The 72,089-nt window shown below is 37.4% G+C and overlaps 1 long non-coding RNA gene and 2 other non-coding genes across 3 annotated transcripts; 1 reads left to right on the top strand and 2 right to left on the bottom strand.

Annotated features, from left to right (window-relative positions):
• Window positions 1–26,436: 26,436 nt before the first annotated feature.
• LOC128293717 (uncharacterized) lies at window positions 26,437–27,795 on the bottom strand. Its single transcript, XR_008283894.1, has 2 exons — window positions 27,451–27,795; window positions 26,437–26,726 (listed from the first exon to the last, which is right to left on the bottom strand). It is a non-coding gene; the product is annotated as an uncharacterized LOC128293717 (long non-coding RNA).
• Window positions 27,796–35,205: 7,410 nt separating this feature from the next.
• Window positions 35,206–35,312, bottom strand: LOC128294758 (small nucleolar RNA R71). The gene has a single exon (XR_008285065.1). It is a non-coding gene; the product is annotated as a small nucleolar RNA R71 (small nucleolar RNA).
• A 15,924-nt stretch (window positions 35,313–51,236) lies between these two features.
• On the top strand, window positions 51,237–51,343 carry LOC128294807 (small nucleolar RNA R71). The gene has a single exon (XR_008285114.1). It is a non-coding gene; the product is annotated as a small nucleolar RNA R71 (small nucleolar RNA).
• The last annotated feature ends 20,746 nt before the right edge of the window (window positions 51,344–72,089 follow it).

Below are 72,089 nucleotides of genomic sequence, written 5' to 3'. Positions count from 1 at the left end.
GTTTAGAGATGGCTTAGGCCGGTCTAGAGGCACTTCGGGCTTTTCTAAACGAGATCGCGATCGACCCCTTGTGAGCACACGAGTCACTTCGATCGCCAGTGTTGGAAATGATCGTTGAGACAGAACGGAGTGCCAGTATTGTGGCAAATGGCATTCTGGAAGTTGTAGATTCCATGACCGCTCCTGTTACAAGTGCGGGTCAGTTGACCACTTTATCAAAGATTGCCCGAGATTGTCTGAACAGAATGTAAATCAGAGTGGGAAACCGAGTGCTACCACTGCTCGAGGTAGACCATCTAGAAACACGAGAAATGCTAGTGGTGGTCAGAGAGGATCTAGAGATGCTACGACCAGATCGGAGGCTCGTGCTCCTGCTAGGGCTTATGCTATACGCGCACGCGAGGATGCTTCCTCGCCAGATGTTATTACCGGTACTTTTACTCTCTTTGATACTAATGTGATTACTTTGATTGACCCTGGTTCTACTCATTCTTATATATGCAAAACCTTAGCATCCAGTAAGACTTTACCTATTGAGTCTACTGAGTTCGTAATTCGGGTGTCAAATCCCTTGGGTCGTTACGTGCTTGTCGACAAAGTGTGTAAGAAATGCCCCCTAGTAATTCGAGGTTCCTGTTCTCCGGCGGACTTGATGCTTTTGCCGTTTGATGAATTTGATGTTATTCTTGTTTGGATTGGTTGACCGTGCATGATGCGGTTGTCAATTGCAAAAACAAGACTATTGATTTGAGGTGCGCAAATAACGAGATAATTCGAGTTGAGTCTACAGACTTAAAGGGTTGCCACCGTAATATCAGCAATGTTGGCCCGAAATATGTAAGAAAGGGTGCGAAGCATACCTTGCGTATGTACTTGATGACAAAGAGTTAGAAAAGAAACCGAATCTGTGCGGTGGTTTGTGAATACCGGATGTTTTCTGAAGAATTACCGGTTTACCACTGCTCGGGAGGTAGAGTTTGGTATTGAGCTTGTACCGGGCTACCCGATTTCGATAGCTCCGTGTCGTATGGCACCAACCGAGTTAAAAGAGTTGAAAGCTCAGTTGCAAGAATTGACGGATAGAGGTTTCGCTCGACCAAGTTTCTCACCTTGGGGTGCACTAGCATTGTTTGTGAAAAAGAAGGACGGAACCATGAGGTTGTGCATTGACTATCGTCAGCTGAATAAAGTGACGATAAAGAATAAATATCCGTTACCGCGTATTGATGATTTGTTTGATCAACTAAAGGAAGCCTCAGTGTTTTCAAAGATAGATTTGAGATCGGGTTATTACCAGTTGCGAATTCAAGATTCGGATATACCCAAAACTGCTTTCAGAATGAGATACGGTCACTACGAATTCTTAGTGATGCCCTTTGGGCTCACTAATGCCCCTGCGGTATTTATGGATTTGATGAATCGGATCTTTAGACCGTATTTGGATCGGTTTGTAGTTGTGTTTATCGATGATATTTTGGTCTATTCGAGAAATGAAACCGATCATCTTGAACACCAGGATTAGTGTTGCAAATTTTACTAATAAACAGTTATATGCTAAGTTCATGAAGTGTGAGTTCGGTTAAGAGAGGTTAGCTTCTTGGGTCATGTGGTATCTCGACGGGTATTCGAGTCGACCGAGCAAAATTTCAGCCATACTTAACTGGAAGCCTCCAAGAAATATTACTTGAGGTTCGAGCTTTTTGGGACTTGCTTTACTACCGACGGTTTGTAAAAGGTTTCTCGATGATAGCCACACCCATGACGGCTACTTCAAAAGATGTTAAGTTCGAATGGACGGAAAAATGTCGAAAAAGTTTTGATCAATGAAAACTTATTTGACCGAAGCTCCAATTTTAGTGCAGCCGAATCACCAAAGAGTTTGTCATCTATAGTGACGCCTCCCTACTTGGGTTAGGTTGCGTATTGATGCAAGAAGGTCGAGTTGTGGCCTATGCGTCGAGACAATTAAAGCCACATGAGAAAAATTATCCGACCCATGATCTCGAATTAGCTGCCATCGTTTTTGCCCAGAAAATATGGCGACATTACTTATTTGGTGAGAAGTGCCATATATTTTCGGATCACAAAATTCTCAAATATTTGATGACTCAAAGAGACTTGAATCTGTGACAGCCCAAAATAGACCCTAGCCGGAATGTGGTTTCGGGACCACTAAATCGAGTCATAAAAATAATTAATTGTTATATTCTATGCTTACTATGTGTGTGCATGCATATGTGGAAATTTCATTCTCTAATTTTACCCATTTGTATGAGAAAGTATTAAATAGGGATCAAAGTGAAACATGGTGAAATATGATAGGCTAATTTTAAATGGCTTGTTAGTACATGTTAACAAAAGGTGGAGTTGCATGTCAAATAATCCCTTCCTAAGGAGGAGTGGCCGGCCATGACAAGGTTATGGGCAAGGAACATGTTTCCAACATGTTTTGCTAGTGGTGTATGTAGGAAGTCATAAAATAAAGACTAGCATTAAAGAAAAAAAAATTGTTCATCCATTCTAAACACTTTGGCGAATGTCCTAAAGAAAGAAAAGAAAATTTGTTCATCCTTTCTCATCTTCTTGGCCGAAAATACTAAGGGAAAAGGGGAGGATATTTGCTTCATGCTTGGGTTGGAAGAGACCTAGAAGGAGATTTGGCTAAGTTTGCATCAAGATTAAGGTATGTATGAGGTTGTGTTGGGAGTTTCATGCATGGTTTGGTTGCTAATTTGATGTGCATGTTAGCCATGGCTCAAATCCTTGTTATGCCATGGAAATGGTATTTGGCCAAAGTTGTTATGGTGATAAAGCCATTGCATGCTAAGTGTGAAGCTTGATGATGATGCATGCAATGATGGATTGTCTACTCTTGAGTAAGATTTTGAGTTTTCTTTTGTGTTTAACCTTGATTGAAGTTGAATGGAGCATGATTGTCATATTCGCCATGATGCATTCATGAGCATGGTTCATGCTTCTTGCATGTTAGTTAAAATTTGTATTTTTGGATGGCTATGGACACCTTGAAATTCGCCATGCTCATATTGTATATATATGTTTGCACATGATGTTTTGGCTATGAAGTAAGTGATGAATATATTGGTTTAAAGAAGAAGATGTGGAAGAATGCTTGTGAAATTGCAAGCACAATTGACCTAGCACACATATAAGTGCTTGATGCTATATTATAAGTTTTGGGCCACAATGTGCAAAGCATTAACTAGTAAAATGCATGCTGTTTTTGTGAGGTATTAAGTGCAAAATTGACCTCAACATGTACATGAATATTCGGCCTTGGGTAGCCTATTGAAGGCCTTAGCTTTTCCTTGATGCTCAAATAAATTGTATTGAATTGCTTGATGTAGTATAAAATGTGCATGACCATTGTGTATTCAAGCTAAAGAGTGGCCATATGACCATTTAAACTCCTTGTCATATTCGCCATAAGCAAGCACAATGAGGTTTTAATAAATTGAATTTGTTTGAATTAGCTCAAGAGCTAAGAGGGCCACAATTGGACAAGGGAAGGAAAAGGTGATCGAATAGCCGAAAAAGCCGTTCGACAACATCCGAGGTAAGTCCTCAAGAAGTGACCTTACTTGAATTATGTGAGATGAAGTATGGATGTGTATGATTATTGATTTATGTGTGTATGAGAAATTGAATGATACCCAGGCTAAGTCCCAAGGCGAATATGCTTGTGAATATATGTGCGTTTGAGCTTTAGTAACGAAAATGAAATATGTATGTCCAATGATTATTGATGTATGTGTACATGAGAAATTGAATGATATCCGGCTAAGCCCGAAGACAATTATGCTGGAAATTATATCCGGTTAAGACCAAGGCAATTGTGCTAGTGGCTATATCCGGCTAAGACCAAGGCATTCGTGCGAGTTATTCTATCCGGCTAAGACCAAGGCATTGGTGCACGTGATTATATCCGGTTATATTCAAGAATCTTGGGCTGGAGGTGAGTGTTGGTTGCTGTAATGAATTCAATTAGTACACTCGAAAAGCCCAAAGGATAAGGTACGTTATATGTGCATTGAAAGTCGACATGTTTGAGCAACATTCGCTCAATCGACTAATGAATTTCAGTTATTGAATTGATTGATACTTTGTGAAAGTATATAATGATGAAGTGTGAAGTAAGAATGTGTATTAATGAAATGATGCATTTGGCTATGTGAATGTATTGCTGTAATTAGAGCTGATTATATTCCTTGAGACTTACTAAGCATAAAAAAATGCTTACCCCGTTACTTTGGCTCTCTGTTTTATAGATTTCGCTCGATAGCAATCGGATTCGGGATCAATAAAGTCGAAGTCATCCACACTATCCACGCCTCTATTTTGGTATAAATTTTGGTTGAACTTTGAAATGGCATGTATAGGACTACCCTTGTTGGTTGAATATGTTGTGATGTATATATGTACGGCCATGCGAAAATGGCTCGTAAAAGTGAAGTATCGACTTAGACTAATTGTGGTTTGTATGTATATATTTGGTGTCATGATGTGGCTATGGCTTGGAAATGGGAATGTTGGTCATATGATCAGCCATTGGCATGGTTAAAATGATCATATATGAACCTATGTATGGCAAGACTAGTTGGTTCATGGAGACTACCAAATAGGTAAGACCTACCTTAAAACAGATGCTGCCAGCTGCAGTGACATGAATGTGAAAAATCACCAAAATTCGTAGGAATGGAATTAAATAGTGAATAAGCTATGTAAATGAACCTTGATGAGTCTATTTTCATATGGAAGAAACGAAATGGTCATAGGAGTTACATGTTAAGAGATATTAAAGCTATTGTGAGACAGGGCAGAACGGTTTCTGGGTTCCCTGTCGCAACTTTAAAAATTTACTATAAATTATCCAAAAAGAATTAGGAGACATACCTTATATGTACAGATTTCATTTTGAGTCTAGTTTCATTAGAAACAAACGGCACCAGCATTAAAGCCCTGTACAGAGAGATATTCAAGTTATACCGCGCGAAGGTCAGAGCAGTCGATCCCTGTAATATGGGTGACTTTAACTAATAAACTGTACCAATTGGGCCGACCAAAAATTCTAGAAATAAATCCATGGATGGATATATGAGTCTAAATTCAGGGAAAATTTACGAAACCAGTTTCCGAGTTTTGAAACTCGAGATATGATTTTAAAGGCGACAGTGACGCAGTTTTCCAGCCTGACTGGAAATGTCAAATGGATGGGCAAAACAAGTGAACTTGGCTTGTTAACCCTCGTGTCCGACAAATCGGCGATGGTCTCGGGTTCGGGTGTTACAATTTTATTGGTATCGAGCCACGGTTTAGTCGATTCTAGGACTACCGTGATGTGTTTGGGGTCTAGCTATACATGCCATTAAATGATGAATCGATAGTGTGGTGATTTCGACAATTTGACTTTGTGTTTGTTTATAGCAATGGATCCCGATCCCAACCGAGCGAGAGCTGATGATGTGGAGAGTGTGGCGCTGCTCCCGCAAGGGGACAGCGCCGTGGACTCTCAACCTATGGCCAGCAATCCTAATGACGAGGCTAGGCAAGCCTTTTATAGTGTGATGAACGAATGGTTTAATCAATACATTCGAACCAACACGGTACATTCCACAACCTCCATTCCCGACAAATGCAACCCCGCACCTACAATACCTCCGGTGACGACCAAATAAGGTCAAGTAAGCCCCAATCGATAGGATTCAAAACATGGGGCCATTGAATTTAAGGCTACGGATGATGATGATGCCGAAGCGAGCTGAATTTTGGTTAGATAACACTATCCGGTGCTTGATGAGCTATCCTGTACACCGATGAGTGCTTAAAGTGTACCATCTCCTTGCTACGCGAGTCCGCCTACTATTGGTGGAGTACTCGACTTGTGGTGCCTAGAGAGCAAGTGACTTGGGAATTCTTTCAAACCGAGTTCAAAAAAGTATATCGATCGAGATTCATCGACCAAAAGCGGAGGGAATTCCTTGATCTTAAGCAAGGTTCGATGTCGATTCATCGACTACGAACGAAAATTTGTGAGGCTTAGCCGATGCGCGAGAATGCATTTCGTCCGAAGCTATTATGTAAACGCCGAGGATGGGCTGAATGATGATATAAGGATGTTTGTTGGCATCCTCGAGATACGAGAGTTCGTAGTACTTGTTGAGCGAGCTTGTAAAGCCAAGAGCTTAGAAAGGAGAAACAAAAAGTCGATGTGGGAACCGGAGAATTCGAAGAGGTCCTCGGAAAGTCTCTTCAACAAGCATCGAAGAGATTTCGAGATGATGTGAGCCGGTCTAGAGGCATTTCGGCTTTTCTAGACGAGGACGCGATCGACCCCTGTGACCACACGAGTCACCTCGATCACGGGTGGTGGAAATGATCGCCGAGAGAGGGCGGAGTGTCCACATTGTGGCAAATGGCATTCGGGAGCTGTTGGTTTCGTGATCGCTCTGCTATAAGTGTGGATCGGCCGACCACTTTATGAAGGATTGCCCGAGGATGCATGAGCAGAATGTAAGTCGAGTGCAAACCCGGGTGCTACCATTTGCCGAGGTAGGCCACCTAGAAATATGGGCAATGTCGATGGCGGTCGAGAGAGGATCTAGAGATGCTACCATCGGATCTAAGGCTCGTGCTCTGCTAGGACTTATGCCATATGAGCACGCGAGGATCTTGCCTCTCCGGATGTTATTACCGTACTTTCACTCTTTTCAATACAAATGTGATTGCTTTGATTGACCTGGTTCTACTCATTCATATATATGTGAAACCTTAGCATCCAAGAAGACTTTGCCCATTGAGTCTCTTGAGTTTGTAATTCGGTGTCAAACCCTTGGGTCATTACGTGCTTGTCAACAAAGTGTGCAAGAAATGTCCCCTAGTGTTCCGAGGTTCTTGTTTTCCGCGGACTTGATGCTTTTGCCGTTCGATGAGTTCGACGTTATTCTTGGTTTGGATTGGTTGACCATGCACGACGCGGTTGTAAATTGCAAGAGCAAGACTATCGATTTGAGGTGCGCGAATAATGAAATAATTCGGGTTGAGTCTACAGACTTAAAGGGTTGCCACCGTGTAATATCGCCGATGTTGGCCCGTAAATATGTAAGAAAAGGGTGCGAAGCGTACCTTGCGTCGTGCTCGATGACAAGGAATCGAAAAGAAACCCGAATCTGCGCCGTGGTTTGTGAATACCGGATGTTTTCCCAAGAATTGCCGGGTTTACCACTGTTCGGAAATAGAATTTGGCATCGAATTGGTACCGGTACCACTCAATTCGATAGCTCCGTATCGTATGGCACCAACGGAATTAAAGGAGTTGAAAGCTCGGTTGCAAGAATTGGTGGATAGAGGTTTTACTCACCCGAGTTTTTCGCCTTGGGTGCGCCAAGATTGTTCGTGAAGAAGAAGGATGGAACCATGCGGTACGTGCATCGACTATCGTCGACTTAATAAAGTGACGATAAAGAACAAATATCTGTTGCCACGTATTGATGACTTGTTCGATCAACTGAAGGAGCCTCGGTGTTCTCGAAAATAGATTTGAGATCGGGCTATTATCAATTGCGAATCCGAGATTGGACGTACCCAAGACGCCTTGAGCGAGATATGGTCACTATGAGTTCCTAGTGATGCCGTTTGGGCTCACTAATGCCCTACGGTATTTATGGATTTAATGAATGGGATCTTTAGACCATATTTGGATCGATTCGTAGTCGTGTTCATTGATGACATCTTGGTCTATTCAAGAAATGAGACCGAACATCTTTGAACACCGCGGTTAGTGCTTTGCAAATTTTACGGATAAGCAATTATATGCTAAGTTCAAGCAAGTGTGAGTTACGGTTAGGAGAGGTTAGCTTCTTGGGTCATGTGGTATCTGCATCGGTATTCGAGTCGACCGAATAAAATTTCAGCCATACTTAATTGGAAGCCTCAGAAATATTACCGAGGTTCTGAGTTTTTGGGGCTTGCTTAGTTATTACCGACGATTTGTAAAGGCTTCTCAACGATAGCCACGCCGATGACGGCTTACTCCAAAAGGATATTAAGTTGAATGGACGGAGAAATGCCAAAAAGTTTCGATCAATGAAAACTTATTTGATGAAGCCCCAATTCTAGTGCAACCCGAGTCCGCAAGGAGTTTGTCATCTATAGCGACGCCTCTCTACTTGGGTTAGGTTGCGTATTAATGCAAGAAGGTCGAGTTGTGGCCTATGCGTCGAGGCAATTAAAGCCACATGAGAAAAATTATCCGACTCATGATCTCGAATTGGCGCCATCGTATTCGCCTTAAAGATTTGGCGACATTACTTATTTGGTGAAAGGTGCCATGTATACTCGGATCACAAAAGTCTCAAATATTTGATGACCCAAAGAGACTTAAATCTGCGACAAAGACGTTGGCTCGAGTTGTTAAAGGATTATGAGTGATCATTGACTATCACCCGGAAAGGCGAATGTGGTTGCAGATGCCTTGAGTCGTAAATCGTTATTCACTTTACGACGATGAATGTGCACTTGTGCATCCGATCCGAAGCGGTGTGTTAGTGGCTGAATTGAAAGCCAAACCATTATTGACACACCAAATTCGAGAAGCTCGAAAAGTCGACGACGAGTTGGTTGCAAAGCGGGCTGCGTGTGTTCGAACAAGGACTCGGAGTTTCAAATCGGCGATGACGATTGTTTGAGGTTCAAAAGTCGTCTATGTGTCCCAAAGAATTGAACTCATTTCGATAATTCAATGAAGCCCATTGTAGCCGAATGGCAATCCACCCGGAGTACGAAGATGTACAATGAATTGAAACGTCGGTTTTGGTGGCATGGTATGAAGCGAGACATCTCCGACTTTGTTTGAGATGTTTAATATGTCAACAAGTGAAAGCGGAACATCGGTGCCTTGAGATTACTTGACCAATCACGATACCCGAGTGGAAATGGGATCGAGTCACAATGGACTTTGTATCCGGACCGCCATTGTCGCAAGTAAGAAGGATGCGGTTTGGGTCGTGGTAGATCGATTGACTAAGTCGGCCCACTTTGTCCCCGTCGCACGGATTTTTCAATGGGCAAATTAGCGGAATTGTACGTTTCTCGATTGTGAGATTACACGGGTGCCTATTTCCATCGTGTCGGATAGAGATCCGAGATTTACCTCGCGATTTTGGAAAAAGTTGCAAGAAGCTTTGGGTACCAAGTTGCATTTCAGACCGCCTTTCACCCCCAAACCGATGGTCAATCCGGTGATAATTCGGATACTTGAGGATATGTTAAGATGTTGCGTCCTCGAGTTTAGTGGTTCATGGGAACGGTATTTGCCGTTGATTGAATTCGCTTACAACAACGACTTTCAATCAAGTATTAAGATGGCACCCTACGAGGCCTTGTACGGTCGTAAATGCCGTACACCATTGTTTTGGACCGAGCTTGGTGAAAGCAAGATTTTCGGTGGATTTGATTAGGGATGCTGAATGAAAGTGAAAGTAATCCGTGAAAGTCTCAAGATAGCCTCCGATCGTCGAAAGTCGTCTGCGCGGATCTGAAGCGTAAGGATATCGAGTATCGTGGGTGATAAAGTGTTTCTCAAGGTATCGCCTTGGAAAAAGATACTCGTGTTCGGTAGTAAGGGCAAGTTGAGCCCGAGGTTCATTGGGCCATATGAGATATCGAGCGAGTCGGTCCAGTGGCATATCGCTTGATTTTGCCCCGAACTCAAAAGGTTCACGATGTCTTTCACGTTCGATGCTTCGACGCTATAGATCCGATCCATCGCACGTGATTAGTCCATCGAAATTGAAATTCAAGCTAATATGAGTTATGAGGAAGAACCGATTCGTATCCTATCACGAGAGGTGAAAGAGTTGTGAAACAAGCGGGTTCCGCTAGTGAAAGTGTTATGGCTCAAGCACGGGATAGAAGAAGCTACTTGGGAGACCGAGAATTCTATGAAAGAGCGATATCCAAACCTATTTACCGGCAAGATTTTCGGGGACGAAAATTTCTTAAGTGGGGGAGAGTTGTGACAGCCCAAAATAGACCCTAGCCGGAATGTGGTTTCGGGACCACTAAACCGAGTCATAAAAATAATTAATTGTTATATTCTATGCTTACTATGTGTGTGCATGCATATGTGGAAATTTCATTCTCTAATTTTACCCATTTGTATGAGAAAGCATTAAATAGGGATCAAAGTGAAACATGGTGAAATATGATAGGCTAATTTTAAATGGCTTGTTAGTACATGTTAACAAAAGGTGGAGTTGCATGTCAAATAATCCCTTCCTAAGGAGGAGTGGCGGCCATGACAAGGTTATGGGCAAGGAACATGTTTCCAACATGTTTTGCTAGTGGTGTATGTAGGAAGTCATAAAATAAAGACTAGCATTAAAGAAAAAAATTGTTCATCCATTCTAAACACTTTGGCGAATGTCCTAAAGAAAGAAAAGAAAATTTGTTCATCCTTTCTCATCTTCTTGGCGAAAATACTAAGGGAAAAGGGGAGGATTTTTGCTTCATGCTTGGGTTGGAAGAGACCTAGAAGGAGATTTGGCTAAGTTTGCATCAAGATTAAGGTATGTATGAGGTTGTGTTGGGAGTTTCATGCATGGTTTGGTTGCTAATTTGATGTGCATGTTAGCCATGGCTCAAATCCTTGTTATGCCATGGAAATGGTATTTGGCCAAAGTTGTTATGGTGATAAAGCCATTGCATGCTAAGTGTGAAGCTTGATGATGATGCATGCAATGATGGATTGTCTACTCTTGAGTAAGATTTTGAGTTTTCTTTTGTGTTTAACCATGATTGAAGTTGAATGGAGCATGATTGTCATATTCGGCCATGATGCATTCATGAGCATGGTTCATGCTTCTTGCATGTTAGTTAAAATTTGTATTTTGGATGGCTATGGACACCTTGAAATTCGCCATGCTCATATTGTATATATATGTTTGCACATGATGTTTTGGCTATGAAGTAAGTGATGAATATATTGGTTTAAAGAAGAAGATGTGGAAGAATGCTTGTGAAATTGCAAGCACAATTCGCCTAGCACACATATAAGTGCTTGATGCTATATTATAAGTTTTGGGCCACAATGTGCAAAGCATTAACTAGTAAAATGCATGCTGTTTTTGTGAGGTATTAAGTGCAAAATTGACCTCAACATGTACATGAATATTCGGCCTTGGGTAGCCTATTGAAGGCCTTAGCTTTTCCTTGATGCTCAAATAAATTGTATTGAATTGCTTGATGTAGTATAAAATGTGCATGACCATTGTGTATTCAAGCTAAAGAGTGGCCATATGACCATTTAAACTCCTTGTCATATTCGCCATAAGCAAGCACAATGAGGTTTTAATAAATTGAATTTGTTTGAATTAGCTCAAGAGCTAAGAGGGCCACAATTGGACAAGGGAAGGAAAAGGTAATCGAATAGCCGAAAAAGCCGTTCGACAACATCCGAGGTAAGTCCTCAAGAAGTGACCTTACTTGAATTATGTGAGATGAAGTATGGATGTGTATGATTATTGATTTATGTGTGTATGAGAAATTGAATGATACCCGGCTAAGTCCCAAGGCGAATATGCTTGTGAATATATGTGCGTTTGAGCTTTAGTAACGAAAATGAAATATGTATGTCCAATGATTATTGATGTATGTGTACATGAGAAATTGAATGATATCCGGCTAAGCCCCAAGACAATTATGTTGGAAATTATATCCGGTTAAGACCGAAGGCAATTGTGCTAGTGGCTATATCCGGCTAAGACCAAGGCATTCGTATGCGAGTTATTCTATCCGGGCTAAGACCAAGGCATTGGTGCACGTGATTATATCCGGTTATATTCAAGAATCTTGGGCTGGAGGTGAGTGTTGGTTGCTGTAATGAATTCAATTAGTACACTCGAAAAGCCCAAAGGATAAGGTACGTTATATGTGCATTGGAAAGTCGACATGTTTGAGCAACATTCGCTCAATCGACTAATGAATTTCAGTTATTGAATTGATTGATACTTTGTGAAAGTATATAATGATGAAGTGTGAAGTAAGAATGTGTACTAATGAAATGATGCATTTGGCTATGTGAATGTATTGCTGTAATTAGAGCTGATTATATTCCTTGAGACTTACTAAGCATAAAAAAATGCTTACCCCGTTACTTTGGCTCTCTGTTTTATAGATTTCGCTCGATAGCAATCGGATTCGGGATCAATAAAGTCGAAGTCATCCACACTATCCACGCCTCTATTTTGGTATAAATTTTGGTTGAACTTTGAAATGGCATGTATAGGACTACCCCTTGTTGGTTGAATATGTTGTGATGTATATATGTACGGCCATGCGAAAATGGCTCGTAAAAGTGAAGTATCGACTTACACTAATTGTGGTTTGTATGTATATATTTGGTGTCATGATGTGGCTATGGCTTGAAATGGGAATGTTGGTCATATGATCAGCCATTGGCATGGTTAAAATGATCATATATGAACCTATGTATGGCAAGACTAGTTGGTTCATGGAGACTACCAAATAGGTAAGACCTACCTTAAAAACAGATGCTGCCAGCTGCAGTGACATGAATGTGAAAAATCACCAAAATTCGTAGGAATGGAATTAAATAGTGAATAAGCTATGTAAATGAACCTTGATGAGTCTATTTTCATATGGAAGAAACGAAATGGTCATAGGAGTTACATGTTAAGAGATATTAAAGCTATTGTGAGACAGGGCAGAACGGTTTCTGGGTTCCCTGTCGCAACTTTAAAAATTTACTATAAATTATCCAAAAAGAATTAGGAGACATACCTTATATGTACAGATTTCATTTTGAGTCTAGTTTCATTAGAAACAAACGGCACCAGCATTAAAGCCCTGTACAGAGAGATATTCAAGTTATACCGCGCGAAGGTCAGAGCAGTCGATCCCTGTAATATGGGTGACTTTAACTAATAAACTGTACCAATTGGGCCGACCAAAAATTCTAGAAATAAATCCATGGATGGATATATGAGTCTAAATTCAGGGAAAATTTACGAAACCAGTTTCCGAGTTTTGAAACTCGAGATATGATTTTTAAGGCGACAGTGACGCAGTTTTCCAGCCTGACTGGAAATGTCAAATGGATGGGCAAAACAAGTGAACTTGGCTTGTTAACCCCTCGTGTCCGACACCGGCGATGGTCTCGGGTTCGGGGTGTTACAATTTTATTGGTATCAGAGCCACGGTTTAGTCGATTCTAGGACTACCGTGATGTGTTTGGGGTCTAGCTATACATGCCATTAAATGATGAATCGATAGTGTGGTGATTTCTGACAATTTGACTTTGTGTTCGGGGTGTTACAGAATCTGCGACAAAGGCGTTGGCTTGAGTTGTTGAAAGATTATGAGCTTGTCATTGATTATCACCCGGGAAAGGCTAATGTGGTTGTGGATGCCTTAAGCCGGAAATCACTGTTTGCTTTACGAGCAATGAATGTACACTTGTCTGTTTTACCCGACAATGTGTTAGTAGCTGAATTAAAGGCCAAGCCATTATTGATTCATCAAATTCGTGAAGCTCAGAAAGTTGACGATGAATTGGTTGCAAAACGGGCTGGATGTGTTTCGAACATGGAATCAGAGTTTCGAATTGATGACGACGATTGTTTGAGGTTTTGAAGTCGTTTGTGTGTTCCAAGGAATTCAGAACTTATTTCGATGATTCTGAACGAAGCTCATTGTAGCCGAATGTCAATTCACCCGGGGAGTACAAAAATGTACAACGACTTAAGACGTCAGTTTTGGTGGCATGGTATGAAACGAGACATTTCCGATTTTGTCTCGAAGTGCTTAGTATGTCAGCAAGTGAAGGCGGAACATCAAGTGCCTACTGGTTTGCTTTAGCCGATCATGATACCTGAATGGAAATGGGAACGAGTCACGATGGATTTTGTATCTGGGTTGCCAATGTCGGCAAGTAAGAAAGATACGATTTGGGTCGTTGTTGATAGACTGACTAAGTCGGCTCACTTTATCCCCGTACGTACGGATTTTTCATTGGATAAACTAGCTGAATTGTATGTTTCTCAGATTGTGAGATTACATGGGGTACCGATTTCTATTGTATCGGATAGAGATCCGAGATTCACCTCGCGATTTTGGAAGAAATTGCAAGAAGCTTTGGGTACCAAGCTGCATTTTAGCACCGCTTTTCATCCACGAACCGATGGTCAATCCGAGCGGATAATTCAGATACTTGAGGATATGTTGAGATGTTGCATCCTCGAGTTCAGTGGTTCGTGGGAGCGGTATTTACCTTTGATTGAATTCGCTTACAATAATAGTTTTCAATCAAGTATTAAGATGGCACCTTACGAGGCCTTGTACGGGCGTAAATGCCGTACACCATTGTTTTGGACCGAGCTTGGTGAAAGCAAAATTTTCGGAGTGGATTTGATTAAAAATGCTGAACAGAAAGTAAAAACAATTCGTGAAAGTCTGAAGGCAGCATCAGATCGTCAGAAGTCGTACGCGGATTTAAAACGAAGAGATATTGAGTATCAGGTGGGAGACAAAGTGTTTCTTAAGGTCTCACCTTGGAAAAAGATACTCAGATTTGGCCGTAAGGGAAAGTTGAGCCCGAGATTCATTGGGCCGTACGAAATCTCCGAACGAGTTGGTCGAGTTGCATATAGGTTGCTTTTACCCCCTGAACTCGAAAGGATCCACAACATTTTTCATGTTTCGATGCTTCGACGTTACAGATCCGATCCTTCGCACGTAATAAACCCCTCCGAGGTCGAAATTCAAGCCGATATGAGTTATGAAGAAGAATCGATTCATATCCTAGCTCGTGAAGTGAAAGAGTTGCGAAACAAAAGGGTTCCGTTAGTGAAAGCATTATGGCTCAAACACGGGATCGAAGAAGCTACTTGGGAAACCGAGAATGCCATGAAAGAACGATACCCAAACCTATTTACCGGTAAGATTTTCGGGGACGAAAATTTCTTAAGTGGGGGAGAGTTGTGACAGCCCTATAGTGACCCTAGTCGGAAAGCGGTTTCGGGACCGCTAAACCGAGTCACCAAATTATTTGAATGTGATATTTATGGACTAAAATATGTGAATATGAATGTGCGAAAATTTTAAGCTTAGATTTAGTTAATTGTATGTGAATGTAGTACATAGGACTTGTGTGACACTTTTGAAATGTGATAGGCTAATCTACAAGGATCTAATAGTGCATGTAATCAAAAGGGAGGACTTGCATGTCAATTTTCCCCCCCTAATTAGTAGTGGCTGGCCATGAGCATGGGTGGACAAAATGTTATGGCTAAAAACATGTCATAAACATGTTGGGTTAATGCATTATGTAAGGAATAGTAAAATAAAGAGCATGGGCAATAAAGTATTAGTGTTAGTAGGATGAAAAAAAAAAAGAAAGAAAGAATGTGTGTGATTGTTTCCCCCCCCCATTGCCGTGAGTTGAAGAAAAGAAAAAAAAAAGTGTTCATCCTTGGACATCTTTGGCCGAAAATTTTAAGGAGAAAGGAAGAAGAAAGGTTGAAGAGGTTCGGCCATGCATGTAACTAGGCTAAGCTCAAGAGCTTAGATGACCACAGTTGGATAAGGGAAAGGAAAAAGTTATCGAATAGCCGCCGAAATCGTTCGACCACATCCGAGGTAAGTTTTCGAGTAATGGAACTTAGATTATGATTTGATTAGATCATGTTTTAAGCAAATCAAAATCATGCTCTTTGTATGTGGCTATTGAGCCGAAATTGCAAGTGTGATAAGTGTCTTGTGTTTGAGCTTTGGTAATGAAAATGAAATACAGATGTGTCATGATTTATTGATAAATGTGCATGGTTATTGAATGATGTCCGGGCTAAGTCCCAAAGGCTTTGGGCTAAGTGACTATATCCGGACTAAGATCCGAAGGCATTTGTGTGAGTTACTAATTTCGGGCTAAGCCCAAGGCATTGGTGCGAGTTACTAAATCCGGGTTAAGTCTCAAGGCATTTGTGCGAGTTACTATAACCGGCTATGTCCCAAGGCATTTGAACGAGTAGCTATATCCGGTTAAATTCGAAGGTACGTGATTCGGGAATGAGCGATCTTGCTGTAAAATTTCAGTTAATACGCTTGTAAAATCCCAACAATGAGGTATGTTTCGTATGTGCATTGGAATAGTTGATTCCCTTCGAATAATATTCGCTCAGTCGAGTAATGAGCTTCCGGTATTTGGCTAAGATGATCCCTTATGTATGAATATAGGGGTTGGAATGTGAAGTAGGAATGATTTGAGAATATGTATATATGGAATTATCCGTTTAGTTATATGAATGCTATACTTCAGTTGTGCTTAAATTCTTTGCTCAAAACTTACTAAGCATTTAATGCTTACTCCGTTTAATTAATTCTCTGTTTTATAGATTTTGGTCCTTCAGCTATCGGATTCGGGATTTTTGAAGTCGAAGTCGCCCACACTATCAAAGCTCCTTTTGGTATATTTTTGGTTGAACTTTGAAATGGCATGTATAGGACTACCCTTTTGTTGTTGGTCATGTACCTTTCGGTTTTGTATAAATTTGGATAGCCATGCGAAAATGGCTTAAATATACTTTGATCATAGCATTATAATCGTTTTGTATGTTGTCCGTCGAGAGGTATGGAAATGTTGGTAACGGTTAGTCATGGGAATGGTTATTCATGATCACTTTTGGTATATGTATGACAAACTCTAGTTGATCCATGGAGGATCATGAAATAGGTAAAGTTTACCTTAAAAATAGATGCTGGCAGCAGCAGTGAAGTGGATGTGAAAAATCACTAAAAATAGTAGGAATGGAATTAAATAGTGAATAAATTATGTAATCGAACCTTAATGAATCTATTTTCATAGGAAAGTAACGAAACGTTCATATGAACAGTATATTATGAGATGTTAAAGTTTTCGTGAGACAGGGCCAGAACGGTTTCTGGATCCCCTGATCTGACTTTGGAAATTCATTATAAATTAACCAGAGACATTTAGAAGTCATGCCATATATTTATAGATTCCTTTTTGAGTCTAGTTTCTATAGAAACAAACGGTATCAGTATTGAAGCCCTGTACAGGGAGATATCCAAGTCGTAATGCATGAAGGTCAGTGTAGTCGCACCCTGTAACAGGGGAGACTTTAACTAATAAACTGTACTAATTGGCCCGACCAAAAATTCTAGAAAAAAATCTATAGATGGACATATGAGTCTTGTTTCAGGGAAAAATTACAAAACCTGATTTTCGAGTTTTGGAACTCAAGATATGATTTTTAAGGTGACAGTGACGCAGTTAGCCAACTACCTGGAAATTTTTAAAATGGACTGTGAAAGTAAATGAATTAAGTCGGTTAGCACCTCGTGTTCGACTCCGGCAACGGTCTCGGGTACGGGGTGTTACAGTTTATCTATCAATAACCTTTCATTTTCTACCATAAATTTCAAATTTTTAGCATTTACATCCATGACCCATTTTTCATACTTTGATAACTTCTCAAATTGATCCCTCTAATAGATAGATTAAGCTATCCTGATTTCAAAAATATCAAAATTACTAAAAACGAGTCAAGGAAACTTACCCAATTTGACCATGAAAGTTTTTTCTCTCTCTCCTAGGGTTTGCATGTATTTTTGGGGAAGAAGATGTGACAGCCCAAAATTGACCCTAGTCGGAATGTGGTTTCGGGACCACAAAACCGAGGCATAAAAATAATTTAAAATTTATTTTGATGCCTATAATATGTGTATGCTCATGTACGACATTTTTTGATGATTGATTTAGTGTTATAAAGGTGAATTTCACTAGAAAGGACTTAGTAGTGAACTTTGAAAGTACGATAGGGAAATGTGTGATGACTAATTAAAGCATGCATGCAAAACAATGGACTTGCATGTCAAATTCCCTTTTATAGGTGGTGGCGGCCATGACCAAGAAATATGGGCTAAACATGTCATGAAACATGTTTTGTTGGGCATTAGGGAGAAATAATAAACAAATAAGCATGGGTAAGAAAAGAATGAAAAAAAAATGTGTGTGTGAGTGTGGTATCTCCCCATTGCCGTGAGTTGTAAAGGAAGAAAGAAAAAATTTGTTCATCCTTTCTTTGAGCCAAAACTAAGGGGAAGAAGAGATTTTGCTTCATTTTATTTGTTTAGAAGAGATCTAGAAGGAGATTTGGCTAAACTTGCACCAAGATTAAGGTATGTATGAGGTTGTGTCATGAGATTCATGCATGTTTTAGTTGCCAACTTGATGTTCATGTTAGCCATGGTTCAAATCCTTGTTATGCCATGGAAGTGGTATTTGGTCAAAGTTGATATTGTGATAAAGCCATTGCATGCTAAGTGTGAAGCTTGATGATGATGCATGCAATGATGGATTGTCTACTCTTGAAATTTCTTTGTAGCCATCTTGAGTAAGACATTGAGTTTTCTTTTGTGTTTAACCATGATTGAAGTTGAAAGGGCATGATTGTGATGTATTCGGCCATGATGCATTCATGAGCATGGTTCATGCTTCTTGCATGTTAGTTAAAATTTGTGTTTTGGATGGCTAGGGACACCTTGAAATTGACCATGCACATATATGTATATATATGTTTGCACATGATGTTTTGGTTATGAAGTAAGTGATGAATATGTTTGTTTAAAGAAGAAGATGTTGAAGAATGTTTGTGAAATTGCAAGTACATTCGGCCTAGTACACATATGAGTGCTTGATGCTATATTATAAGTTTTGAGCTACAATATGCAAAGCATTAACTAGTAAAATGCATGCTGTTTTTGTGTGGTGTTAAGTGTATAATTGGCCTCAAATTGGACATGTATGTTCGGCCTTAGGTAGCCGATTGATGGCCTTAGCTTTTCCTTGATGCTTGAATGAATTGTATTGAATTGCTTGATGTAGTATAAAATGTGCATGACCATTGTGTACTCAAGCTAAAGGGTGGCCATATGACCATTTAAACTCCTTGTCATATTCGGCCATAAGCTAGCATAATGAGGTATTAATAAATTAAATTTGTTTGAATTAGCTCAAGAGCTTAGAGGGCCACAATTGGACAAGGGGAAGGAAAAAGTGATCGAATAGCCGTAAAAGCCGTTCGACAACATCCGAGGTAAGTCCTCAAGAAGTGACCCTACTTGAATTATGTGAAATGAAATATGGATGTGTAATGATTATCGATTTATGTGTGTATGAGTATTTGAATGATACCCGGGCTAAGTCCCAAGGCGATTATGCTAGTGATTATATTTGCGTTTGAGCCTTAGTAACGAAAATGAAATATGAATGTCTAATGATTATTGATGTATGTGTGCATGAGCAATTGAATGATATCCGGCTAAGACCAAGACGTTATTGCTGGAAATTATATCCGGTTAAGACCAAGGCCATTGTGCTAGCGGCTACATCCGGCTAAGACCAAGGCATTCGTGCGAGTCGTTCTATCCGGGCTAAGACCCGAAGGCATTCGTGCACGCGGTTATATCCGGTTGTATTCCGAAGAAGCTTGGGCTGGAGGTGAGTGTTGGTTGCTGTAATGAATTCAATCGGTACGCTCGAAAAGCCCAAAGAATAAGGTATGTTTATACGTGCATTGGAAAGTCGACATGTTTGAGCAACATTCGCTCGATCGACTAACAATTTCAGCTATTGAATTGGTTGATACCTTGTGAAAGTATATAATGATGAAGTGTGAAGTAAGAATGATTATGTGAATGTGTATTAATGAAATGATACATTTGGCCATGTGAATGTATTGCTTTAATTAAAGCTGATTTTATTCCTTGAGACTTACTAAGCATAAAAATGCTTACCCCGTTGCTTTGGCTCTCTGTTTTATAGATTTTGCTCGATAGCAATCGGATTCGGGATCATTAAAGTTGAAGTCATCTACACTATCAAAGCCTCCATTTTGGTATAATTTTTGGTTGAGCTTTGAAATGGCATGTATAGGACTACCCCTTGTTGGTTTAAATATGTTGTGATGTATATGTGTACGGCCATGCGAAAATGGCTCGTAAAAGTGAAGTACTGAACTTAGACTATTTGCGGTTTGTATATATATATATGGTGTCATGATGTGATTATGGATTGGAAATGGGAGTGTTGGTCACATGATCAGCCATTGGTATGGTTAAAATGATCATATGTGAACCTATGTATGGCAAGACTAGTTGGTTCATGGAGACTACAAAATAGGTAAGACCTACCTTAAAAACAGATGCTGCCAGGTGCAGTGATGTGAATGTGAAAAATCATCAAAATTTGTAGGAATGGTATTAAATAGTGAATAAGCTATGTAAATGAACCTTGATGAGTCTACTTTCATATGGAAGAAACGAAACGGTCATAGGAGTCACATGTTAAGAGATATTAAAGCTTTCGTGAGACAGGGCCAGAACGGTTTCTGGATCCCCTGTCGCAACTTTAAAAATTTACTATAAATTATCCAAAAATAATTAGGAGTCATGCCTTATATTTACAGATTTCATTTTGAGTCTAGTTTCATTAGAAACAAACGGCACCAGTATTAAAGCCCTGTACAGAGAGATATTCAAGTTGTAACGCGCAGAGGTCAGAGCAGTCGATCCCTGTAACATGGGTGACTTTAACTAATAAACTGTACCAATTGGCCCGACCAAAAATTCTAGAAATAAATCCATGGATGGATATATGAGTCTAAATTCAGGGAAAATTTACGAAACCAGTTTCCGAGTTTTGAAACTCGAGATATGATTTTTAAGGCGACGGTGATGCAGTTTTCCAGCCTGACTGGAAATGTCAATTGGTGGGCGAAATATGTGGATTTGGCTTGTTAACCCCTCGTGTCCGACACCGGCGATGGTCTCGGGTTCGGGGTGTTACAGAAGATGATAAAAATAAGATGATATTTTTTTTATCATCTTTTAATTAATTAAATTATTTCACTTTCCAATTTAGTCCTTGCCCTTTTTCTAAATTCCCATGGATGATTCACCAAATTATCTACATACTTTATTTAAGGGTCTAATTCCATATAAGGACCTCTAGTTTTGAATTCCATAACTATTTAATCTTTATAACTACTAGAATTCAATTTTCACATTTTATGCGATTTAGTCTTTCTCGTAATTAAACACTAAATCGATAAAATTTTCTTATCAAAATTTTCACATGACATTTCTATCATATTATGGACCATGTTCGAATTTGTGATCCCGAAACCACTGTTCGAATTTCACCGAAATTTGGGCTGTTACAAAATGTGAATAGAATTTACAAAATTATTTAGATGTTAAAGGCTAATGTTAGTCAAGATATTAGTAAATGTTAAATTTTCAATGAATTACTTGATCATATATGAGTATCGTTATATTGAGCTTTGTTCGGTTAAAGATAGATGTTTATACACATATATGTATGAGTTTGGATTGAATTATTATAGTATAGGAAGCATACGATGAACTATTTTCAATATTAATCCTATAAGTGCTTTGTAAATGAATAACATGTATGATTAATCTATTTATTTAGCTTTCACATTGTTTAGTGAAAGTAAGTGATTACGAGATGTCATGTTTATATGAAAGTTTGAAACGAAAGATGAATTACAGAATGATTATATGTTAAATGTGTAAGTGTTATGGTAAGAAGAAACATTTAAGTGAAATGGTTATATGAAATGCTTATAAGGAAAAATATATACATGTGTAGTGAATAGAAAATGAAAGTTAGCTTAAAATATAATAAAATTATTCTTAGTTGTTTATTCTAATATGTCAACAGTTAATTTGCCTTTATATGAACTTACTAAGCATTATTTCTTACCTTAGTTGTTTTCTTTTCTTGTAGATCATTAGAAGGTTCAATTTGGTTGGAAGCTCGTCGAAGACCTATCACACTATCCAACAGTTAATTCAGTAGTTTTTGAGCATTTTTGGTTAAGGTTTATAATGGCATGTATAGGGTGGTTTATAATGGTGTTTTGATCAATATGTAAATGATAATTTGGTATGTTTGTGCCTTGATGTTAATGTATGGTTGTTGGACTTATAATGCTTGTATAGGTGAGTCCTTTTGGTCACTTTTGATAATGGATGTATATGGCATTTTGGTATAAGATGCTAGCTTGGAAATGGTCATTTATGATATGTATTAGGTACATAATAGAATTAGGTTTTATGCATGGAATTAGGTAATGTTAACTTGTTTTAGTAAATTTTATTTGTTTTAACTGTGGTACCTTTGAATGACATATTGGTTAGTTGAATTAGGGTTTTGAATTGGTATCTTTATGGATGATGGTTGGAACCCTTGAATGTGTGTTTAAATGATTTGAATGGTTATGCATGATATGGTTTTGAAATGTCTTGATTTTAGGTAATTTTGGGTTCACATGGCTTGAGACACGGGTGTGTGACTCAGCCGGGTGTTAGCGACGCGGCCTTGTGTCATCTAAGGTTTTCAAAGGGTACAGGTTAATGAGTTACAGAGCCTGGCACACGGGCACGTGACATGACTGTGTGACCCTACTCAGAGAGTTATATGGGTGAGGACACGGGTTAGGACAAAGCTGTGTGTCCATTATTTGAATGTTACACGGCACTGGGGTGATTCCACACGGCCTGATCACACGGCTCTGTGACCCTTGTTTTCCATTTTTGTAACTTTTTCCTAATCTTTCCAATTTGTTTCAAATTAGTCCTGAATTGCTCCTAAGCTATTTCTAGGGCTTCGAAGGCTCAAATTGGGGACACAATGTTTATGAGTGATTGCTTTATTATATATTTAGTTTATTTAAAGGTTATGATGTTGTTTGGTTTTTGGTTGATCGGTAATACTTTGTAAGCCTAATCCGACGAAGGAGACGGGTTAGGGGTATTACAAACCTTTTGCCATGGCAATATTTCACTTCCTTCATTCTCTTATTCCTTTTTTCTCCTTTTCTTCATCCTTCCTGCGCCTGCCTAATACAACAACCAATTCCCTTCTTCCCAATAGTAAAAGTAACATGAAATGACATTTAAGGCACAATCCGAGCATTATTATGCAATGTTCTAAAAATAACCTAAAAATGCAAACATATCTACTTAAGTACATCATTTAATCAAGCTTAGAGGCTCAAAATATAACTCATTTTAAGATTTATCACACCCCCGAACTTGAGTTCATGCTTGTCCTCAAGGAGAATATGTATGAATGCATGAATGCATGAATTTGCCTTAACTACACAATTGCCTCTTGTACTGCTAAACTAAACGAAACATATTTTATACCTTCATTCTCAGCAGTCTTATGTTTAAAAAGAATTGGTTCAAATTTTATAGGCTTGTTTAGCATACGAAGTGCAGAAAATGTTAACTAAAAATAATAGTTCATAAGTATTCATGCAATTCTGACTATAGCAAGAACCTCTTAATGTACTTTGTTTATCTTTCCACTAAACTCAATTTTTCTTCTTATACTTATTCTGTCATTGCATTATATAAAATTTTCTCTAGGGAATTCATCTTGTCACATGATTTCTTTACTTGAAAATCTCAATGGACCATACACTAGATTGCCAGGTATTACATCACGCCACAATTTGAATGTAATTCACTCCTGAAGCTAAGGGTTTTGACTAAAAGGATGGATACAGTAAACAACTACCCCCTTAGCTACTCAGCCTACTACTATAGTGGAGTATGCCCAAACTATTTTTTTTTGTGTTTTTTTACTCACTTTTATGTGATCTTGCTTTTTTTTTTTTTATCAATAATACAATGGATCAAATAGAGTATTACTGGCCTACTCAACAATTTCAAACATTGGAGTGCTTTATAGCGTCTTTTTAAATTTTATTTTATTTACCCTCAGCTTTGTCATGGTATTTATTATTACAAAATGCTAATTTACTGATCTTAGTTTCAAGGCTTTTAAATGTATTAAAAGAAACCTACTATAGACTAATTGCGATTAGGTCATTCTACTTTTAGACATCAATTTTCACACAACTATCCTAAGCTAAACATACCTAATCAACTATCACAATTTTCACAGTTTGAAGAGTTATTATCCTCATCAAACATCATAGAAAACAATATAATTCTCATGGTCTAACAGCCATTTAGCATTTTTATGTCATGGCAAAATGAGTGACAAAATGATCTAATGTTCAAACAAAATATCTCATGCATGCAATATGTGCAACACACCCCTAAACCTAAGGGGTGCATTGTCCTCAATTCATGATTAGGCATAAAATTTCACTTGTGCAAAAATAAATAGATATGTAGAAAATTCAATGAAAACAATTCTGAATGCATGAAAAACACATATAAAAACGAAAAAAATTTGCAAATGAAAAGTAAAAACAAAAGCTTTGAAAGGATTTGTGTTACTTTTGTTGGATTGGGTAGATTTCTTGGCAGCTTGCTTGTAGCGCTGCTTTTGTTTGAGTAGATTGATTGGCACCTCGTCTTCATCATCATCTGATCTTATGAAATCATCAATCTGTTGATTAATCTCACAATCTTTCTCTGATATGGGTGTAGTGGTTTGATGTACGATAGCAGGGTCCTATGGTGTAAAAATTTAATTCATGTTATCTTTTTCCTTATCTGATCTAATATTCACCGATTCTATTTTCTCTTCTTCCTCCTCTGTTTCTTTGTTATTCTTTTCTGCAGTGGCTGGATATGTAGCAGTGTTTGTCACGGCGGCTTCAACTTCATACTTATCTTTATCCTCTAGATCTGATAACAACTCTTTGAGAAAAGTAGGGAATGCAGGCATGGGCTTGGTAAAGTTTTTCTGAAGAGATTTCTTGATGGAATTATCCCTTCTTTTGATATAGCCCTAAAATAAAGCCATTTCATCTTGATCCCTTCTTAGATCAATAATTGTCCTTAGTTGTTGCTTCTCCATCAAACGAAACTTTTGTTTCAACATCTCAAGAGCACCGAACACTTGCTGTTTGAAATCATTGTGAGATGTGGATGGAATGGCATGGGTAATAGTATGTGGAGAAGAGGTTGATGCAGAGTCAAGATGCCGTCGAACTTCTTTCTCTAAAAATTTCATGGCAATTTGTTAGTGGTGGCTTATTTGTTAGGGATTTTGTTCTCACTAGCTTGGATATGGAAGTTGACCTGTAACACCCCAAACTCGGCCTAGAAGTTAGGCTCGAATTTGACGTGTCACATTGAAGTGTTTTTCGAAAACCATGTTTTCATTGAAACCCTTCTTATTTGAAAACTTGAGTAAAATCCCAGTTACATTAGTTTATTTTATAAAGTGGTACATTGAAAAGTTATTAATTCTATTCCAAAAATTTCTTTTAAGTTGCGAAAGCTAATTTTTGGAAGTAACTGATTTACAAAAACGTGATGTTAAAAACTAAGTTGCGAAACCGTTCCGAGAATGTTGCAGAAACGTAGTGTTGTTTAAAAATGGTTATAAATCGAAGTAAATAAAACCTGAAGTTAAAATCCAAAAACTTTAAGAGGCCTTATTACAAAAGTTGAAAACCCAAAATGAAATCTAAAACATAAATAAAGTCCAAAGGCAGTCGTGTGGTTATCTCCAAGTCCCTCGCAGCATCGATCCACCTAATGCTGGGGATTGCCTGCACAGTTAATAAACGGGGTGAGTTTATGAAAACTCAGTGTGTAATCCCCTTATTGGAGTAGTAGTCAGTATATAGAAACCGTAACACCCCGAACCCGAGACCGTTGCCGGTGTCGGACACGAGGGGTTAACAAGCCAAAACCACTTATAGCACCGACCAACTTGACATTCTCAGGCAAGCTGGAAAAACTGCGTCACTGTTGCCTTAAAAAGCATATCTCGAGTTACAAAACTCAGAAACTGATTCTGTAAATTTTCCCTGAATTTAGACTCATATATCCATCCCTGGATTTATTTCCAGAATTTTTGGTTGGGCCAATTGGTACAGTTTATTAGTTAAAGTCGCCCATGTTACAGGGGTCGACTACACTGACCTTCACGCGTTACAACTTGAATATCTCTCTGTACAGAGTTTCAATACTGATGCCGTTTATTTCTAATGAAACTGGACTCAAAAAGGAATCTGGAAATATAAGGCATGACTTCTAATTCCTTCTGGATAATTTATGGCAAATTTTCAAAGTTGCGACAGGGGACCCAGAAACCGTTCTGGCCCTGTCTCACGAGAACTTTAATATCTCCCGGTATACTGATCATATGATCGTTTCGTTACTTTCATATGAAAATAGACTCGTCAAGGTTCGATCACATAATTTATTCACTATTTAACACCATTCCTAAAAATTTTGGTGATTTTCCCCGTCCACGTCACTGCAGCTGGCAGCATCTGTTTTTAAGGTAGGCTTTACCTAATTTGTAGTCTCCATGGGCCAACTATGGTCTTGCCATACATGGGTCCACATATGATCATATTTAGCCATTCCAATGGCTGATCATGTGACCAACACTCCCATTCCAATCCATAATCACATCATGAAACCATATATAATTACAAACCACAAATGGTCTAATTCCATACTCCACTATTACGAACCATTTTCGCATGGCCGCACACATATACATCACAAGTACTTAAAAATAACCGAGGGTAGTCCTATACATGCCATATCCGAACTCAACTAAAGGAGTACCAAAAAGGGCTTTGATAGTGTGGTTGACTTCAACTTCTATGATCCCGAATCCGATCGCTAACGAGCAAAATCTATAAACAGAGAAACAAAGAAACGGAGTAAGCAATTTATGCTTAGTAAGTTTCGAGCCATAATATACACACAACCAAAGCATAGCATTCAAGTAGCTAAACAATAATTCATATACACAATTTCTCAAAGACATGCTTACTTCACAATCCCAACTCTTATATTCATACACAAATAACGGCCTAGTTAATGCCGATAGCTCATTTATCATTAGAGCGAATATTCGTACGCATTTACTCATAGTGTGCAAAGCACACACAAAACATACCTTGTTGGGAATTTCACAAATGCAATAACTGAAAATTTTCCAACAGCTTATAAATTTCAAATCACATACCTTCTGAGTTTATCCGGATATAGCTACTGCTCAAAACACCTTCGGACATAGCCCGTTATGGTAACCCGCACAAATGCCTTCGGACTTAACCCGGATATCACAACTCGCACAATTGCCTTCGGGCTTAGCCCGGGTATCATAGCTCGCACAATTGCCTTCGGGCTTAGTCCGGATATCATAGCTCGCACAATTGCCTTCGGGCTTAGCCCGGATATCACTCGAACATTCATACACATCTTTGTTTCATTTTCACAACAAAACTTTTATGCACAATTCACTTAACAAAAATATCATTTCGGCTCAATGGCCATATACAAGGGCAGAATTTTGATTGCTTATTACTTCATTCAATCGAATCAAAATCTAAGTTTCGATACTCGAAAACTTACCTCGGATGTTGTCGAACGATTCCGATGGCTATTCGACTACTTTTTCCTTCCCTTTATCGGATTTAGCTCCCTTTTGCTCTTGAGCTTAATGAATACAAGTAGAAGTATTCAATATTTCTATCAATAATGTTTACTAGTAAATCACATTCGGCATCTCATATCATCTCACTTTATTATAATTTATCATTCAACCTTTGAACCAAAACGCCATTATATGGCCACATATACATACATCCATATATTTAAGCTCAAGAATTTTAACATAACATCAAGTGCTCAAATTACTCATGTGGCCGATTACACATGGTCATAAATACACAAAATCAAAAATAATTTCAAGGTTTTTCACACTATACATGTACTAGGCCGAATGTACATGCAAATTTCACAACATTCTTCAACAAATTTCTTCTTTAATCAAACATATTTATCACTTTCTTCATAATCAAAATATCATGTGCAAACATATATACACATATAGGTGCATGGTCAATCTCAAGGTGTTCATAACCCTCTAAAACACAAAATTTTACCAATCAAGTAACAAGCATAAATCATGCTCATGAATGCATCATGGCGAATACATCACAATCATACCCCATTGAACTTTGGTCATGGTTAAACAAAGAACTCAATGTCTTACTCAAGATTGCTACAAAGAAATTTCAAGAGTAGTCAATCCATCATTGCATGCATCATTAGCAAGCTTCACATTTAGCATGCAATGGCTTTAACACAATATCAACCTTGGCCAAATACCATTTTCATGGCATAACAAGGATTTGAACCATGGCTAACATGCACATCAAGTTAGCAACCAAAACAAGCATGAATCTCATGACACAACCTCATACATACCTTAATCTTGATGCAAGTTTAGCCAAATCTCCTTCTAGATCTCTTCTAAACAAAGAAAATGAAGTAAAATCTCTTCTTCCTCTTAGGAATTTCGGCCAAAGGAAGGAGGGAAAAGATGAACAGCTTTTTTGTTTTTCTTTCTTAGTCTTTGCTCAAAGAAAGGATGAATGACAACTTTTTTCTTTCTTTCTCTCTAGCTACGGCACCATGGGGAGGGCATCCATGCTCATTTTTTTTCATTTCTTAATTCTTTCTACATAATGCACTAACTAAACATGTTGGAAACATGTCCCCTTGCCCATAATCTAGACATGGTCAACCACTCATTCAAAATAAATGGAGTATTTGACATGCAACTCCATTTATTTTGCTTCATTCCTTTATTAACCTCTTGAAATTAGCTACATATTTTTAAATCCTTTCACATGAGTCCTTTTTCTTTCAATTCACAATCAAATTAACTAAATCAAAGAATTCAAAATTCACACATGAGCACACACATATTATAGGCATCAAAATAAATTTTAAATTATTTTTATGCCTCGATTTTGTGGTACCGAAACCACATCCGACTAGGGTCAATTTTGGGTTGTCACAGAAACAAACCGGAATAGTTTGGGCCAAAGCCCTTTTTACAGTAATAGTACAGTCTAGTTTAGAGTATACGTGGGCTGAAGCCCACTACAATATCATTTGGATCACAGCCCATAACAGAATCAATTGGGCTTAGCCCAAACCAATAACAGAACAAGTGGGCCTAAGCCCAATATAGTGACAGATCTCATAAACAAATATGCAACAGTATGAGGATGCATCCCACCCTGATCCAACCAACACACCACCCGTACCAACCCTACACTTACGTGGGGATAAAATCGACCCACCTGACCAGCACACCAATGTTAGCACCGGTTGCGGCACTAACCGAAATCGCAGCAAAGCTGCTAGAATATATGTGGCTCTAAGCCTTCAGTAGCGGTATTATAATTGGCACAAAGCCATCAGTAACTGTATTATGTTTGGCACATAGCCATCAGCGACGGTAATATAATCGGCACACAGCCTTGGGTAAATATGATCGACACAGAGTCATCAATAAGTATGTTAGGCACATAGCCACGGGTAAATACGTTTGGCACAAAGCCATAGTCAGGATGGCACAGAGCCATTTTTAGGTTGGCATAGAGCCATAATCAGATTACGCGGCTTTAAGCCGTTTTTCGGTCTACAGTCATCTTGTGCGACCTGTACGACCTTAACAGATCAGTACTGGGTCCACAGTCGTCTTGTGCGACCCGTACGACCCTATCAGAACAAAACTTCCTCCATATCAGTATCTCAACCCCATGTAATATGTCATGTATGTCATGCTCAATTATCACACGTGTATGCAAAATGGCCATACTTAGTAACAGTCATTTAAACATATATTAAAAGCATATCAGTCATGCAACTATAGTCAAGTCAATTAAAATGCAATCATACATTCACAGTCAAATCAGTCATAGCCCAAGTCAGTCATTTACCCACAAGGGCAAAACAATCATTTTACTCTTTAGTGCAAAACAGTCATTTTACCCTACAAGGGTATTTCAGTAATCCTACCCTACAGGGGTATCTCGGTAATTTTGCAAACTGGGGGTATTTCAGTAATTTCACAAATCGGGAGTATTTTGGTAATTTTACAAATTGGGGGTATTTTGATAATTTACAAATCGGGGGTATTTCAGTAATTTTACAAATTGGAGGTATTTCGGTAATTTTACAAATCGAGGGTATTTCGATAGTTTTACAAATCGAGGGTATTCTAGTAATTTCACAAATTCGGGGTATTTTCGTAATTTTACAAATTAGGGGTATTTCGGTGATTTAGAAATTGGAAGTCTTTACGACCCAACCGAGTGTCCATTGTTGCCTCGAGCAACCTAAGTAACCTAAACAGACATAACGGTGCAAGTGGGCCTAAGGCCCATTACTCAGCCCAAGTGGGCCCACACGCTCGAGTGGCCCATTTAGCCTAACTTTAGATACGGCTATGTGTACACCATAGCCCGGTTCATTAATAGTCACTTGCTATAGATTTGATCTGTGTAGGCTTACGAGCCCATTGGGCCCACACAGCCCATTTAGACCCATTCGGCCCAAAACAACCTAAGTCATGTGCGCGACATGACAAGTCTATCTACTTTTCGCTTAACAGCGAAATTTACCCACGCGGCCCATAGGCCCATTGAGCCCATACGACCCATTTAACCCAGAACTATTCATGGCTGTACGAACGATGTAGCCTAGTTTAAAACTTACCACATAACATATGTTTTATCTGTGTGGGCCCACACGGCCCAGTCCGACCCAACGTGGCCCAGGATGGCCTATGCTATGTACGCGACATGAAAAGCCCAACCAGATTCCACCTAGCAGCTGATTTGACACAAGTGGGCCCACGGGCCCATTGGGCCTATTCAGCCCATTTCGTTGGCCCACTACGGCCTAAGCCCATGAATTCGCTCATGGTGGCCTTCCTTGTCGTACGCCCACATTCTATGAGCTCGGTTCACAGAGATAGGTTTCAGTGTACAGTTACACACCTTGCTAGTGAAAAGGCGCAGAAACCCTCAAGCACAAAACCTATACCCAAGCAAGGCACTCAATCAGTCCATTAATCAACAAGATGACGCATCCCCTTCTAATGCTTAAATCGTAATAATCATTGATACCTACCTTGATTGAACGAGCGTGGTCTAGCCCCTAAAACTGTTGATAAAATCGGATGATAAATATCAAAACGTGGTACTACGAAAGGCTGAAAGAGGTATTCGACCTCCAATGGCACACCCAAAAGTATACCTTTAAATCGAGGTACCAGATGGGACAATCGTTCCCCTATCAAAGTCGGCATGGAGAAGAACTTGTCAAAAGAAGGCAATAACAATCGATATAGAGAGAGACAGAGTAAAGTTACTGCATGGCTAGATTAAAGAACACTTACCCAGTCAAAACAACCACGAAGGGGGTATGAAGAATTCGACCAGTATCACAGAATTAAGAGCAGAGGATAGGGAGTATTCAGCCAGTGTTGAAAGAGAGAAAAGAGAATCGGCAATAGAAGAGAGAAAGAAAGATTGCCTAAAAATTAAAAGAAACAGAGAGGGAGAGAAGCTAAGAATAGGCCAAGAGAAGAAGAGGGAAAAAATAGAAAAAGAAGTCAAGGAAAGTTTGCCAAAATCGAACCCAAAAGCATTAAGGTAATCATCCTAAGCACAAAATGATAAGAGGAGAAAGGAAAAACGTAACAAACCAGAATATAAAAGGTACCCGAACAGAACAATTACTGTTATTCGACTTCGAAAAACAAAGAGTAGAAAGAACCTCAATGCCAAAAGGTAAAAACCAAAAATGAGGAGAAAAAGGCTTGAAACATTAGAAAAAAGAAAACTGAGAGACCTCCAAATGACCCTTAATGAACATGGCTCCCAGAAGAAATGCCCAAAACTAATTTCCCCTAATGCCTAAAGACCAAATTCGGCACAATACTCTCTGCCTTCAAATTTCCTATTTTTCCTCTATAAATCACTCCATAATCAACTCCCTGATTTCCTTTTCAACCCCTTCCTTGATTTACTCCTCCAATAACCCATTCAAGTTCCTCAAGACCCATTCAAACTTAGAGTCCCCATCTAACTCAAATACCAGCCGTCCCATGTAGCAAAATAAATATTTCTTTTATGCTGCGCCACCACTCGAACCTCAGACCTCAAGGTTACTATACACGCCGCCTTGCCACCACACCACAGGCTCCTTTTGTGATAAAAATCATCCATAATTAATTATAAGACCTATGTGCTAGTGTCCAGATTCACTTAAGAGGAAAAACTAAAATTTTTCTAAAGCCTAGATTTGAACCCAGGCTTCTCAAGCACTCCCAAATATGCCCAAAAACTTAGCCACTAAAGCTACACATAATTTGTGATATTTCTCGCACACCTAAACTTTTTTGCATTCCCACACTCAAGGCCCATTCCTTCTAGGCCCAAATTCAGGGCGTTACATGACCCGTTGACAAAGTGCAGTAATAAGAGATGAAAAATTCAAGGTTCCTGCATTCTTTTGTGCGCAATGATGAACTTCTTTAAAAATAATTTTTCCAACATTTATCTTTCTTCCAGTCATAATAAAGTGCAGTAACAACATGTGTTCCTTTGAAATAGTAGAGTTATGAGTTCAAGGGCTAAGGCAAGATTTAAGAAAATGGTACTGTACCCTACAATGAGGCTTGAAAGAAACACGGTCGATGGTGTAGCAGTCATTTTGAGAACTTGATTGGGTCCTTCTACTGTTATTGTCTTGAAAAATTTAGAATGTTCATCACGGCTTTTAGGTAACCATATTGTGTGTTGATGGAGTATTCATCGACTAACACCGAAGCACCGCGTGCATAGATGAAAGCATTATCTGGAGAGGTGGCATAAAATTCCTTTACAACTTTCGTGAAGAGTTGCTGATAACTCTTGAAAAGAGTTATATTTTAGGCCTCTAGATTGAATTAATTTTTTGTTATTAAGTAAATATGTTTGCATTTTTATGATAATTTTAGAACATTGCATAACAAAGCTTGGATTGTGCTATAAATGTTATTATTTTGTTACCGGGGAAGAAAGGTCTTGGTTGTTGCTGGCATTAGGTGTAGGATGAAGAAGAGAAGAGAGAAAGGAGAAAGAAAATGAAGGAAGTGAAATATTGGCATGGCAAAATGTTGGTTGATTGCCAACAAGAATGCCATGACAATTCTAAAAAGATGATGCAGTACTCAGTCTACGTCACTCTAGCAAACTATACTTATACCAAAACCACCTTGAAAAAGAGGAAGCAAAATGTGTGTTTTGAGAGGGAGGGACTTACCCTATAAAAGAGAATAGAGAAAAAAAAAGCAACGAGGATTTTGGGGAAAGAAGAATTAGAGAACAGTTTTTCTTTAGATCGAATTCTCGTGGAAAATTTCAGAGAAAAAAGAGGAGAGGGTAGCAGCTTATAGAGCAAAAAATAATAGACTCAAGGAAGGGGAAGAGAAATCTGCCTTGGGTTTTGCATCAAATTTCAGTATTAAAATGAAAGTTGGAGTAGTGAAAGCTTTCTGCAATTCTGCCTTTATTTTCTGATTTGAACTTTGTGATTCGTAAACTTGAATGATGATGTTGAATGATTTTATTTTGGATTTGAATGTCCAATCCATGAACTAAATCTCATTAGGTTGGAATTATTTGGGTGAACAGAGCAAAAAATCACAGACTCAAGGAAGGGGAAGAGAAATCTACCTTGGGTTTTACATCAAATTTTAGTATTAAAATAAAAGTTAGAGTTGTGAGAGCTTTCTACAATTCTGCCTTTATTTTCTGATTTGAACTTTGTGATTTGTAAACTTGAATGATGATGTTGAATGGTTTTATTTTGGATTTGAATGCCCAATCCATGAGCTAAATCTCATTAGGTTGGAATTATTTGGGTGAATTTTTACTATATTTAATACCTATGGTTTGATTTGAGTAGATTACTGTTTCATTCAATTTGTGATTATTTTAAATGCATGCATGCAAGCTCTAGACATAGATGATTGTATGGTATGTTGTTAGATCTGATTTAATTTTGAAAAAATTAAATAAATTATATTATTATCGATTGATACAAGAGAGAATTCAAAAGAATATTCGCAGCACTTTAGACGTAGAAGTTGCGATCTGTACTGGGAAAGGAAGAACAACCTGGATATCATTCTTGAGTTCTGTAGACATACAAAAACTCAGAATGATAGCTTAAAGTCTAGCTCTCGAAAGAAGCAAATTGCAGTAGTGAGTCCTTGAGTAGTAAAATGATCAATATTTTGCCATGGCATTATTATGATATAAAAATAAAACTTGAGTAATTCCAGCTTTTCTCATTCAACAATACAAATCCTCCCCACTTACTCTTTGAGAATTGCCATAGCATTTCAATTTCCCTGGCATTTTTTCATTCATAATTGATTTTATTAATCTATTTATTAATTCTCTTCATCAATTTGCCATATGTTTCTTTTGCACTGTTTAATTAGTCAAATTCGTTGTAATAACATAACGATTTTTTAATCAATTCCGATCCCTGTGGAGACGATACTCACTCATCACTTTATTACTTGATTTGACGTGTATACTTGTACATCCGCATTACACATTCAAACTCGACAAGTTTTTGGTGCCGTTGTTGGGGATCGACAATATTGGTGAAAATTTGGTTTATTATTACCTCTTTAATTTTGTTAGTTTAGCTTAATTAGTTGTTTTGATTTTTGTTTTTCAGGTTTTTTGTTGGTGCATGAGTAGAGATATTTTTACACTTAAAGAGTATTCTTTTGATCCAGAAATTGAAAGAACCTTGAGAAGAAGGAGAAAAGAATTGCGAGAAACGGAAAGAATTAAAAATGATCAGGTTAGAGAAGAGCCATTACGTCAGAATGGAAGGGATGTTGATATTCCTCGAATAATCGATGAAAGATACAAACTCATCAGAGAACATTTAGTGCATATCTTGGAATTGATTAAAAAATCCAGGAATTGTTAGGCTGCATATTCAAGCTTAACATTTTGAGTTAAAGCCGATGATGTCTCAAATGTTACAAACTATAGGGCAGTTTAGTGGATTGTCTACTAAAGATCCATGGTTGCATTAAGACACTTTTTGGAAGTTTGCGACTCATTCAGGCAGCAAGATGTTCCTGAAGATGCCTTGAGACTGAAGTTATTCCCTTATTGATTGTGAGGTCATGCCTGAGCATGGTTAAATGCATTGCTGCCAGGTACAGTGGTATCTTGAAATGAAATTTGTTAGAGGTTTCTGCTAAGATATAATCCTCCAAACATGAATGCCAAATTGAGGAACGATATTACGTTCTTTCGGCAATTTGAGGATGAAACATTATATGAAGCATAGGAGTGATTAAAGGAGTTAATTAGAAAATGCCCAATACATAGTTTTCAATATTAGACGCAAATGGAAATGTTTTACAATGGATTGAATGCTCATACAAGGATGGTGGTTGACACATCTACCAATGGGGCTTAGCTCAATAAATCATGTAATGACGCATATGAAATTTTGGAGAGGATAGCAAACAATGATTATCAATACCCCACTACAAGAGTAGGGATTGGCAGAAGAGTTACTGGTGCAATGGAACTTGATGTGGTTACTTCCCTAACAACTCAAGTATCATTTTTAACAAATATGATTAAAGCACTGAAAAGACCAGCTGCAATGTAGGAAATGAAAGCAGTTGAGTTAACATGTGTTTATTGTGGAAAAGATCATGTTCTTAATGAATGCCCATCAAACCCAGCCTCAGTTTATTATATGGGAAATCTTAATTGCAACAAAAACAACCCATATCCCAACACATATAATCCAGGGTGGAAGCAACATCCCAATTTTAGTTGGAGTAATCAATGGGTGCAAAATTCCAGTAATGCTATTTGACAGAATGTTGCAGTGCACCACTTAGATACAATCAACCCATGCCACAACAAAATGCTTAGCAAAATTCAACTTCGAGTTCTTCATCTACGGAAGCTCTATTGAAGGAATACATGGCCAAGAACGATGCTATTATTCAAAGTCAACCTGCATCTTTAAGAGCTTTAGAAAATCAAGTGGGGTAAATTGCCAAAGCATTAAGCTCAAAACTGCAAGGAGCACTGCCGAGTGATACAGAAAATTCACCATCTCAAGGGAAGGAATAGTGCAAAACCATTACCCTCAGAATTGATATGCAGTTACTAGGAGTTGTTAATGACACCACTATTGAAGAAGCTAGTTCAGATTTCACAAATAAGAAGAATTTAGAACCAGTAGTAGAGCAGGCTAAAAAGAAAAGAGCAACCAGAAAAATGTTGAAGCTTATTCATCTTGTATTGCCAATAAAAATGCCATGGCAAAAAAACCTTAACAAATGGAAGAAAGGCCACCATCACATTTTCTTCAGCATTTCCAAAAATCTAAGATTTTCAACTCAAGAAATTCTTGGATGTCCTGAAGCAATTACATATCAACATACCATTAGTGGAAGCATTGGAACAAATGCCAAATTATGCGAAATTCATGAAAGATATCTTATCAAAGAAGAGATGGTTAGAGGAGTTTGAAACTATCACTCTCACTACAAGGTGTAAACAATGCACAGAAACAAGTTTCTAATAAAACTAAAGGATCCAGGGTGTTTTACTATACCTTGCTCTATTAGAAATCATTACGTAGGTAAAGCATTATGCAACGTAGGTGCAAATATAAATCTAATGCCTTTGTCTATTTTTAAGAAGCTGGGAATAGGGAAAGAGAGACAACTGTCACATTGCAATTAGCTGATCGTTTATATGCACATCCAAGAGGTAAAATCGAAGATGTGTTGGTAAGAGTTGCCAAATTTATTTTTCCAATAGATTTTGTTATTCTAGAATGTGAGGTTGATAAAGAGGTACTAATCATACTTGGGAGACTTTTTCTAGCAACTGGTAGAACATTATTTGATGTACAAAAAGGTGAATTAACAATACGAGTTAATGATCATCAGATAACCTTTAATGTTTTTGATGTTATGAAGTGTGTAGATACAAATAAAGAATGTGTTAAGATTGTTGACATAATAGTTTAAGAAGAATTTGTAGAATTTTATCACAATAATTATAATGATGATGCAGACTCATTTGAGTTAGTTGAACCAGAAATGATTGAAGAGCTTGGTGAATTGATGGAAGCTAAGAAAATTGAGAATGGATCAAGGAGAAGTTTCAAATATTAAATTTATCGGGCTAATCTTTTAAACTTTTTCGACCATCCATAGAAGATCCTCCTACGTTGGAATTGAAACCTTTGCTAGTACATGTGAAGTATGCTTACCTGGGAGATTACAACACATTGCTAGTAGTTATCTCTGCGGGCACTAACATTAAATCAAGAGGCTCAATCAGTCCAGCAATCTGCATGCATAAGATATTACTGAAGGATTGCCATGACAAATCTATCGAGCAACAAAGAAGACTGAATCCCATTATGAAGAAAGTTGTCAAAAAGGAGATTATCAAATGGCTAGATGCTGGAATTATATACCCAATTTTTTATAGTTCTTGGGTGACCATCGTTTAATGTGTACCTAAAAAAGGGGGTGTCACCGTGGTACGCAATGATAACAACGAACTCATTCTTACTCGTACCATTTTCTTCTGCCATTTGGTCAACCATTTTCCTCTGCCACTTATCGACCAAATGTTAGATAGATTAGCGAGGAAAGACTTTTATTATTTTCTAGACAGTTATTCGGGGTACAACCAGATTGCCATAGCTCCTACTGATCAAGAGAAGACCACATTCACATGTCTTTATGGAACTTTTGCATTCCGGTGAATTAAGTTTGGATTATACAATACGCCGGCAACATTTTAGTGTTGCATGATGGCAATATTTTCAGACATGGTGGAGAAATTTTTAGAAGTTTTTATGGATGACTTCTTGGTGTTTGGTGATACTTCTAAAGACTGTTTAAAAAATATGGAGTTAGTTGTCAATGTAAAGAAACAAACCTTGTTCTTAATTAGGAGAAATGCCACTTCATGGTCTGTGAAAGCATTGTTCTGGGACATAAAATTTCGCAGTAAGGGATTATCGTCGACAAAGCAAAAATTGAGGTTATTGAGAATTGCCACCACCCTCCATAGTTAAAGGTATTCACAGTTTTCTTGGCCATTTAGGATTCAATCAACGATTTATCAAAGATTTTTCGAAAATATCCAAACCTCTGTGTACATTGTTAGAACGTAACAAATCTTTCAATTGTGATGAGCTCTGCTTACAAGCATTTGGGGAATTGAAAAAGCGGCTAGTCATAACACCAATAGTCATAACACTAGATTGGACCTTACCTTTTGAACTTATGTGTGATGCTAGTGATTTTTTCATAGAAGCAATACTTGGGCAAAGAAAGGACAATGTATTTCATGCTGTCTACTATGCAAGTGGCACGTTGATAGATTCATAGCTGAATTATACCACCACTGAGAAGGAGCTATTAGTTGTGGTATTTTCCTTTGACAAATTTAGAGTTTTTTAAGTGGGCACCAAAGTTACAGTTTATACGGACCACTCTACTCTTAAGTACTTGGTGACCAAGAAAGATACCAAGCCTAAATTAGTTAGACGGATACTACTACTACATGAATTTGATCTGGAAATTAGAGATATGAAAGACACAAAAAATCAAATGGCTGATCACTTGTTCAAATTGAAGTAGGAAATAAAGACAATAATATTCAGCGCATTCAAGATGATTTCCCATATGAGCAACTCTTAGTTGCCCTGGCATTACTGTGGTATGCCAATATCATAAATTTTTTGGTTAGTGGAATGCTGCCACCTGAGCTCACCAATCAATGACGAAGGAAACTTATCCATGATGCCAAGCAGTATATTTGGGATGAGCCATTTTTATTCAAACATTGTGTAGACCAGATAATTCGGAGGTGTGTTCCGAATGATGAGATTCAAAGTATTTTATATCATTTTCATTCAGCACCGTATACGGGACACTTTGAGGGCATGACAACTGTTGCAAAAGTTCTCCAATCTGGTTTTTATTGGCCAAACATGTTTAGAGATGCTCATGCATTTTGTCAAGCTTACGATCACTGTTAAAGAACTAGAAATCTATTGAGGAGGTATGAAATGCCCTTGTAAACTATTTTAGAAGTGAAACTATTTGACGTATGGGGAATTGATTTTATGGGTCCATTTCCACCTTCTTGGGCCAATGTATACATAGCTGTTGATTATGTCTCTAAGTGGGTTGAGGCTATTGCTATACCAACGAATGATGCCAATTCAGTATTGAAATTTCTACATAAGAATATTTTTACCAGGTTTGGTATCCCTCGTGCTTTGATTAGTGATGAAGGTTCACATTTTGATTGCAAATTAGTTGCTAATTGTAACATCCCTAACTCGTATCCGTCGCCAGAATAGGGCTACGAGGCATTACCGATCAAATACAGTATACAAAATACATTTCTCATGCTTGAATCTATTATCTCATAAACATTAATCAAACATAATCACGATGTCCCTTATAAGGCTCTACGAGACCTTAAAACATGATTGGAAGAGGTTCGGGACTAAACCGATAACATTTGAAAACTTTGGGAAATTTAGAAAATTTTCATGCATAAAAGGATCACACGCCTGTGTAAACAGGCCGTGTGCTTCACACGGCACCAGACACGCTTGTGTCACAAGCTGTTTTAGCACACGGCCACCAGACACACTCGTGTCACAGGTTGTGCGAAAACAGGGCATACATACTGATTTGTACCACATGGCTGAGGACACGACCATGTGCCAGGCAGTGTGAAATTTATAAAGGTTACTGACTTGGGTCACACGACCAGTCACACACCCATGTGCCAGCCCGTGTGCTACACACGACCAGTCACACGCCCATGTGCCAGCCCGTGTGCCACACATGACCAGTAGACATACCCGTGTGTCTAGGCTGTGCCAAACCTGAAGGGTATACTGACTTAATTTCAAAGGGCTACCCCAGGGGACAAACGGCTGTGTACCAAGGCTATGTGTCACACATGGTCGAGCCACACGCTCGTGTGCTCAGCCGTGTGGAGTGAAAATAGACTTGGTTTAAGCCACATTTCTCACCCTTATCATGCATACCTAAAACCCAACATTTTGCACCAGTTCAATACATTAATAGTCAGGCAAGACATGTTATTTTATGCATCAAACATGTCATACCAATTCCCTCCATTTCATCAACTCAAATCATAACCATTTCTTGTACAAAACACATACCAAAACTAGCATGATTCATTTCTCATTTCACACCTATTCTATCACATACCAAAACACATAATACATTCATTAATTCAACCTATTTCAAATATGTAATTTATCATCATTAATCACACACAAAGCTTAACTTATAAATCATCTATTAATGATTCATTTATTAAGTCTAAATTCATGCTTTTCATAAGTAAATACTCAACATATACCAAATTACCAAATGTTCATCTTAAACCATCACCAATCATACCAAATTATGCCATTACATAAGGCAAATTACACATCAAACATAAGTCATTAATAAGCCATATAAAATGGCCAAATACATCACTCAAATCTTAATAAAAAAAATACTCAAGCCTATACATGCCATATAAACAAAATCACAAAACTCATAAGTACCAAACCATAGCTGGATAGTTTGATGAAATCTTCGTCGATTTTCAACTCGAGCAAGCCTCTGAAACTCCATAAACATAGAAAAGAAAACAAAGTAAGCTATAAAGCTTAGTAAGCTCGTATGGTAATAAACTCATATTATTAAATAACCGCATTTAAAACAATTATTCAAAACATGATATATTTATATGAATTCATCATTTTATCTCGAATTCATGCATGTAGTTAATTAAGATTTTGATGAATTTATTCATTCAAAACATGTATGGTTTGAATACTTCTTATCAATTCCTTCACATTTTCATATACATAAGCAATTATATTGATCGCGAGGTTTCGTGATAGGTTTTAAATATTTATAATTACTCGTTCTTGAACTAACTATTATCGCAATGTAGGCAAGTGTACCTATCGAACAGTAGTATAGTTTTAGCAAGACCGGATTGTTGAACCCAAAGGAACTAAAAGTACTAGTAATGATTGTCTTTTATTATCTAGCCTAAGAATAAAGAGGTTTTTGTTTTAATTAACTAATTATCTAAACTAAGAATGCACAGAGAATGGAATTGGGGAATTTGTGACAGCCCTAATTTGACCCTAGTCGGAAAGTGGTTTCAGGACCACAAAACCGAGTCATAAAAATAATTAACCATTATATTCTATGCTTATGGTATGTGTACATGCACATGTGAAAGTTTCATGCTTTAATTTTGTCATTTGTATGTGAAATTTATTAAATAGGACTTATGTAAGATAATTGTGAAATGTGATAGGTAAATTTAAGAGTGGTCTATTAATGCACGTTATAAAAAGGTTGGACTTGCATGTCAAATATCCATTTTTGTTTATAGTGGCCGGCCATGATGATGCTTTTATATTAAATATATGTATTAATTATTAGTTAAATGGCTTTATACTTTATAATATAGATGAATAAAATAAAAGAATAATAGAAAGAATGGTGAAGAAAAGAAAGTCTCATCTTTGTTCTTCTTAGCGAATCTAAAGAAAGAAAAGAGGAGCAAGACATTCGCCATTTGAATCATAAGGAAGGTTAGTAAATTGTGTTAGATTTTTGAAATTCTAGCTTGTTTTAGGTTAATCATCATGTTTTTTACTTAGCCCATGCCAAAATTTTGAATTTTGATGGATGAATTGAACATTCGGTTATGGTTGATAAAGAAGGAATTTGATTATTGCCTTTAAGTTTTGATGAAGAATTTGTTGATGAAAGAAGTTGATCTTGTTAAAAGTATGAATTGTTAATGCTCATATGTGTAATAACCGACCATGGAGTTGCTTAATGTCTTGAACAAATGCCGTTTAGGTGTTTGAATTGAGTAAATTAGATGTTTAAACATCTAAGGATTCGTCATTGTTCATGATTCCTTTTTTAGGGTATGATTTTGAATAATATGAGTATTGGAATGTGAGTAATGTTATACATAGGTAAAATTATTATGTTCGATTTTGCTAGTATATATGTATAATCAATCCATTTTACTAATTATATATATACGATGATTAAAAATAAGATCTTTGATGACTTGTGTTTAATGGCATTCGGCCAAAGTCTATAGGTGCTTGTTAATTCAGTTTAATTGTATAGGTGCTAATTACCTTGTATTTGAAATTTTGAAGAATAAGTAGTAATTAATTAAAATGATGAAAACTAAATTTTGAGTTTGATTAAGTTGGGCATTCGGCATTACCTATAAAATTGAATATGAAGGTTGAGTTGAATAGTTAGAAATGAATGGGTCATATAGTAATCATTAATGAAATTGCATGCATATGAGTATGAATGTATTTGTGTGTGTGTGCGGCATTATTGATAAATAGCAAGTGGAAATGTGATAAATGTTCAATAAGTTGATATTCGTATATATATGGTTGAATTCATACATAAGGTAGCATAATAAGTTAGGTGAATCTTTGTTTGTGCATGCGATTTAGATAGAGATTAAATAAACATTAAATCGAGTCGTGGCATGTTTTATAAAACATAATATGCATTGAAATTATATGATTGTCAGATGTGACTATTAAAGAATTAAAGTTGAGTAAGTAATTAAACAAATTCATTTGTTTAAATTAAAGCTCAAGAGTAAATAGGAACTAAATTCGATAGGGGAAAGGAGAAAGCAATCGAGTAGCCTATCCGCATTTGTTCAAAATATCCGAGGTAAGTTTTGAGTAATCGCCTTTAGTATAAAATTAATGATGCCTTGATATATATATACTAGATGAATTTTGATCTTTTTGGTTCTATTTGAATTAAGTTGTGTGGTAAATAATCTAAGTACATGATCTATTGTTGAATGACCAATTCGGCTTAAGCTTGATTGGTGAGAGGTATATGTGATATGTATGTATGATTTTTAAACCAAAATGAAAATGGTGGTGTTCATATGAAGCTTATGTCCGAATGTAGCAAATCGCTACTAATGTGAAATGTTCCATTAGATGTGTTAGTAAATGATTAAATAGGTATGATATTTGATGTGTGTATCTGGGCTTAAAGACCCGCAGGCTTCGTGCTGGAATGGTATCCAGGTTTAAAGACCCACAGGCTATATGCTGGAATTGTATCCGGGTTTAAAGACCCGCAGGCTTCGTGTTGGAATGGAATCCGGGTTTAAAGACCCGCAGGCTATATGATGGAATTGTATCCGGGTTTAAAGACCCGCAGGCTTCGTGCTGGAATGGAATCCGGGTTAAAGACCCGTAGGCTCATGTTAGAAATGTGTTTCGAGTTCTAAGACTTGACAGGACCGATGCCAGTAAGTTAAGTAAGATTATGACATTGAATATTCGTGGTATCCATCGTCGAGTAAGTAATATATATATTTTACATGTTAAGGTACGTATTATGTACTGATATGTGAATTGATTGCAAAGTAAATTATTAGTATCAAAGAACGATATATATATGTGTGGATGAATTCGGTATTTAAGAATAAGACAATAACCTATTCAGTCAAGGTATGTCATCATAGGAAAGTATGTGACTTAAAGTAATTGCTTAAGCTATATAGTATAGTGAAATATGTGCTGGAAATTTCTTGTGTATTCATATATATATATTCGGCGAATAGGTTTTATAACTAGTGTACTTGTGTATATTCGGCCAAGTGAATTACAATTAGAATACGAATTTTGTGATACTCAATTTTTGATTTAAATGACAAGCTTTAATGGTATGAAATGCTTAAAACTTACTAAGCTTCGAAAGCTTACTCTGTTTCTTATTTTTCTGTTTTATAGATTGTTGATTTTGGCTATCGACTCGGGGATCGTCAGCAATTCATCATACTATCGATTTTGTTGGTACAGTTATATTTGGTCTCGATATGGCATGTATAGGTTAGACTGTTGGCAAAATATGTTTTGTAAATGTAAATATTTTGGCCATATGAAAATGGCATATATATATAACTCAAAGATCAGTATCTATGCAGCTCGATCTCTGTTTATGTTAATTAATGTGAATGAGAAATTAAATGTTTAGCTCGGTAATACCTCTTAGCCTAAACTGGCGATCGGACTCGGGCTAGGGGTGTTACAGAATTGCTTTTGGAAAAATCGATTGAATGAAGACAACACCTAAGGAAAAATCCACCTAGACTTTACTTGTTATTCTGGCTCCGAATCGGACGATTTATTCATTTAGCTTGTTCCGTAGAGATCCCTAAGTTATGTTATTATCTTTATTCAAGACTAATAATGTCTAATCCTTAGATTGAATAACCAAGACTTTTCTCTAATTAACACTCTAGGGTTGCATTAACTCAATCTATGGATCCTCTTATTAGGTTTCACCCTAATTCGACAAAATCTTGTCACCCTATGTCTAGGCACGCAATCAACTCCGCTTAATTATGACAAATGCACTCTTAGACAGGGTTTATTCCTCCTCTGAATAAGAGCTTATCTTGAATCAATATCCTGGGATATCAAAACAAGAATTAAGAACACATAATTAAGAACAAGCCAAATATTTATCATACAATTCAGAAAATAATAACAAGATTCGTCTTAGGTTTCATTCCCCTTAGGTATTTAGGGGATTTAGTTCATAACTAAATAAGAAAACATCTTAGAATAATAAAGAACACAAAACATAAAGAAAACCCAAAACTCCTGAAGGGGAATTGAGGAGAGATCTTCAATCTTGATGATGAATTCGACTTCTGAGATGAATCAATCAGCTTTCTTGGAGTAATTCCTTACCCCCTACTCCGTCCTCACTTTTCTTCCTCCTCTAGGGTGTATTTATAGGCTTTGGAATACCTAAAAGCCCTCAAAATTAGCCTTTTCTGAATTGGACTCAACTTGGGCTCGGCAGGGACACGCCTGTGTGACACGCCCGTGTGTGATTACTTCAGGCCGTGCTTGAGCCTGCCAAATTGACACGGCCGTGTGGTCTGCCCATGTGAGGAGGTCAGGCCGTGTTGATTTCGTACTTTGACCCATTTTCTCCGTTTTTGGCCCGTTTCTCGTTTCTTTCGCTCTCCTATGCTCTCTTAAGTGTAAAACATGAAATTAAAGCATTAGGAGCATCGAATTCACCAATTATAATGGAAAATCATCCATAAAATGTGTTAAACATGGGGTAAAAATATGTATAAATTACGATTTATCAAATACCCTACACTTAAGCATTTGCTTGTCCTCAAGAAAAATTCTCAACTCATAATCAAAATAAATTCTTCTCAACTTATAATTTCTATCGATAATATCTCATAATAATCCATAGGTAATCATACATTGAGAATTCAACTAAAAGAATATAAAAATTTCAAACATTCCAAGTTGAGTATTTAATCATGCAAACATAGGTGTCTCTCTTCATTTAAGTAATTACCTTTGATTCAGAATATCACAGAGTTTCACATCTTCACTACAAATTCACTTAAATCACTCGAGGTGTTTAAGGACAATAAAGGAAGCACTCAATAGTCAATAATGAAAAGTCATTACCGTAGGCTTGCATGAAAATCAAATCTCCACCACTATAATTTAAGATGATACATTAATCAAAAAGGTCTTTAGAGGGTTGTAATGAGGTTTGGTTAAGGGGTGTGGTCACAAGCTGAAAGAAAGGGTTAGAATTGAGATTGAATTGAAAAATTACCTAACTAGAAAAAGAGTTAATCATCACTTGCGTACAACAGAGCTTCTTCTCAGACTAAGGAATTTAACTTCTGAAGCTTACAAACAGAAAATCACTACTAATATGTATACATTTTTTTTAAGAACATATTAAATTACAGAGTAGAATAAAACATAGCTAAGCAACTATTTCAATTCAAATCTCGACAAAAATGGGGCTTAAATTAATTTAAGGGATTTCAACAATAATGGGTTAAAGGTGAATATTAAGAGTAATACAAGAAATGACTTGTTAAGCTCAAGGGGGTTTACTAGGGGTTAATCCTGGAGGTAGGCTTTTCATGGCATGAGTAGGTTAATCCTAAGTGCCTTAATCATTTTGACATATCAAATCAAATGGTGTGGTATCGACATGCATAATCAAGCAAGTTCTAAAATAACAGTTCAATACTGACGCACTCAAAGAAATAATAAAAGTGAGCATAAAAGAATTAATAGATGCTGAAAGGGCTAAAAAATCTCACAAAAATTATGGTTTTTTGATGTTTAACAACTTGTGAATTCCAACTCAAAGTAATACCTAAACTTTGGGGAAACAGCCTAAGATTTTAAATTCTTAAAAATTAACTCATCATGCTTTATTCTCTAATGTTTTAATTCAATATATATCAATCAAAATCATAAATCAATTAAAATTTATCCTAAATATGATATGAGAGCTTTTCAAGAGAACAAGACAGTCATTCAGGGATTTTTCTGATAATGAAATAAATTCCCCCCACACTGAAAATGTACATTGCCCTCAATGTACAAAGATAGATATTAGAGTATAAAAATAAGATAGGGAGAGAAGTGAAACTTCCTGCATGATTAATTCCTCGAACTGGAGTTCTGGAGAGTAATCGGTTCAAGAGTAGAGGAGGATACTCCGGCGGTCGTAGAGGTTCATTAGACCATAAGTCCTGCGCCAAAAGGATATTATCTCTAGTGGTAGCTATGGTCGTGGGCGAGTAGGACTGGCAGTCGTGGAGAACCTTTCCTGGTGGAGTTTTAGTTCCTATGTGATGATGAGCTTAAGAGCTCTATATAACTGTGATAAAATTAGGAACTTTTTAGGGGATATTAGGAAGAATAATTACTCAAAAAGAAATAACCGAAATTAATAATTAAAAATAATATTTCTAAAATCTAATAAAAATAAAAAAGTAGTTTTAATAAAAATTAAAAACATAAAATAATAAATAAATGTTTTTAAACATCATCATCGCTGGATGGTTTGCGAGGTGGGACTGGTGATGAGATGTGGAGATGATGACAAATCTACTGTAGAGTAGCATCAATGTTGTCAAATTGTTGAAAACACTACTGCTCGAATCGAGTGAGCCGCTCAGAGATGTCAGCATATGAAGCCGCCACATGAACTGGACGAGAGGGTGGTGGTGGCTGAGTCGGTAGGTCCTCGTGCTATGGGGGTACATCATTAGGAATGTCTTCATAGGCCTCCTCCTCTGTAGATTGGGCGAGACGATATTGGGGAGGGTAGGTTCCTCGGCGCTTTTCGATCATCCTCATGCTAAGTATGCTCAAGATGTATTGTGGAGACATCTGGCCGATGAGGGTGAGGGATGATTCTTGGGCCGCAGTGTTGAGGAGCCTGAAGTGTCGGCCAATCAAGTCACGTAGGGGCCAATTGAGATGACCCCCTTCCTATGCCGCTCCATTTTTTGCTGAATCGCGAGGGCGATGAAGTAGGCAAGGTCGATGACGTGCCCGTGCGACATACACCATAAGAAGTAGGCATCGTGAGTGTTGACAACGCCAGTGCTCTCTCGCCTTCCTGTAATCATATGAGCTAAAATGGCTTGTAGGTACCTCAGGGATGGTGTGAGAACTGATGCCTTGGAGCGGCTAGGATTGTAAGAGGTTGCTCCAGGGGCCAAAGTGTGCCAGCACTTCGAGGGAGAAAAGTGTATGTGGCGAGTGAGAGTATGTAGTTCATTTTCCTCCTTGAACTCCTCCGTATATAAGCCTAGTGCAGCACCGAACTCTGGGACGCTCAGCTAGCGGACTAACCCGCCTAGGTGAATCTGCACCGTGCCGGGATCATCGTAGTTCGTTGTTACGGTCTGGAGATGGAACGTTGAGCATAGTTCCATAGTGAGCTCGAGGTATGTTGGTTCGATGATCCCAAAGAACAACTCCCAATGGTCGGTGGTTAAGAGGGCCCGAATCACGTCAGCCAACTGAACTTGTTCTACGGTGGTCCAGTCAATACAGCGGCCTGCAATTAAAGGTCGGGCCCAAAGTATTTGGAAAAGTTCTTCCTGGGGCCCATGGGGAAACTATAGGAGGGGGTGACGAATTTCCGCAGTTGGACCCGCAGAAGATGACGCTCCCTTCTGTTTCTTGGAAGCAGGGACAATAGCTTTTTTACCACGTGAAGATGACATGGTACTTGCGATTAGAATCATTAAGTCATCTTGATGAGTGGTCAAAGTAAAACGAAGTCAAATCTTAAAAATCATAATTTCAAGCCTCAACTACTAAAACTAACTAAAAACGATAAGTTCAATGGTATACTTTTGTGGCACTAGCATGGTGATATAAGTAAAATGGCAAAGAATGGAATGTACATTACTATATGAATGAATAGAACTGTCAATACAAAAGGCAAGATTATTTCAACTATCCTAACCATGGATATTCATTTCTAACTAATTAAATGGAGTAGATAAATCATGTAATGAGTAGGAATTTGGACAAATAAAAATGACATGAAAAATATAAACTACTAAGATGAATAGCATTATAAATGAGTGTAATTAAAGGGGAAAGAGTAAACAAACGCTAGAAAGGGGAGAATAGACGTCAAAAATGAAGTTGGAGGCGGTGCACGGGAGTGGCAGGGAGGCCGTATGGAGTTGCAGCGGCTAGATTTAAGGTTTTTGAATGGGGAAGAAAGTGAATAGTACAGGATATTTATAGATTTTGGGCCACACGGCTAGGACACACGCTCGTGTTCCCCAATTTCAGCCCATGTGTTTCGCATTTTTCCTATTTAGGCGCGTCTGAAATTCATCCCACGCCCGTGTACCTCGGGCGTGTAGGTTCACACGACCGAGTCGTACGACTGTGTCTAGCTTCGTTCGCTTCTCCCACGCCTGTGTCAGAAATCTCCACGCCCGTGTCAATCTAACAGGTTTGACCATGGGTGTGAGACAAGGGCGTGTCGCACGCTGGTGCTAGTTTCTCAGTTTCAACCACGGGTCTTCCACACGGGCGTGTCGCACGCCCGTGTTGTTTTGGTAGGCTCAACCACGGCCATGCTGCACGGCCGTGGCGTTTTATCATAGCCCGTGTTTGGGGAAATCCTTGCCCTGTTTTCACACGGCCATAAGCACGCCCGTGTGCTTGGCTATGTCTATGTGGAAAACCTGTGATTGAGAGCTTCGTTAGTAAGTTAGATGTTGAAGACTAAATTTTTAAAGAAGTTAATACAGTTAGTGCTCGGGTTACCTCCCGAGAAGCGCTTATTTATAGTCTAAGCTCGACTTACCTCTCTGTTGAATGATCATGGTGGTTCGAGGAGTTTATACTCCTCATTCTTGCTATCAATCTTAAAATAAGGTTTTAAATGAGTGTTGTTTACCTTAAAAGTGCCGAACTTGGGATGACTCATCTCCACCGTACCGAATGGAAAAATGCTGAGTACCACAAGAGGGATTTCTTCATTCGGTGTGGTAGTGACAATATGGGGATCTGCGGCATCTAATAAGACTTTATCTCCAACTTTAAGTTGATTTGGAGAGGTATCAAGCTTGTTTTGGCGTAGTTTCAGTTTATCGTGTGTTCTTGATTTATGTGTTCGCCATTCATCTAGCTCCTCTATTTGCAGCATTCGTTCTTCATGAATAGATCCTTTACTATTGTTTGAGAGTGGCTCATGTACTTCCTTCAGACTTATCTCCTGCAAAGTGGGTTGTATCATGTGGTCAGTTTTAATAGAATGATTTAGATGATCACCTTCAATTTCCAATGTGTTGTCAGAATTGCAAGCTTGAAGGGTGAGTGTTTCGTCTCCTACGCGAAGCGTGAGTTCACCTGTGCCAACATCAATAATTGTTTTAGCAGTTGCTAGAAAGGGCCTTCCCAGAATTAAAAGAGTGTTGCTATCCTCCTCTATGTCTAAAATAATGAAGTCAACGGGAAATATAAATTTATCTATTTTTTCTAGCACATCTTCAATAATACCCCTAGGAAATCTTATAGTTTTATCTGCTAGTTGAATGCTCATCCTAGTCTGTTTGGGTTTCCCGAGACCTAGTTGCTTAAACATTTTATAAGGCATGACATTGATACTAGCCCCTAAATCAGCTAATGCATTATTAACATCTAAACTACCAATTAAGCAAGGAATCGTAAAACTCCCTCGATCTTTTAGTTTGTTTGGTAGCTTATTTTTCAGAATAGCTAAGCACACTGCGTTTAGCTCCACATGTGACGCCTCGTCCAACTTCTGCTTATTTGCTAAAAGCTCTTTTAAAAATTTCATTGCATTTGGCATCTGCGATAGGGCTTCAATAAACGGTAAGCTAATTTGTAATTTTTTTAGGAGTTTAAGGAATTTACCAAGTTGCTCATTTGAGTGGTCTTTCCTTGTCGCATTGGGGTATTGCACACGAGGTTTATATTTGACATTCACTGTTTTGTTTTTATTGTTATCTACCTCACCTTGACCTTTACTTACCATAGTTTCTTGCCTTGGTTCTGGTTCAGGCTCAACAACTCATTCTTCATCTTGAATATTAATTGCGTTGAGCTATTCCCTTGGGTTGGGTTCAGTATTACTTGGTAAGCTACGTTGTGGTCGTTTAGAGATTCATTTGGAAAGCTATCCTATCTGAGTTTCGAGCCCTTAGATCGATGCTTGTTGATTTTTAAGTGCTGTCTCAGTGTTCTGAAAATGAGTTTCTAACACCGATATAAATTTCGAGAGCATCTCTTCAAGGTTCGACTTCTTTTCCTATTGGTAGGGTGGTTGTTGGTAGCCTGGAGGTGGTTGTGGTCTTTGATTTCCTTAACCACTCTATGAGAAATTAGGGTGGTTCCTCTAACCTGCATTGTAAGTGTTATTATATGGATTTTTTTGAGGTTGAGGATTATTGCCCATGTAGTTTAATTGCTCGTTATCCATGTTGTGGCCATAAGGTTGGTATTCCGAATGGCTTGTTCCACCTCCACTTGCTTCGCACTGCATTACTGGGTGAACTTGTGAAGAACTAAGAAAACCATCAATCTTTTTATTTAAGAGTTCTACCTAATTAGAGAGCATGGTGACCAAATCAATGTTATAAACATCGGTTGTTTTTGTTGGCTTTGTTCTCATGACCTGCCACTGATAGTTATTCAGTGACATCTCCTCAATAAACTCATAGGCATCTTCAGGTGTTTTATTATGGATGGTTCCGCCAGCAGCTGCGTCAACCATTTGTCGAATCGAAGGATTCAGACCATTGTGGAATGTTTGTACTTGGAGCCAAAGCGGTAACCCATGGTGAGGGCACCTTCTCAAAAGGTCCTTGTATCTCTCCCATGCATCGTAGAGTGTTTCTAAATCCATCTGTACAAAAGAAGAGATATCATTACGTAATTTAGCCGTTTTAGCCGGCGGAAAATATTTTAGTAAAAATTTTTCTGTCATTTGTTCCCAAGTAGTAATTGACCCTCGTGGTAATGAGTTCAACCACTATTTAGCTTTGTTCCTCAATGAAAAAGGGAATAACCGAAGACGAATCGCATCATCAGAAACACCATTAATTTTAAATGTATCTCATAGTTCCAAGAAGTTGGCTAAATAAGGGTTGGGATTCTCATCTTGCAAACCATCAAACTGATCAAATTGCTGTATCATTTGAGTAGTGTTAGGTTTTAATTCAAAAGTATTTGCAGCTACAGCAGGTCTAACTATGCTCGATTCAGTTCCTGTTAATGAAGGTTTAGCATAATCATACATAGTGCGTGGAGCAGGATTTTGATTAACCGCAATTGTAGGAGGTAGCTGATTGCCTTGGTTTTCAGCCATCTCTTCGGTTGGGGGTTGAGTATCGTCTTCTTGCTCGTTCTCTGTGTATCTTAAGCTTTGCCTTATTTCTCTTTGATTTCTGTGAACTGTACGACCAATTTCTTCGTCAAAAAGTAATGGTCCTGACGGGTTTCTTCTAGTCATAAACTATAAAAACCTACCAAGAGAAGGAAAAAGTAAATTAATAAATAATAATAAAAATAAAATTAAATTAAATTGCAAGAAAAATAAATGGCTAAAGTAATAAAAATTGAGCGTTCCTAATATCTTAGTTCCCCAGCAGCGGTGCCAAAAACTTGATCGCGAGGTTTTGATAGGTTTTAAATATTTATAATTACTTGTTCTTGAACTAACTATTATCGCGATGTAGGCAAGTGTACCTATCAAACAGTAGTATAGTTTTAGCAAGACCGGATTGTCGAACCCAAAGGAACAAAAAGTACTAGTAATAACTGTCTTTTTATTATCTAGCCTAAGAATAAAGAGGTTTTTGTTTTAACTAACTAATTATCTAAACTAAGAATGCACAGAGAATGGAATTGGGGAATTGCTTTTGGAAAAATCGATTGAATGAAGACAATACCTAAGGAAAAATCCACTTAGACTGTACTTGTTATACTAGCTCCAAATCGGACGATTTATTCATTTAACTTGTTCTGTAGAGATCCCTAAGTTATGTTATTATCCCTATTCAAGACTAATAACGTCTAATCCTTAGATTGAATAACCGAGACTTTTCTCTAATTAACACTTTAGGGTTGCATTAACTCGATCTATGGATCCCCTTATTAGGTTTCACCCTTATACGACAAAATCTTGTCACCCTATATCTAGGAGCGCAATTAACTCCGTTTAATTATGACAAATGTACTCTTAGATAGGGTCTATTCCTCCTCTTAATAAGAGCTTATCTTGAATCGGTATCTTGGGATATCAAAATAAGAATTAAGAACACATAATTAAGAACAAGTCAAATATTTATCATACAATTCAGAAAATAATAACAAGATTCGTCTTAGGTTTCATTCCCCTTAGGTATTTAGGGGATTCAGTTCATAACTAAATAAGAAAATATCTCAGAATAATAAAGAATACAAAACATAAAGAAAACCCAAAACTCTTGAAGGGGAATTGAGGAGAGATCTTCAGTCTTGATGATGAATCCGACTTCTAAGATGAGTCAATTAGTTTTCTTGGAGTAATTCCTTACCCCCTACTCCGTCCTCCCTTTTCTTCCTCCTCTAGGGTGTATTTATAGGCTTTGAAATACCTAAAAGCCCTCAAAATTAGCCTTTTCTGAATTGGACTCAACTTGGGCTCGGTAGGGACACGCTGGTGTACGATTACTTCAGGCTGTGCTCGAGCCTGCCAAATTGACACGGCCATATGGTTTGCCCGTATGATGAGGTCCAGGCTGTGTTGATTTCGTACTTTGGCCCATTTTCTCTGTTTTTGGCCCGTTTCTCGTTCTTTTCGCTCTCTTATGCTCTCCTAAGTGTAAAACATGAAATTAAAGCATTAAGAGCATCAAATTCACCAATTCTAATGGAAAATCATCCATAAAATGCGTTAAACATGGGGTAAAAATATGTATAAATTACGATTTATCATATATATATAAACTTTATTCAATTCAATATTCATCACTTTTTCTTTAGCCGAGTGAATTATGTCAAATATCATCAAATAACAGTATTTAGCACACTATGTGCCATATGTATATTTAGTTGAAACACCTATAACTCATATCTCACATATCATTCAATTCATACCTCATTATAGCCAAATATACACATTTTAGCATGGAACATACTTATACATGAATCTTTCTCATTTTATATACATGATACACTAAAAACTTACCAAATTACCTTCATTTGATTCTCATATAAGTTCTGTATGAACCTATATCACTTAATTCAATTGTACTTTCCTTCTCATCTTGACTATTCTCGTTGAACCATTCAGAATCATTAAGGATACTAGGAAATCACAATAGCTCGTACAATGCCATATCCCAGATATTGTCTTACATATTATCACATATTAATGCCATTGTCCCAGACAGTGTCTTATACGAAATCATATAACGATGCCAATATCTCAGACATGGTCTTACACGTAATCACAATACAATGCCAATGTCCCAGATAAGGTTTTACATGTAATCACATCTCGGTAATCCTAATGTCATGACATTCGTATCCTATATTATTTCTAAGGTTTGTACGGGACTTTTAGATATCGTAACTTCACCGATTCTTTCTTGTATTTGCTCGTTCAACATTCGTAGCAATTCAATGATAATGAAACTTATATAATTTAATTCAATTCAATGATTAAATACGTTTATTAGCATACGAACTTACCTCATTCACTGTAACAACGAATTAGGTCAACTAATCTGATACTTTGTTTTCCCCCGTTCTAGATCCAAATCTCATTTTTTTCTCAATCTATATAATAACAAAATTTACTTATTTAATCATTAATTCATTCAATTTAACACAATTTACACTTTTTGAAAAAGTTACACTTTTTCCCCTACTATTTCACATTTTTGCAATTTAGTCCTTAACACATAAATTATCAAATTCATGAAATTTAAACAATTACCTACTTAACCGAATATTACCCGATCATATATCAGCCCATATTTTCACTTTATTTATACTTTGAACCACATAATTTCATAATTTCACAAATTAGCCCATAATTTGTATTTTCACTCAAAATCACTTTATAAAATGTGAAAATCTAACATCAATTATTCATATTTGACCATTAAACATCAAAGAACACATAATCTCATTAATGGAAACTATTAAAATATTTAACAGTTTTGAAATCGAAGACACGGGCTAGCTAGTACTAGTTGCAACGGTCACAAAAACATAAAAATCATTAAAAACCGAGATCAAAATCATACCTAATCAAGAAACCAAAGTAGTTGAACCTCAAAATGCTTCCATTTCTTTCAAATTCAGTGAAAGAGATGAGAAAATAAGCTTTAATTTGTTTTTTTAATTATAACTTAACTTAATTACCTATTTACCCTTTACCCTTTAAAAACATTAATAATTTCCATTATACCAGGCCATAGAATTCCACTATCAACATTTATGGGATAATTACCACTTAAGGACTCCCACTATTTAATATCATATCCATCTAATACCTTTAACTTATAGAATTTAACTTTTACGTTTTACGCGATTTAGTCCTTTCTATCGAATTAACCACTCAAACGGTAAAATTTCTTTACGAAATTTTCACACAAACGTTTTATCATACTGTAAACCTAATTAAAATAATAAAATAAATATTTTGACTTCGAATTGTGGTCCCAAAACCACTGTTCTAATTAACCCTAAAAATGGACTTTTACACTAATGCTCTGAACATGTATGGAGTTAAACATAAAATTGCCATGGCATACCATCCTCAGATAAATGGAAAAGCGGAAGTCTCTAATAGAGAGATTAAATTTTTTTTTGGAGAAGGTAGTCAATCCCACCTGCAAAGATTGGTCATCCAGATTGGATGAAGCTTTGTGGGTATATCAAACTGCAATTAAGACACCATTGGGGATGTCACCTTTCAAGCTTGTTTATGGGAAACCCTGTCATTTGCCTGTTGAACTTGAACATAAGACAAATTGGGCAATTAAGAAATTGAATATGCATTGGAGTACTGCAGGTACTAATCGCTTATTGGAGTTGAATGAGATGGAAAAATTCAGAGCACAAGCTTATGAGAATGCCAAGCTATACAAAGAAAAGACCAAATGATGGCATGACAACAAGATTTTGCCACGAAAATTTGCACTTGGACAATAAGTCTTGTTATTTAATTCCAGGCTTAAATTGTTTCCTGGCAAATTAAAATCTCGTTGGTTTGACCCATTCGATATAGTGCATGTCTATCTTCATGGAGCTGTAGAAGTCAAAGATAGCAAGACTGGTTCTACTATCAAAGTCAATGGCCAATGATTAAAGCATTACTTTGGAGCTCCTATAATTCGTGATAAAAATTCCATCACTTTTCAAACTGTTTAACATTTCTCCCCTGTATTATTTTATTCATTTACTTTGTTTTTAATTTTTTTGTTTAGTTTATTCAATAAGTTCACTTAACTTTTATTTTCTTTTGTTGCAAGCACATTACAGCCCAGGTTTGTATAAATCAGCCCATTTAATGTATTAGTTAATTTTAGTTTAATAATTTTTTCAATTACTTTTCTTTTTCATGCTCAATTTTTCTTTTTTCTGTGTAAGGGCACAATTTCATGTTAATCTTATCCCCCACGTCACTGCTACATTTTCTCTCACGTTTTACCCTAGTCGATTCATTTCTTTTCTAACTTGCTTTCTGTTTCATCTTCTTCACCCTTCTCTATTTTTACTCCATAAACTATAAAGGTCTCACATTTCATTTTACAATTACTATTTTTTCTCAAATGGCTCACCAAGTACTATCTTCTTCCACCTCTGTTCATCCACGGACATTCTTTATCAAAATCATGGAAGAAAAATAAAACAAGAACATATCAAAATGACCTTTTTGCATGGAAAAAGGTGTCATTTTCTATGATGTCCCCTGTATGGGCTATTCTGAAGCCATCTTATCTGTCGTGGAGAAACATGGGTGGCAAATCTTCTATCTCCACCTTGATGACGTCTTGACTAAGGTCAAATAATTTTATGCACATTTAACCTCTCTTGAAAATGCTTTCATCTATGTGCACGGTGTCTTGGTGTTGTTCGATGAAGACTCAATAAATGCACAATATGGGTTACCTGAAGGCACTGTTGAACACTCCCAATTTGTCAAGATAATGACGACTGAAAGACTCAACCCAGTTTTGACAGATTTATGTGTAGAAGGAATTATATAGACATTTCTCAAAATGATTGCTACACCGTAGATCGTGTAACTTTGAAGCCTCAATGTAGGGTAAGGTATCATTTCCTTAAAAATTGTCTTAGCCCTTCTATAAACAACTCTACTATTTCCAAGGAATGCATGTTGTTGCTACACTCGATTATGTTTAGAAGAAAGATAAATGTTGGAAAAATCATTTTTAGAGAAGTCCACCGTTGTGTACAAAAGAACACCGGTTCCTTAAACTTTTCGTTGCTCATTACAGCACAGTGTCAAAGAGTAAAGGTTCCTACTCAAGAAAATGAAGAAAAAATCCCCAATAAAGGAGCCATAACCAAACAAATTGCCTTGAGATTTTTAGGGGAGGAAATACCAGAGCATCCTAGCTCTACATCCACAGGTTTTCCACCTATGACTAATGATGTTGTCCCATCAACATTTCACAGCGACTTTGAGCAGGTAGTGATTGATGCTCTTGAGATGTTACAACAACAGCTGATGATAGTCACTAATCTTGGCGAGATCAAGATGAAATGGCTCTATTTTGGGGATATGTTAGACGATGGGACAAAGCCATTAAAAAATATCTTTAAAATAACTTTACTCGACCTATGCCTACATTTCTTTTTTTTCCTAAAGAATTGTTGTTGGAGCTAGAAGATGATGATGAAGATGGAGAAGAAGCCACTGCCGAGAAGAAGAACATAGAAAATAAGGGAGAGGAGGAGAAAACTGAATCCGTGCATATTGAATCTGATAAGGATAAAGCTAATATGACTCAAACTTATACACTTGCTACAATTGCTAGCACACTGAAATCTATTACCTCTTTGACCGAGCAAGAGCATGCAATTCATCAACTGATTGATGATCTCAGAAAAATAGATACTGATGATGAAGAAGAGGTACCAATTAACCAGCTGAAAAGGAAGCGCTACAAGTAAGCTACTAGGAAATAAGTTCGAGATGATACTGGTGAAGTGGAAAGGAAGCAACGGTACAAACGCGCTGCTAGAAAATCAACCCAACCCAATTAGAGTAACCCAAATTTCTTCCAAGCTTTTGTTTTTAATTTCATTTGCATCTTTTTCATTTTATAACATATGTTTCATGCAATAATATTTGGTTGTCATTACATTTTTATATTTGTAAGTTGTTGTTTTTGCATTTTGAAATGTTTCATTGTTCATGCATAGAGGACAATGCATCCCTTAGGTTTAGGGGTGTGTTGTGTTGTAAACATAGTATACAGTAGATATATGTTTTAATACTCATGTATTTTTTCATTCATTTTTCCATTACATGCAAATGCTAAGTAACTGCCATACTATGAAAAGTATATTGTTATCTATGATATTCGATGATGATAATAATTCTTCGATAAAATTAGAAAATTGTGATGGGTGAATGGGTATGTTTAGTTTTGGATAGTTATGTGAAAATTGATTCCTAAAAGTAGAATGCCCTATTATAATTGTAATTAGTCTATAGTAGGTTTCTTTTAATACGTTTAGGAATTCTTAAACTTAAATTCAGTAAATCAATAGTGTGTAATAATGAATATCATGGCAAAATGATAAGAATCTCTTTAATGTTTGAAAATGTTGAGTAGATCAGTAATGTAACACCCCTTACCCGTACCCGAGACCGGGACCAGTTACGAGGTGTTACCAGCCATGTATTCAAACATTTTCAGGAAATATGAGTTATAAAATTTCATTCCAAATTTAAAACCAATCAGTCAACATCTTAGTGTCCTTATTATGGGCCTATGAAACCCTAAACATACATTGAGAACGATTTAGAATCAAATCGAGAACTTGAGAAAGTTTCTGGAAAATTTGCTAGGTTAAGCCTCACACGCCCGTGTGGAGGCAATGCACAAGCCGGTGTGCTTTGGGACACGCCTATGTCCCCTACTTGTGTGGAATTTATTGAATTTATTTATCATATCGAACTTACAAGGGTTTTGACACGGCCAAGCACATGCCCATGTCTCTGGCCTGTGTCTTTCACACGGCCTTGACACGCTCGTGTGGTCGCCCATGTCTAAAAACTCGAGCATTCTGTTTATGACGTCAGCATGCATTTAGGGGCACGCAGCCAAGACACACACCGGTGTGGTAGGCCGTGCCCTCCACACGGTTGAGACACACGGCCGTGCCTCTACCCGTGTGTTTACTACCATGCATTCTGACTTAAAAATTTTAGGTGCAGGGGACACACGAACTGACTACACGCCCATAGGGCTATCCGTGTGTCACACACGGCCTAGACACACGCCTGTGTGTCTACCCATGTGGACCTTATTGGGCCATTTTCCAAGCCTTTGGTCACCCTTTAATATTCATATCCACTTATAGTTTTCAATAACACTTAACATGGTCTAATTATACTCTTAAATGACCCTAATATGCCTCATTGCATGTAAACCTTATCTCATCGGTTTTTATACATGCTAGGTTATCGCCTTTATATTAAGGATTTCCATGACTTGTAACTCATTTAAGCTTGGTTCATTATCTTAAATCATTGCAAAATTTTGGCCTAACCACCCTATGTGATTTGGTCATATTGTATATGACTAATTGTAACACACCATATTTAATCATCACAAGAACATTGGAACATAACATGCACAATTTGGTAGGTCATAACCTACACCAAAATGAGCCAATTCCTCTGGCCATATACAAGTGAATATGTATACTTTTATAAGCCTTCATATTGGCTAATCAAATGACACATATAACAAAATAAAAAAATCCCTATACATGCCATTGAACAAAATAAGAGTATTTATATACCAAAGCTAGACAAGATGATAGTTTCTTGATTCTCCAATCGCCTCTCAATCTTCACGAGTCCACGAGCTCTGTAAGATAGGGAAAAGAGAGGGGTAAGCATTTACATGCTTAGTAAGCCCGAATAACTGGAAAGTAAACTTACCGATTAATTAGCATGCATTCATATTAGGCAATAAAACCAACAAGCATGAAATAGTTTCCCTATCACATGCACTCAATTGACAAGTTAGTTCCATAACAATACACCATGTAATTTGTCTTAGATGAGCTCATCATCCAACATTTTCATTTTTCTATCTCATGTCAATGCCGTTGAGTTTCTCGAAAGTCTTGATGGATTATCCATTTACCGTCAAGTCATAAGAGCGATCATCTCAAGTACGCGCTTCTGCGAACCTCACATCTTACGGCGGGATTACCAGTCTAGGCTAAATCCCCCATAATTTAAACTCATAGGGTGATTTCGGGATTCCCAGTCCATGCTAAATCCCTTATAGCGACAAACATCCTTCATGAGCTCGGATCTGAATTACCAGTCCAGGCTAAATTCAGACCCTAATTGGATTACCCGTCCGGGCTAAATCCACAATGTACACATATTCTTCGAGAGACTAGATCACTCAATGAACACCAGTCCGGGCTAGATCATTTCTATATTTGAGATCAACGGATTACCCATCCAGGATAAATCCTTTTCTGCAACACATCTCAAGATCTCAAGTCATGTAAGCCATGGTTCATCCATCGAATTTCCCTTTTGACTTCAACTGGGACATTTATTATCATGCCATTATTATTAACACATTTCATGGATTTTCATGCCATCACTATAACCAATTATCATACATTCATAAAACATGCAATTAGACATATTATTAGTTTACTTAAAGTTATTCAAACTTACCTGGTACTCGTTTCGGTTTCGCGCTTTGGTTATTCTAAAACTTTTCGTTTTCCTTGATCGACCTCCGAAATTTGTTCCTCGGGGTCTATAACAATAAAAATGAATCATTAATACCTTACATTATTCTTTTCGAGTCTAAATTTCACCCCCGGACAAAACGACTGTTTTGCTCCTAACCATTCACATTATTTACGATTTAGTCCCTAGGCTCGTATGATGAAATTCATGAAATTTCTACATTACCCAAGCCTAGCTGAATGTTCTTTCCTCTTATGGCAGCCTACATTTTTCCATTATTTCACATTTCTACCACATATGTTACACCTTTTGCAAAAAGGTCATTTTAGGGGGTTTTTTTTATGAAAATCACCTAGAAAAAGATGTTTAACACACATCCAACTTTCATATTCTTCCATAAAACATCAAAGAATAAACATGTCACACATGGGTCACTTTGCAAATATGATCCCTAACTCAAAATATCAGTAGAAATAGAAAGAGTAAGCTACCGGGATTTTAAAAATACGAAGAACATTAAAAATGAGTCTTGGGAGCACTTACTATTGAGCTTGAAAATGTTGAAAACCCTAGCTATGGAGGGCTTGGAAAATTCAGCTGGATGAGGGGGAAGAATGGCTGATTTTTACCTCCATTTTCCCATTTTATTTCATTAATTAGCCGAATGACCAAACGCTCGCTTTCTTTCAAATTTTATCCATACATGCCCATTTTTGTCCAAAACCTTAGAAATTGGGCAAATTGTTCTTTAAGGACTTCTAATTAATAATCTAAAGCAATTTCATGCAAATTGCTTCTAGAATCCAACTTTTGCAATTTTTTCAATTTGGTCATTATTTTCCATTTAGACACCTTACTCATAGAATTTCTTTATAAAACTTTAGCACATGCATATTTTCATATTCTAGACCTCATAATAATCATAAAACAAATATTTCAACGTCGAGTTTGTGGTCTTGAAACCACTATTCTGACTATGCCCTATTTTGGGATGTTACAAGTAATACTTTGTTTGCTCCATCGTATTATTGATCAAAAAAACAAGTTTAAATAAGAGTGAGTAAGAAATAGTTGAGGGACACTCCACTATAGTAATTGGCTGATTAGCTAAGGAGGTCATTGTTTATTCCATCCATCTTTTTAGTTAAAAACCTTAGCTTCATGTGTGAGTTACATTCAAACTGTGGCATGATATAATACCAAGCAATCTAGTGTATGCTCTATTGAGATTGTCAAGTAAAGAAACCATGCGACAAGATGAATTCCCTTGAAAAAATTAAAATTTGTAATTAAAATTTGAAATGACAGAATAAATGAGAATAGAGAAATTGAGGTTAGAAGAAAGATAACCTAAGTGCATTAGGAAGTATTTACTATCATCAGAATTTCATGAATATTTAGGAATTTTTATTTTAAGGTAACATTTTCTACACTCTGTTTGCTAAACAAACCTACAAAACTTGAATTAATTTTTTTTTTGTTTTAATAGAAGACTGTTAAGAATGGAGGTATAGAATATACGACAAATGGTTTAGCAGTATATATAGCAACTGTGTGTTATAGCAAATTCATACATACATGCATACTCATACATATTTTGCTTGAGGACAAGAAATAATTCAAGTTTAGGGGTGTGATAACTTTTAAAAAGAGTTATATTTTAGGCCTCTAGATAGTGTTTGTAATTAAGTAAATAAGTTTGCATTTTAGGATATTTTTAGAACATTGCATAAAAAGCTTGGATTGTGCTATAAATGTCATTATTTGTTTTCGGGGAAGAAAGGTGTTGGTTATTGTTGGCAGCAAGTGCAGGATAATGAAGAAAAGATAGAAATGAGAAAGAAAATGAAGGAAGTGAAATATTGCCATGGAAAAATGTTGGTTAGATTGCCAACAAGAATGCCATGGCAATTCCATGAAGATGATGCAGCACTATGTCAATGTCACTCTTATCCAACTGTACTTGTACCAGATAAACCACCCTGAAAAAGAGAAAGCAAAAGATATGTGCTGAGAGGGAGGGACCTACCCTAAAAAGGAGGAAAGAGAAAAAAAAGAGGGGACAAGGATTTTGGGGAGAGAGGGATTGGAGAGTAGTTTTTCTCTGCATTGAACTCTTGTGGAAAATTTCAAAGAAAATAGAGGAGAGGGTAGCATCTTACAAAGCAAAAAATCATATACACAAGGAAGGGGAAGAGAAATCTGTCCTGGGTTTTGCATCATATTTCAGTATTAAAGTGAAAGAAGGAGTATTGAGAGCTTCTTGTAGCTCGGCCTTTATTTTATTATTTGAACTTACTGATTCATAAACTTGAATGATGATGTTGAATGGTTTTATTTTGGATTTGAATGTCTAATCCATGAGGTAAATCTCATTGGGTTAAAATTATTTAGGTGAGTTTTTACTATCTTTAATTCCCATGGTTTGATTTTGATTAGATTATTGTTTTATTCGATTTGTGATTATTTTAAATGCATGCATGCAAGCTTTAGACATAGATGATTGTAATTGTTAGATCTGATTTAATTTTGAAAAGATCAAATAAATTGGATTATTATCGATTGATACAGACGATTATCTAAAAGAATATTTGTAGCACTCTAGACATAGAAGTTGCGATCTGTACAAGGAAATGAAGAACAAGTTGGATATCATTCTTGAGTTCTGTAGACATACAAAAACTCAGAATGATAGCTTAAAGTCTAGCTCTCGAAAGAAGCAAACTGCAGTAGTAAATTCCTGAACTGTAGAATGGTCAAGATTTTTCTATGGCATTATTATGATATAAAAATAAAATTTAAGTAATTCCTGTAACACTCCTAACTCGTCTCCGTCACCGGATTAGGGTTACGGAGTATTACCGATCAATTGAAAAACATTTAACACTATAAAATTAAATAAATTAATCTTATTAAAAAGTAATTAATTATATGCATTTTGTCCCTAACTTGAGCCTTCGAGGCCCTAAAAATAGCTTATAAACAATTCGAGACTAATTTGAAACAAAATAAAAGATTTGGGAAAAAATTACAAAATTTGAAAATAAGGGTCACACAACCATGTGGCCAGGTCATGTAACAATTGAACAAGGGACACATGGCCATATCCCAGCCTGTGCCCTCACCCGTGTAACTCACTAAGTAGGGTCACACGGCTTTGTCGCAGACCGTGTAACTCACTAACTTAAAATATTAGGATTTTTCAAATGACACACGACCGTGTAGCCAGGCTGTGTGACAGCCCATGTGATCCAAAAATTGACCCTAAATTCAAGCCATTTCAAGGCCAAGTCTTACCTAACTAACCATTCCATTTGAGCACACGTTCAAGGGATTTAAACATCATTCAAACACACATAAACATGCCAATTCAAACATCCTAATTCATCTAACCAATATGCCATTCAAAGGCACCACAATTGCATCAAAACATCATGGATCAAACCAAAGAAACATAGCTACTTTTCAAGAAAAAAAACCTAGTTCAATTATCTATCAAATCATATCACAAATGATCATTTCCAAGCCATAACAAACATACCAAATGTAACAACCCATTTTTAGTCAAATCAGAACAGTGGTTTTGAAACCACAAATTTGAGGTTGAAATATTTATTTTATTATTATTTTAATGTCTATAACATGATAGTATGATTGTGTAAAATTTTCGTTAAGAAATTTTATCGTTTGAGTGCTTAATTTGATAAAAAGGACTAAATTACGTAAAGTGTAAAAGTTATGTTCTAATAGCTAAAGGTGTTAATAGCTATGGAACTTCAAAATGGATTTCCTTAAATGGAAGTTAGACCATTAGTGTGTTAGGGGACATTTATGAGATTGGTATTGTTGAAATTTGATTGAAATTAAAAGGTTAATTAAGTAAATTAGTAAATTAATGTTAAAAAAAAAAAACCAATTTTTATCTCTTATCATCTTCTCCAACCAAATATTCAAGGGAAAGAAAGCCATTTTTGTTCATCTAGGGTTCGGTCACTTTGAGGCTTGATTGGTAAGTAATTTTTGTGCCATTTTTAATGATTTCTATGTTTTTAGAATCATTGTAGCTTGTAGCTTATCTAGATAGCCCGGAGACTAATTTGCAAAATTATTAAAGGTTTAGGTTTTTACCATTGATGGATATGTGTGTATTTTGATGTTTGATGATAAAAAGTAAATGGTTGTTGTTAGATAAACAACATTTGTTAAGAGATTTTTGATAAAATTGTCAATTAGGGATTAAATTGAGAAATGTGAAATTTTGTGATAGAAATGTGGAATAAATGAAAAATATGGGCTGCTATGATAATAAGAGAAATTCGGCTAGCATGGGTATAAGTTGAATTTCATGAATTTGCATTTTTATGAGCTAGGGATTAAATTGTAAAAATGTTGAAATATTAGCGGTAAAAGTGTAATTTTACCATAATTTGATTTTTGGGCTAAATTGGATAGAAGGATAATTGAATAAGTTAAATTTGCTATTATATAGATCAAGAAAAGCGAAGTTCGGATCTAGATCGGGGGAAAAAATAAAGTATTGGACTAGTCAATCCATTTCGTCGTTTTTGTGAATTGAGGTATGTTCGTATGTTAGTAAGAATTAATCTAATTGTCTTTTAAATGCTTTATTATTGAATTAATTGTGAAAACGATCTTACAAAAATATTCGAGGAAGGTTCAGTAATGTGAAATCCCGGTTGAACCTTAGGAATAGATTAGGATACAAATGATATGTCATTAGGGGTTATTGTGTTTGGGTGTTGGTCCGTACGTTTTACCAGTGGCTGAGTTATCTGGCATGTGATATGGATCCTCATCAGCTTGTGTGAGCAGCACCGTGTAGCTACGTGTGACAGCCCAAAATTGACCCTAGTCGGGAAGTGGTTTCGGGACTACTAAACCGAGTCACCGAAATGTTTGAACGTAATATTTATTGTCTAGAATATGTAATTATGAATGTGTGAAAATTTCAAGCTTCGATTTAGCCGATTGCATGTGAATTCAGTTAGTAGGACTTGTGTGACACTTTTGAAAAGTGATAGGCTAATCTATAAGGACCTAATAGTGCATCTAGTCAAAGGGGAGGACATGCATGTCAAATTCCCCCCTAAGTTCTAGTGGCCGGCCATGACAAGGAATCATGGGCAAAACATGTCCTAGACATGTTATGTTGGTACATCATGGGAGAAAAGAAATAAACAAATAAGTATGGGTAATAAAGAATGAAAAAAAATGTGTGTGAGTGAACCCCCTTTGCGTGAGTTGAAGAAAAGCAAAGAAAAAAAATTGTTCATCTTTTCTCATTCTTTTGGCCGAAAATACTAAAGAAGAAGGAAGGAATTTTGCTTCATGCTTGGTTTGGAAGAGGATTAGGAGGAGGCTTGGCCATACTAGTGTCTAGATTAAGGTATGTTTGATGTTGTGCCATGAGATTCATGCATGTTTTTGGTTGCTAACTTGATGTTCTTATTAGCCCATGGTTCAAATCTTTGTTATATCATGGGGATGGTATTTGGCCAAGGTGGATTTTGTGTTAATGCCATTGCATGTTAAATATGAAGCTTGCTAATGATATATGTGATGGTGGATTGATGGCTCTTGGACTTTCTTTTTAGTATTTTTGAGTAAGACATTAAGTTCTTTGTTTAATCATGACCAAAATTATGGTGTTGTGATGTATTCGCCATGGTACATTCATAAGTATGATTTATGCTCATTGCATGGAAAGTAAGATTTGTGTTTTGGATTTATGTTCATGTTTAATTATAATCAACTTGAGATTCGGCTCTAGCATATATATATGTATATATGTTTGCACATGATGTATTGGTATGACATATATACTATCTCAAGGTATATACTTACTTATGATGATGTTTCGGTTATGAAGGAAATGATAGATGTGTATTGAGTTACAATATGGAATGCATTAGTTAGTAGAATGTATGCTGTTTTTTTTTTGTGTGTGGTATTAAGTGTATAATTGGCCTCAACATGGACATGCATATTCGCCACATGAGGGGAATTGTGTGCATGCATTCGGTTAGAGGCAAACATATTGATGCCTATTCTTGGCTTAGCAAATTCGGCTAAGGAGAGTACTAACTAATGTGTTGAGTTGATTCATGATTTCCATACCTCGTTGACTTTAATGTCTAATGAAAATATGTGGGCTAAGTACCTTGAATTCCTCTTTCGATGCTCAAATGATTAAATCAATTTATTTGTTAAATTAAGCTCAAGAGCAAAGGGGAGCTAAATCCGATAAAGGGAAGGAAAAAGTAGTTGAATAGCCGTCGAAATTGTTCGACAACATCCAAGGTAAGTCTTCGAGTAATGACCCTACTTGAATTATATTGAAATCATGCTCCTTGTGTGTGGCTATTGAGCCAAAATTGTAAAGGTTTGATAAATATTTTGTGTTTGAGCCTTAGTAACGAAAATGAAATATGGATGTGTCGTGATTATTGATATATGTGTACATGAGCATTTGAATGATATCCGGCTAAGTCCCAAGGCATTTATGCTAGTGATTATGTCCGCTAAGACCAAGGCATTCGTGCGAGTTGTTATATCCGGGCTAAGATCCGAAGGCAATGGTGCAAGTTACCAAATCCGGGCTAAGACCCGAAGGCAATGGTGCAAGTTACCAAATCAGGTTAAGACCAAGGCAATTGTGCTTGTGGTTGTATCCGGTTAAATCAAGGTACGTGACTCGAAATGAGCAATCTTGCTGAAAAATTTCAGTTTATACACTTGTGAAAATTCCAGCAATGAGGTATGTTCGTATGTGCTTGAATTAGTTGAGTCCTTACAAGTGAGTATTCGCTCAGTTGATAAACGAGCTACCGCCTTTGGCTAAGTTGTTCTTTTGTGTATGAACATAAGGGTCGGTAATGTGAAGTAAGTATGATTATGAGAATGTGTATTAATAGAGTGATTCATTTAGCTATGTGAATGTAATACTTTAGTCAAAGCTGATTTCATTGCTTGAGACTTACTAAGCATTAAAATGCTTACCCGCTGCTTTGGCTCTCTGTTTTATAGGTTTCGCTTGTTAGCTATCGGATTCGGGATCATCAAGTCGAAGTCATCCACACTATCAAAGCCCCCATTTTGGTACAATTTTGGTTGAACTTTGAAATGGCATGTATAGGACTACCCTTTTGTTGTAGGTCATGTACCTTTTGGTTTTGTGTAAACTTGGATAGCCATGCGAAAATGGCTTATATACGTTTTTAGCATAGTACTATAATCATTTGTATGTTGATCATTATGAGGTATGGAATTGTTTTTAACGATTAGCCATTGGAATGGTTAATCATGATCACACTTTGTGCTATGTATGCAAAAAGGGCCAATTGAATCATGGAAATCATGAAATAGGTAAAGCCTACCTTAAAGGCAGATGCTGACAGAAGCAGTGACGTGGATGTGAAAAATCACTAAAAATAGTAGGAATGGTATTAAATAGTGAATAAATTATGTAAATTAACCTTGATGAATCTAATTTCATATGGAAGAAACGAAACGGTCATATGAGTTATATGTTAAGAGATATTAAAGTTCTCGTGAAACAGGGCCAGAACTGTTTCTGGATCCCCTGTTCCGACTTTGGAAATTCATTGTATATTAACCAGAGATAATTAGGAGTCATGCCATATATGTATAGATTCCTCTCTGAGTCTAGTTTCTATAGAAACAAACGGAAACAGTATTGAAGACCTGTATAGGAAGATATCCAATTCGTAATGCATAAAGGTCAGTGTAGTCGAACCCTGGAATAGGGGAGACTTTAACTAATAAAATGTACTAATTGGCCTGACCAAAAATTCTAGAAAAAAATATGTAGATGGACATATGAGTCTAGTTTCAGGAAAAAATTACGAAACTGATTTTCGAGTTTTGAAACTCAAGATATGATTTTTAAGGCGACAGTGATGCAGTAACCAGCTTGCTGGAAATTTTTAAATGGACAATGGAAATGATTAAGTCAAGTTTGTGTGCACCTTGTGTTCGGCTCCGGTAACGGACTCGGGTACGGGGTGTTGCAATTTTATTGGTATCAGAGCTAACGTTTTGTCGATTCTAGGACTACCGTAATGCGTTTGGGTCTAGCTATACATGCCATTTTATGTGATTATTTGATAGTGTGGTGATTTCTGACATTTGAATTTGTGTTTATTTATAGTAATGGATCCCGATCCCAACCGAGCGATAGCTGATGATGTGGAGAGTGTGGCGCCTGCTCCCGCACAAGGGACAGCGCCAGCGGACTCTCAACCTATTGCTAGCAATCCGAATGATGAGGCTAGGCAAGCCTTTTATATCGTGATGAATGATTGGTTCAACCAATACATTCGAACTAATATGACTGTTCCACAACCTCCATTCCCGACTAATACAACCCCCGCACCTACAATGCCTCCGGTAACTGACCAAATAAGGTCGAATAAGCCCCCAGTTGACAGAATCCGAAAACATGGGGCTACTAAATTTAAAGCTACGGATAACGACGATGCCGAGAAAGCTGAATTTTGGTTGGACAACATTATCCGGGTACTCGATGAGCTATCTTGTGCACCCGATGAATGCCTAAAGTGTGCTATCTCCTTGCTACGTGATTCTGCCTACTATTGGTGAAGCACTCTGACTTCTGTTGTGCCCCGAGAGCAAGTAACTTGGGAATTTTTCTAAACTGAGTTTGGAAAAAGTATATCATCGAGATTTGTTGATAAAAATGGAAGGAATTTCTTGAGCTTAAGCAAGGTTACGTGTCGATTCTCGATTCGAGCGAAAATTTGTTAGACTTAGTAGATACGCCGGAATGTGTTTCGTCCGAGGTCATCATGTGTAAATGCTTCGAGGATGGGCTGAATGAAGACATAAAAATGTTCGTTGGCATTCTTGAAATACGAGAGTTCGTAGTACTTGTCGAGCGAGCTTGTAAAGCCGAAGAGCTTAAAAAAGAAAAACAAAAAGTTGATGTGGGAACTGGAGAGTTTCGTAAAAGATCCTCGGGAAAGTCTCTTCAACATGCATCGAAGAAATTTAGAGATGATGTGGGCCGGTCTAGAGGCACTTCGGGCCTTTTTAGACGAGATCGTGATCAACCCCCTGTGGGTACACGAGGCACTTCGGTCACCAGTGTTGGGAATGAACGTCGAGACAGAACGGAGTGTCAGCATTGTGGCAAATGGCATTCTGGAAGCTGTAGGTTCCGTGACCGCTCCTGTTACAAGTGCGGATCGGTCGACCACTTTATTAAAGATTGCCCGAGGTTGCCTGAACAGAATACAAATCAGAGTGGGAAACCGGTGCTACCACCGCCGAGGTAGACCATCCGAAATACAGCAATGCTAGTGGTGGTCGAGAGGATCTAGAGATGCTACGACCGGACCGAGGCTCGCGCTCTGCTAGGGCTTATGCCATACGCTCACGTGAGGATGCTTCCTCGCCGGATGTTATTACCGGTACTTTCACTCTCTTTGATACTAATATGATTGCTTTAATTGACCCCGGTTCTACTCACTCTTATATATGCGAAACCTTAGCATCCAAGAAGACTTTACCTATTGAGTCTCTCGAGTTCGTAATTCGGTGTCAAATCCCTTGGGTCGTTACGTCTTTGTCGACAAAGTGTGTAAGAAATGCCCCTAGTAATTCGAGGTTCTGTTTTCCGCGGACTTGATGCTTTTGCCGTTCGATGAATTTGATGTTATTCTTGGTTTGGATTGGTTGACCGTGCATGATGCGGTTGTGAATTGCAAAAGCAAGACTATTGATTTGAGGTGCGCAAATAACGAAATGATCCGAGTTGAGTCTTCGGACTTGAAGGGGTTGCCAGCTGTAATATCATCAATGTTGGCCCAGAAGTATGTAAGAAAGGGGTGCGAAGCATACATTGCGTATGTAATTGATGATAATGAGCTAGAAATAAAACCCGAATCTGTGCCAGTGGTTTGTGAATACCCGGATGTTTTTCCCGAAGAATTACCAGGTTTGCCACCTGTTCGGGAGATAGAGTTTGGTATTGAGCTTGTACACGACCACACCGATTTCGATAGCTCGTGATCGTATGGCACCAATGGAATTAAAGGAGTTGAAAGCTCGCTTGCAAGAGTTGGTGGATAGAGGTTTTGCTCGCCTCGAGTTTTTCACCTTGGGGTGCACCGTGTTGTTTGTGAAAAGAAGGACGGAACCATGAGGTTATGCATCGACTATCGTCAGCTTAATAAAGTGACAATAAAGAACAAATATCCGTTACCGCATATCGGTGATTTGTTCGATCAACTGAAGGGAGCCTCAGTGTTCTCAAAAATAGATTTGAGATCGGGCTATTATCGATTCTTTAATCCGAGATTCGGATATACCCAAAACTGCCTTCAGAACGAGATATGGTCACTACGAGTTCTTAGTGATGCCGTTTGGGCTCACTAATGCCCCTACGGTATTTATGGATTTGATGAATCGAATTTTTAGACCATATTTGGATCGGTTCGTAGTTGTGTTCATTGACGACATCCTGGTCTATTCAAGAGATGAGACCGAACATGCAGAGCACCTGAGATTAGTGTTACAAATATTACGGATAGGCGCTTATATGCTAAGTTCAGCAAGTGTGAGTTCGGTTAAGAGAGGTTAGCTTCTTGGGTCATGTGGTATCTGCATCGGTATTCGAGTCGACCGAGCAAAATTTCAGCCATACTTAACTGGAAGCCTCCAAGAAATATTACCGAGGTTCGAGCTTTTTGGGACTTGCTTACACTACCGACGGTTTGTAAAAGGATTCTCGATGATAGCCACACCCATGACGAAACCGCTTGAAAGATGTCAAGTTTGAATGGACGAGAAAAGTGTCGAAAAGTTTCGATCAATTGAAAACTCATTTGACTGAAGCTCCAGATTAGTGCAGCCGAATCGCAAAGAGTTTGTCATCTATAGTGACGCCTCCCTACTTGGGTTAGGTTGCGTATTGATGCAAGAAGGTCGAGTTGTGGCCTATCGTCGAGACAATTAAAGCCACATGAGAAAAATTATCCGACCCATGATCTCGAATTGGTCGCCATCGATTCGCCTTTAAAGATATGGCGACATTACTTATTTGGTGAGAAGTGCCATGTGTATTCGGATCACAAAAGTCTCAAATATTTGATGACTCAAAGAGACTTAAATCTGCGACAAAGACGTTGGCTCGAGTTGTTAAAAGATTATGAGCTTGTCATTGATTATCACCCGGGAAAGGCTAATGTGGTTGCGGACGCCTTAAGCCGAAATCACTTTGCTTGCTTTTACGACGATGAATGTACACTTGTCTATTCTACCCGAAAATGTGTTAGTAGCCAATTAAAGGCCAAACCATTGTTGACTCATCAAATTCGTGAAGCTCGAAAAGTTGACGATAAGTTGGTTGCAAAACGGGTGAGTGTGTTCCAAACAAGGAATCGGAGTTTCAAATTGATGATGACGATTGTTTGAGGTTCAAGTCGTCTGTGTTCCAAGGAATTGAACTTATTTCGATAATTCTGAACGAAGCCCATTGTAGCCGAATGGCAATCCACCCGGGGAGTACGAAGATGTACAACGATTTGAAACGTCGGTTTTGGTGGCATGGTATGAAACGAGACATCTCCGACTTTGTTTCGAGATGTTTAATATGTCAACAAGTGAAAGTGGAACATCAAGTGCCTTCGAGATTACTTCA

Source organism: Gossypium arboreum, chromosome 6 (assembly GCF_025698485.1).
Source record: "Gossypium arboreum isolate Shixiya-1 chromosome 6, ASM2569848v2, whole genome shotgun sequence".
In the NCBI taxonomy this organism is placed as follows: Eukaryota; Viridiplantae; Streptophyta; class Magnoliopsida; order Malvales; family Malvaceae; genus Gossypium; species Gossypium arboreum.
This window is presented reverse-complemented; position numbering and strand designations above follow the sequence as displayed.